We start from the raw sequence: 72,089 nt of genomic DNA, 5'->3' as shown, positions 1-72,089 counted from the left end.
GCAGTTGAAGGGCATTCTACTGCTATATATTTTAATTAAGTCTCCCTGGAATGCAGTTGTTTTTCAGTCTTCAGGTGTCAAACTGAGTTTTTTCATACCCATGAGCAAATTTATAGTTTCGGAGTGAATCAAATAAGAAATAAAAACTTATTTAATGCTCAAATACATATTTTCCAGGATAGTCTTCTAATTCCTAATGTGCTTATAATGCTGTTTCCCATCATGTTTCATTCCCCCCCCTGCTGCTGCAATTTATTTTTCAAAGCAACGGTGTAACAAAAGAACAAAGGAAAACATACACACGGAAAAGCAATCTTTTTAATAAATTTGGTACTGCACAAAAATACTCCATTAATCTGGTTCAAAAATATATTATAAATGCCTGCAGAAAACCCATGGGCTTGTTATTCAATTATTGAAAATTTAAAAGTCTTAAGACGCTACATTTTTTCCCATTTGGCAGAGAAGCAAAACTCAAGAAAAAAATCCACATATACCCTAATCTCATTTATATGGAGCACAGTGTGTAAAGTCAACTATTGCTGATCATGCCAATTGTCTCATTAAAAGGAAAAAGTAAATGTTTAAAACTTTTGGACAGCTTCATGTTAAGGTTCCCTTTTAATCTTCCTATCCGAAATCCATGGATCAATGAATGAATAACTGGTATGTGAAAGTGACTGTTTATAATTGCTGGGGTAAAAGACAGAAAATGTGGACAGACTATTCAGGGTCAGATTCTGTTATATTGACTCATGTAGATTTTACTCGCAAATTAGTCCAATATACTTCAGTTGATCTATTTGTGGAGTAATTTGCCACTAACATGTATGGGGTATTGGAATCGGTCTCTAAAGTAGATACAAACCTAATTGCTTTCCGTATTTCCAGTCTGAAAGATCATGTTAAATTAAAGTAAACAAATGGACAGCTGAACAGATGACTGGTGTAGGCTGTTGAGTTTGCATCACTTCAAATTCATTAACTGATCCATGGATTTTTTTAAATTCTTTTTTTAAGAGCAGAAGGGATGACTGTGATCAGCTAGTCTGACCTTCATAATACAGGTCATAGAATTTTACTAGGTAATTCCTACATGAAATGGTATGTAAGTAAGAACAGGTTAGGAAAATTGCTGGTGAGAAGGATACAATTAGTAGTTCTGCAAAATGCAGGGAAACAACCCACCTGTAAAAATTCTTTTCTAGCTATACAATATTATTTTTTATGATTTGGTTGCAAAGATAATTGTTGTCCCAAACAGACTCCGAGTTTTTGGAAGCTTCAACATAAACTCCCTTGTATTTCTCTCTTGGTAATGAGTTGCTTTATTGTGTACTCGCCTTGTACTGGAAAAAGCATGCCACAGGATGGAGTTTTTCCTTTTAAAAAAATCCAAACAACCCTAGGAAATTCCATTTTTTAAAAAGCTTATCAATTCATCAAGGTTGCAAAGTGAAACAGTGCTTTCCTGTGCATAGAAATTATTATTATTAGAGCTGGTCAGAAATTTTCCAAAGATATGCTTTTCCAATGAAATTATGGATATGTCAAAAATGAAATGTTTTGTGAAATTGACACAATTTCAATGAAATTTTGTTTTGAGGAGAAAAGTGAAGACAAAGTGTTTTGTTAAGGTTGAAATGTTTGATTTCAACATTTTATTAGCAGAATGTTTAGATTCCTGTAGTCATTGAGATTTTTATTTCATATTAATATTTTAATTAAAATGTTCAAATAGGAGTGAAACATTTTGAGTTATTTGAAAGAAAGCATTTTAATTGTCTGAACTCTCTCTTTTGTATATTTAGTATACTCTCTCTCTATATATATATATATATATATTCTATATTATATTTAATAGTATAGTGATAGTTTATTAATATAATAGTATATTTAGTATCATATATTCTACAAAATTATATATATATAAATTTCCCAGAAAACAAAATTAAACTTTTATTAAATTCAATTTTGGAAGAGAAAAAGATTTTGAATTGACATAATTTCCCATGAAACAGAAGATAAATTATGATCTTTTCTTTATTTGCATGAGCAAACACAACTTTAAATATATGAGCAGTCCTATTGGTGTCATTGGAGCTGCTCACATGCTTAGGTATTTTGATGGATTGAGACCCCAGTGCCCGGGCTGGATGGTAAATGTGGCAATGGTCTGTTATAATGAATACCATGTTGTCATGGAATTTGCCTGTATCTCAATGCATGTGTACAAGGGGCAGAGTTAAGGCTGCTCAAGCAATCTAATATTTGCATTTCATGACATATTAGTGCTCTACCTTGCAACTCTAACAAGCTTTTAATATTGCTTTTTAGTAAGGAATATATGTGGAAAAAGCTATACTTTCCTGTGATGTCTGTGTAAATTATTTCCTTCCTCTACAGCAACAGACTTTTAACCAGATGCATGAGTAAAGTTTTCCTCTGAGTTTTAATTTAACTGAGGATATAATATTGGATAGATTGCTGCCTTTTCTTCCATTGTTATTGAATCTCCTTTAGGATCTATGGATCAGGCCTTTAATGACGAGAACTGGATTCAGTTTTAAGTAAAAGATTGAGAGACATGATGAAAGCAAGGAATGGAGGTTGAGACCTTAATTAAAATAGCAACATTTCAGAGAGTTATCGATGAATAAGGAGATGCTAGGGGCTAGAATGTGGCCATAAAGGTTTTTCAGAGCCCATTTGTACAATGAGACAGCTAATGCTGGGTTTTATTATTTGGTTCTGCCTTGTTAATATGTGTGATAGGCAAACTTCAAAAGGTTTAAATGTATTGCTGCGTTAGTACTTACATACTACAGAGGGTGGCCACAGAGGAACCTAGATGGGTGGATAGATGCTTGAGGAACAAAAGCTGATCTGATCCCCTCTTTTTGAGGTTTTCTAACTCTCCCTGACCCTGCAAAACCACTCTGATTCCTTCAATTTCATGGTCCCCCTGATACAATCCTTCCCTGAGAATTTCTCTGATGTGATTGAAGATCTCATTGCAAGTTCTGGCAGCCTCTCTGCTCAAACACAGCCACTGCTGTGTCCAGTTTTTGCATACTCTGGGGCTATATAGCCCATAGTTCGTATTCATCAGCACCTGGGGTCCAAAAGAAGCTGCCAAGAGATCTTGAAAGGAGGGGAAAAAAGGTATAGGCACCCCCTGTTTGAGAACCTCTGAACTTAATTGGGGTGTTCCGGTTGGTAAGACTCTGAGTGCTGTGATCTTGCCTTGGAGACCACAACTCCCATGATACCTTAGGGAAGAGAGAGACTTCCACCTCCAGGCGGGAGAGGAGCCTCATTTTGGAGGCAGAGGCAGTATGTGGTGGGCTCCATTCTGTTGTGGCTTATAAAAAGAAAATAGTAGCTGCTGAGTGGCTGAAAGTCTTGTCTGAGCTCAGTCCAAGCGGGACACCACCCTGCTGGTGCCATCCCCTGTTTTGACTCAGGAGCTAAGACTGTGGTCAGGAGTGAGGGGCTGGTTTGTGGAGCTACTGCTAAAGTTGTGGGCAGAAAGTAGTTTCCTGGAGTCTGAGAAGAGAAGTGGTCTTGTCTATCCAGCAGCCAGGGTTACTGACCTCCGGCTATAACCATTTCCATCTTCACAGGGTTTGTGCAGCTTGGATTGATCCCAGGTTAGAATCGCTTTGCCCCTTGTTGACTTGGCGGGACTACTTCACCGGACCAACAGAGTCCCAGGGTTCAAGGTCTTCAAGCACACCCACAGAAGTGTCTAGGACTCTGAAATTAAGAAGAGTGCACACTCAGGGCTTGAATAGCTGGTGGTGGTGAAAATGTAAATTGGTTACGTTTCATTTACTTCTGTAAACTGCATTTGTTAATTGATTTTATTGAAGAGCCTCCTACTGACCTGAAGTGGTGGTGACATTTTAATTAACCTCAATCTGTTATATCGTGTTTTTCCGAGTTGCAAAGTGAAGGTATGTTAACTCTAATCAAGGAATGTATTTTTTGTATAGCATTTGTAATTGGCACTTCGGGGTTAAACCATTGCATAGATTAGCTCAGGTTCATTCCTGGAAATTCTCAAGGGGTGTGTGTGTACGAGGCTCAGTCAGATGGAGCACCACCGCGATTAATTTCTTTATAAGTAAAAGGACTGCGGCAGAGGGGTCGATAGAGAATTCCCACCTATCCAACATCACCACTGGGCTATTCAGGATTTCCTTTACTGTTGACAACATCAGGCACCCTGGCATGCACAGGGGTGTTGCCTGTTGCTGACTAACCTGGGAAGTAAAGAGGGGTTACAAAAGAGTAGGAGTATTTCAGAATCGGTTAAGGGGGGGGATCTGATCAAAATCAGTCAGGACTTGAGGAAAAGCTCAGGTTTGACTTGGTTTAGGGGAGGATTCACATTTGGGGACAATTCTTCTTTCTTCCCTAGGAGGACAGAGTATTTTCTGATCTTGTGCAGGAGAGCAAACCTATCCGACAGACAGTATCTACAATTCATTATAATAAAACATTGGGCCTGGTTCCTGGCTTGGGCACATAGACACACACTTTTCTCCCTACCTCCACTCATGTGCCTACTGGGGTAGCTGTGCCAAAGTCATCCTAGGAGACAGGCTAGACCAGTCCGTGATCTTAAGCATCCGGGTCCCACTTGGGCCCACGCAGCGCTACCTTATTTAATTCTGTGGTTATTTCACATCAGTCCAGGCCCCATGGTGGAATTGCAAACACGTTGTTTCATTGTGCTCCACACCAAGAAGAACTACTGCTACTGGATGACCGAACCCCATGGAACAAATCTTTCCCGTTTGTACTATGCCCCAAAATCATGGATCATCTCATGCCATGAGGTCTCATGCTTCCTCATAAGAAAGTCCACTTTGCTCAAAGGTTGAGAGGCATTCTGCTAAAATAAGTACTGTAACATGATACATAATGAGACTTTGATGTTTATTTTAGATTATTTGAAATTGACAATCTCACTTGTTGTGGGTTTTATATTTTTTTTTGTGGGGGGTTTGATTACCTACTTTGGGGACTTTTCAGCTAAATCGGTTCCAGTTTTCTCTGCAGTGTGTTCTCGGAAGTATCTGAATTAAATATGATAAGAATTGATTAACTGTATGAGAAAACCCCTCCAGGCTATCAGATGCTCCACAGCAGAGAGGAGGAATCTTAGCCCATACTCCAGCTCTGTTTTATCTCTTAAATAATACTTTATAGATGGCTTTGTGTATGTCATCTTATTTCAAATAATCTTTTTAACAGATTGCATCCTTTGCAGAAAAATATTAAGAATTTCTTTTTAACACAGTTCAGTCCTTAGATGCTTGTTTCCACCAATGTACTAATAGTCTCTGGATGGACTAAGTCTACTGACACCTTCATTGTTTTAAATATTGGATTCTCAAGGTCATTTTTCAGTGTCATTGGTGGTTTGAAATTGTACTTTCGGTAGCAAAATATCTGGGTGTCAGTCAAAAGAGATCTTTTTATGTTAGCAGCCATTTTTTGAGGATAGTAGGCCAAGGTTTAACTAATAAGAATGCATGACAGCAAAGTCTTTGACTTGCTGACAAACTCAGGTGTGCAAGCCACTTGAAGCCTGTGAACTTAGTGCTGGTTGACTACCAGGCTCCCACCTGATCGCAGATTTAAATGCCCAAGCTGTGCAGGTGGCACAGATATCCTACAAAACAGACACACACTGATGAAATGGCATTCTCAGAAGTCAAAGATCTGATTATCATTGAACTTGAGTCCCAGACTGTACTGGAACACAGCAGCAAATTCTGTGTAGCTTGGAATTTTGTAGGACAACATTGGACCGTGGAGGAAAGGCCTTTCAGAGGAAGGAGAGTAAAAGGGGCCTCCAAGGAGGTCTGGGTGGTGGTGACGTATGCTGTGTCTAGTAATCCACCTCCATGACCGTTTCTAACTCCCAAGAGGATGGGGATGGTCTCTTCTCCAGATAAGGAGTTTGGAAGCATCATTGCCATCACTTCATGATGCAGTTCCCCAGTGGGCCCGACTGTCTCAGTGCTTAGTCTGCTACCTGCTGCTTGCTGCCTCTTGTATCTCAGATTAGCATACTACTGTGCTATGCATTGTGGGATTCTCAGCTCACCCCTCATAAGGCATTGCACAGAAGTAGGTTAAGTTCATACATAGGAGGCAAGAGAGGTCATCCGGGACCTGCCTCTTTCTCTGCCTGAACTCCCATCACCTATGCCTCCTGGCCCACCCTCTACCAGCAGTGGCTCATCCTCCACCATTGGATCTAAATTCTATTGTGCTCTGGCCTCTTGCCAAACAGGAAAGATCAATGACATTTGTGTTTGACCTGATACTGATTTGGGCGGGTTCATAGTTCCTGCCCATTTTGAGCCTGGGACTATCAGGGAATATTTAGTTTTCCTTCAAGACAATAGGATCTGTGATACTGTTAAATGACTAAGATGAGGCCATGAAACTAATTTCCACCATGATCTTGAGTTGAGTGCTGCAGAAGTAAAAGCTGTAATGATTCGCTGTGTATTAATCAGCCACTAGATGTCTCTATGCACTGTATAGAACTCCAGGCAGGGCATAGTCCCTGGTAAGCTGGAACTCAAGCTGTGTGGAAGTCCTTTTGTTTGTGCCTGTAGTTGTAGTGATTGCTTTAATAAATGCCTCCTGTTTAAGATCCATGCTGATTCCTGATACCATGGTGAAAGCTATTGATAGTGCCTTCATAGTAGTGAATCACCCAGCACTCTATGAAAATCTCAGCCTTAATGCTTGTACTAGAGTTACAAAGGAGTCTCAGGAAGTCAAGTGCCCAAATTCAAGGGGAGTTGAAAATTCCAATCGAAATTACTTGAGATAATTTGATTTAAAGTAAACTCATTTCCTTCTAGACTTAGTCATGCTAATTATTGCCAACTAGATTCCCTTTTATGGCATAACATTTATAATCATTTAAGCATCATGAAGTACGAAGGAACTGAAACTTATCTTTATTTCCATTCTGGCAGTTCTGCAGTTAGGTTGGCTTTCATTACATTCACTAGTCTATTCAATCACCAGAAAGAACCTGAACTTGTTAAGAGATTTTGAATTGCTAACTCCAAAGGGGAGCTCAGGTTGTTGAGTAGCTGGTTGCTTAGCAAGATCCTGGTCTATATGCTTACATCTTCAGATAGAGCAGAGGAAATCTGAATAGTGTATCTGTTTTCCACAGAGGTACTGGGTAGTGACAGATTATAAATTATGCATGGGTATAAAGATCCTATCTCATAATCTCTCATTACTTGTTACCCTTCTCCCTCCCCTGCCCTTTAGTTATTGTCATCCTTTGCTGCTTTGCATTTGATTTGGGCTGTAATCTCCTTGGGGCAGGGATCTGTCAATTTTATTTGTCCCAAGCACATTTCTAATGCTGTGTAAACCATAATAAATAACTATTCAGACTTTGCAGCTGGATGGACTACATCTTCTATCACATCTAGAGCGCTGGATTCTGTCATCAGTCATAAACTAGTCTACAGAAATCACTGAGTGTAGATCATAGTCTGTGCTGTGGGATGGAATAATCTATTTGATAAACTGGTAAGAAATGCATTTGCTATGAGGGCAGCAGTGATGAAAAACGCCTAAGCTAAGGTGTCTATAACAGTAATGGATAGTGCTGTTTTTAATACATATATATATTCTGTTTGAAGGTATTTACAGACATATCAAAGGAGCTTTTAAATAGCACTGTGGGGAATTGTACTACAGGTTAGCAAGGCTTTGAGTTTATTTCTGACCCTCTACAAGAATAAAACTCTGGAATGTTTTAGAAGTTAAAACATCTCAAAGAGTATGTGGAATCTGGGATCCTTTTGAAGCAAAACAATATGATATTTTTTAAATCTCCGTTTGAAACAGGTGAAACGTCCCAAGATTTTATCCTCAGAGCTGTGCTGTAAAATGCTCTGAGTTAGAGAAACAACAAATATATTCCCACTAACCCTAATACCGTGGCATTTATAGTATCTAAAGTAACAGAAAATGGTTCGGTAGTCGTGGTGGGGTTGTGATTTGTTGGGTTTTTTTTTTTCAGTTTAAATTGACTAAAACTAACAATGGTGACTTTTTCCCCCAGTCAAAATATTCAGGATGGGATTTGTTATACCCTTTAGTTTTCATTAGCCAACTCTAATTGTGAAATGTGCTTGTTCAAAATCATTAGCTGATGTATTTTATGTCAAACAGTGATAATTTCAATTAATACAAAAAGAAAAAGCTTTTGGTGCCACAACTAATACTTGCTTGTTAACATGCCATTAGTGTATAGCCTTCAATTTTCTGTTCAGCAGACAATGCAGAACAAGGCAGATGCAGATATGACTTATACACATTCAAAGCAGATTATGTAAACTCCTTTTTCAAATTAAAGAGGGCTATTAGAAGTCTTCACAACCATAGTTACACCTAAGATTTCACATGCTTTGGAATAAATGCAGGGCAAGGGTAATTTGTATTTTACAGAGATGCTGTTATTTTTCACAGAGTAACTGGACACAACTGCCCAGCTGTGAAGCCTGGTAAAACACTGCCAGAACATAACTTTCTGATGTACCTCAGCCACTAGGAACTGAACTGAATCCATTAGCTCTCAAATAAAGTTGTGCAAATATCCAATTTTTCAGTCTGTTGGCTGAAAAAGTTAAAAAGATTTTATTTTAGGACAAACAAAATGTTTTATTTTGGGTCGAATGAAACATTTCCTTTTGGTTTTGAAGGTCTTTTACCTTTATAAAAATCAAATGGAAGCAAAATTTGAAGCAAAGTAGTTTCAAATTGAAAAATTGAAACATTTTGTTTTGAAAATGTCTAAAGAAAAGGTATCAGGTTTTTTTGGAATTTGTTTCAACACAAATTTGTGAAATGTTTCAGTCGATCCTTGTATCCATTTTCCAACAAAAAGAAGTGTAATAATTGTTTTTTTTGCCCAGCTCTATTCACAAGTGCAATCAACTATCTTAAGAACAACTTTCAGTTAATACTGAACTCCTGATACTTATCCAGACAAGGGGAAGGTCTCAGTGTATCCTTCCCAGATTAACTCTTTCACTAGTCTGATAAACATTAATATGCTTAAAGTCCTGATTTGTACTTATACTTATTCCTTGTAAATCCACTAAATTTGATGGAATTACCTCTGCTTTACACTGCTGTCAGAGAGTGCAGAATCAAGAATTCATGGTTTTTCAGCTGTCCTGTCAACATTTTATTGTGAAATTATTGAAAACGTTAAGTTTCTTTTTAGGGCTGTCAAATGATTAAAAAATATAATCTCAATTAAATGCAAGATTTAAAAAATAGTTGCAATTAATCACAATTTTAATTACACTGCTAAACAAGAACAGAATACCAATTTAAATTTATTATAAATATTTTTGATGTTTTTCTACATTTTCAAATATACTGATTTCAACAGTATATTCAACACAAAATACAAAGCGTATAGTGCTCACTTTATATTATTGTTTATTACAAATGTTTGCACTGTAAAAAAGATAAACAAAAGAAATAGTATCTTTCAGTTCACCTCATACAGCTACTATAGTGCAATCTCTTTATCGTGAATGTGCAGCTTACAATGTGGGATTTTTATTTTTACGTAACAGCACTCAAAAACAAAGCAATGTAAAATTTTAGAGCCTATAAGTCGAACCACGAAGGGGCATACGAATGTTTAGCATATCTGGCATATAAATACTTCGCAATGCCGGCTACAACTCTGCCATGTGAACGCGTGTTCTCCTTTTCAGATGACATTGCCAAAAAGAAGCACGTAGCTTTATCTCCCGTAAATGTAAACGCACTTGTTTGTCTTAGCGATTGGCTGAACAAAAAGTAGGACTGACTGGTCTTCTATGAGATGAATTGAAAAATAATAAATAATCAGGCCACAATCAGTTATGGATCCTGTGGAAACTGGGAAATGTTTGTATTATTTTTTATAAATATCCTTGTCACTCAGTATATTGGTGATATTACACTGTCTGGATGCATAGTTAGATTAAAAAAGGTTGTTAAAAGAAATCAGGCAGGAAAGGTGAAAAAAGAAATGGCCTGGATAAGGAACATTTCCTCATACATCATAGCCATAAGGGGCTCCTTACGTCCAGCTCTGGTGACCGGGCTGTTTGGTCAAGGCTGAGAATCTGAAGATCAAAAGCCACAGATCTGTTCGCAGATGCTCCTGGCAGACTGGGAAGGGGGAAATGGTCAGAACAGAGACTGAGCAGGAGCATCCTGCAGACTGACCAAGAGGCAGGGTCTGCAGCAAGCAGGATACAACTTGGTTCCCATGAGAAGAGGGGACCCCAAGGCTAAGTCACCTCTACCTAGGTGCATGAGGGGATACCAAGCATCAGTAAGTTCGTATGTGTAAAGATCTCTGTTTTAGATCCACATCTCTGTGCACAGCACTATGTAATTTTTGGGCAAAATAAATCATACCATGTTTTAGAGAAGCTGCTTCTGTGTCTATAAGCACTTTGAGACAGGACTGTCCTTTTGTTCTGTGTGTACAGCACCTAGCACAGTGCATTCCTGGTTCATGAATGGGACTCCAAGACACTATGATAAATAATAATAAATACTATGTCACTCATACTGTCGATGTCCACAGGATCTCAAAGGGGAGCTCTTGCAAGTATCAAGCCCCTAAGTAACTTGGCTGGCAACCAAAGGGTTTAAACCCAGAGACCCAGAGTGGTGCAAATGTGGGATCCCACCCAAAGAGAAGTGGAGTCATGGGTGGCACACTGTTAGCAGGAGAATCCTATTTGGGGATTAGGACAGAGCCATCCCATAAGCAAAATTGTAGGATACCAGGCTGCAAAAACAATCTGTCCCTGAAATTTGAAGGTATTCAGATTGTAGCCTCTGGGTTTGGCACATCTCTCCTCATAATATCAGGCATTAGCATATAACTGACTTAAGTATCGCACAGAATTCCCTCAGCGTTACTAACACGAACCATTTCACTGACAACCCATTATAATAACCTACACTTCCTTCCTGGAGAAAAGGCAGAAAGAGAAGAAAAATTCACATTCTCTTTTAAATATACAGACTTAGCTGGTATTGCAGAAACATACAACTAAAAAATGACACATTTTTCAGTCCAACTTCATAATCCAGAAAGACAATGTCTTGTGGGAATTATCTAGGAGTAATCCCCTCACTTAACTGTCCTTTCACGTGAGGAATGGGAGAAGAACAGGCTGGTTGAAGATTAGGGCCATAGAACCACCTCTGTGGTGGTAGAGAACGTAACTCCATTGACTTCAGTGGAGTTGTGCCCATTTACACCAGGAGTGAATCAGGTCTTGCTTATGCGGTCCACAGGAACCTTCATAATAACTTAATGGGTCTTCATTTTTTCACCTAAATCCATTGAGTCTGATTCTATTCTCACAGCATTATTCTTCAATGAAATTACTTCTGATTTAAACCAGTGAGAGGAGCATTAGATCCTTGAGTCCAAAATCCTAATCCTTCTCCAACACACTAGTCTTCTGCTACTAGTAGTCAAAGTGCTTAATTACTGATGATCCTTTACTCTTCCTAACTGCATTGCAGTATGTGAGTCTTTGGATTCCACTTCCAAAGTATCATTGCAAAGCAAAAAATTATTCCACATCTTCCTGTCTCCTTTAATTTTTTCCTAAGATAGCTTTGCAAAAGAAAAGGGTTTCTGCTTCAGATTGTTGAAGAGCTGCCTCTAACCTCCTTATATGGAAGGATGGACACCGGGGGGTGAAAACCTGTCTCCACCGAAGTCATCAGGAATTTGCCATTGACTTCAGTGTGGCTAGGATTTCACCCCTGATCTTCAAAAGTCCCAAGCATTCACAGATCCCATTGCCTCAAAATCTGGCTCTGAGTTGGAATGCGGGACCTCAGTCAGAGAGGGGTTAAAACCTCCGGGTTCTAGGAAAATATGTTTCTCGGAGCCAGCAGGTAATGCATTTAGCAGATTGATAGGGGAAATAAATGGCAGTAGAGACACTTTCAAACAAGCGGTTTTGAATATGTAAATAAAGTGGCTCTTGTGCCTACTGATCGGGGTGAAAGCGGAAAGGAAATGGCAGGCGAAACAATTTGTTCTCTTATTTGATGCTCTGTGAAAGCTTCTGCAGCCCATGACAGCTGAGTGCATTCCAAGGCCCCAATCCAGCAAAGCACCGAAACACATAAATAGTTCTATTGACTTGAATGCTTCGGCCCGTGTGTAACATGAACAAAGTGATTAAGTGCTTTGCCATATTGGGGGTCTAACTTCTGAGTTTTGGACACTCGCAAGGACACCCGCCTCCTCGCCCCCGATGAGACTGACATTTGATCGTTTGTTTATAACTTTTCATGCAGACAGTGGGCCAGACTCACCCCGGCTAGGGCAATCCTGCAAGGGATCCTCCCCTGGGGGGAGGGCAGGAGCTATTATCACTGCTTTGGGAGCATTGGTGATATTGTGATTTATTATCTGTACTCTGGTACCACCTAGAGGCCTCTCAGCCATGATCAGAGCCCCATTCTGCTAAGGCCCGGTGCACATGGTGAGCGGCACTAGACTGTAAGAGTTTACAGTCTAGTAGACAAGTTAGACAAAGGGTGGGAGGGGAAACAAAGGCCATGAGATATGAAGGCACAATAGGTCAGTGGCAGATCCAGGAATAGAATTCAGGTCTCCCGCTGCTCAATCTGGTGCCCTATCCAGCAGACCATGCTGTGTACAGCACCGAGGGGCGGCAGCTTTAAATTCAGCAAGCGATTCTGTAGGAACCTCACCGGCAGAAGTTGCACTGGGGATTTACCTACTGGGCCATTAGCTCTGTCCCCTCTGTAACTAACTCCACCAACTGTTCAGCTGCAGTGCAGACCCGCGAGCCAAAGTTGTTGTGGCTGCTTTCAGCCGTCCAAGATTTCCTTTGGGTTTTGCATGAAGCCAGAGTCCCTCTGTTGGGATCCTGTCCCAAAGCCTAGGGTGTAAAAATATAAGCTCGCCATGGCCTGAATGCTGATATCATGGGAAGTTAACGTCTGGCAAGACTCAGGATGCTTATTTTAAACTCTCCCTGTGTGTCTACAGTTTCCTAGCCGGCTGGATCTGGTTTCTCCCTGTTAGGTCCTGTGGTTGTAGAATTATTCACATTACTGTTTCTTGTTAAAGACAATGCCCTGAGGGTATTAAGGTCTTGTTTGATTGCAGAGCTAAAATATAAAGCTCCAACTTCCCCTCTCCATTGTGCCTAATTAAGGAATCTCATTAACCCTCTCTGTGGATGGATTGAGAGGCCTTTCTGCCGGCCTCTAATAGGCTTTTTAGTAGAACAGCACAGTCGTCTGACCCCTGGTATTAGGCGCTGTGTTAAATGTACCCTGTCAGCTCAAGGCAGTGACATTTCCATTTTTTTCCCAGCCTCTCTGAGAAACTTTTCTGAACTAAGCACAATTCTTTTAGGTTGTGGGTTTTTTTCCCTCCTACCCCTGCAGCTCGTTATTGTAGATTAACAATCTCCTCCATGTCCAGAGTGTTTCAGGGACTAAGGAAGGTGTTTGATGTATGGAGTTAGCTATTGAGGTGACCCTGAGATAACCCTTACATGGTTAACCTACCTTCTCGAAAGGTGGGGGTGGGGAATCAGATGCACAGGCCCCCATCAGCACATTGGATCCCAGGAAGGCAAGGGATCTCTGAGTGGGGAAAGACTAGGGCCAGGAGCTGTATCATCTCCCCTTGTAGAGAAATACCTGGGAAAATTAATACAACATGAGGCTATATTAACTTTTTCACTGCACATCACCACCACCTTTGCACATCTATAAGGGCATGTGCAGAAGGTGTGATCAAGACCATAGTGACCACTTTGTTGTGTTTAGAAGGTTATTTACCATTTTGATTGATAGGAAACAACAGGTGATCAGCTGTTGACTTATTGCACTATAGGCAGTTCTATTATTTGTATTCCAGTGGCCCATAGAGATGCCAACCAGGACTGGAAAAAACATAGTGAGAGATAGTCCTGGGTCCAAAGAGTTTACAGTCTAAATACACAGACACATGATGGGTGGGTGGGAAAATAGAAGTATAAAGGGGTGAAGTGATCTGTCAAAGGTTACAGTCAGGAACAGAACCCAAGAACGCTGATTCCCAGGCCAGCACCCTATCTACTAGACTATGGTACCTCTCTGATAGAGTTTAATCTTTATTTAACATTTTAACGACCCATCTGCTATCAGCCCAGTCTTTCCAGTTTGAGAGCCCTTCGATGCTGGCATGCCCATTATGTACACTCTTCTCTGTGCACCCACCCTCACCCACACCTTTCTTGATTGACGCTAATAGCTCTACTCAACTCTCTCAGGAAGATCCATGCCCACACCACCTCAAAGAGAATGTGTATGGAGATAGTGGAAGCGCTGTTCTTTTCCAGTCAAGGAAGATATATCAAGGAAAGGGGCGTATATTGAACCTGGTCCTGGCCTGCACACTATGATGTTCCATTAATTTTCATGAATTTGTTTCAAAGGACATGGGTTTGGTTAGTGTAGTTAGAGCTGGGCAAATACTGCTTATATTTCTCCACAAATATCAACACAATTTGTAAGTGTTTTCTCTGGCTGTACACATCCCTCTGTATTTTAGTTGTCCATGAGTGTTTGTGCAGTTTAGTTTACTCTCAAGTATATTTACATAATTTCAAAGCAGCTGGTACAAATAAGCCTGCAAAGCAAAATTCAAACACACCCCATTACCGCACGTGCCAGAGATGCTGGAATAGGAACAATACCATATGATTGACTTGATCAATCACAACTGACCAACACAGCCCGCTTTACAAAATATTTGCGAGAGCCTTTCACGAGAAAACCATCAAGTTGTGCTATGTCATCTTTAACTGGAAAAGAGAGAAACAGAGCTTCCCCATGACTTCTGATGTTCACTCAGGGTGAAATGCCACACTGTGCAGAAGCCCAGCTCAACGGGCATACACTGCTCAAGTCTCACACTTTATTTTGAGGGCCTAATTGGGACTGAAGTGGTGCAAAGAACTTATGCTGTTCCCTTGCAAAGGGGTAGATTTCACCCTGTGGGGCAGATCCTTGAAGCCAATGGAGCCTGAAGATCTGACCCTAAATATTTTAGTGGATGGCCTAACAAGTCGCAAGTGAGTGTTATAATAAATAACTGACTGCCTGTAATTGTTGCATGGCTGCAATGTTACAAGCTTATTGCCATTATTGTCTGTATTTTCTAGTCATCTGTTAAGTGTATAGAGGATTTATGTCTTTTCAGATCATCCTGTGATAGCTGATAAGTAGATTAACTTGTCTAAATTATGAAAGAGTGAAGATCCCTTGACCAAGATTCAGTAGAACACAGATGGACCATCTGCAGTAATAGAGGGAATCAATAGGATATTCCAGCTTGAAAAAGTCAACAAGTCAGATTTCATCTTCCTTATGTTACATCTTGCTGATCTTTATCGCTTCTGAAATAACGCTATGCTCAGTTCATATCATAAAGAAAAGAAACATATTTTCCCAGTCTATCTCCTTAGCAAAGGTCAGCTTGTTATGTTAGCTTATTGCTCACCAAGTACTAATGGATTAGAGACATTACTAAGACAACTGTCGCTTTATATGTTGGCTCCCCATCACATTATAAGCATGTCAGTACTTGAGTTTGTTTCTTCATGAAATAGCATGGTAGTACAGAATTGTCAAATCCAAACTCATCACAATTCAGATACATTTAAAAAGTCATTTTCATAAATCCAAAGAGTTAGGAGGGGTGTGAAATCTGATATACAGAGATGGTCTCAAGTGGCAAAATTTTGATCCAAATTTTGAATACTGCAAAATTTGAGGATATTTGGATCTGGGTGTTGATTTGGCGCATGATAAATAGAGCAACCTCAGAATGCTGTAATTGACACCTGCTGGTTACAGACCAAAGGGACTGTTACACAAGCTAGATTTCTCAAATCACAGCAGCACAGCCGCCACACGACTCACACACCTGCTATGCTGGGGAGACCACCGGGGAATGGTGTAGAGCCAAGGAAAAGCCAGCTGTCTGGCCCCCTTTGCAATGCAGACATGAAGCAAAGGGGCCAGGGAGATAGCTCAGGATCCGGCCCATAAATTTCAGGGTACTCCACATCATACTCTTTCTATGCATTTCACTGAGATCTTTATACTCTCTGCATTTTGTTCTATTAACAGATGGGCCTAAACCCCAGACCTCTTCAAATGAATGTGCAGCTTGGACCCAATTCTATTTTTAGTATCAGACAAATAACTGCTCAGCAAAATAAATATTTTGCATTTACCGTTTTTTTTTCTTATTGTTCAGTTTATAAAATGCATCCTATTATCTAAACTCCAGGTGGAAGCAGACAATCCTTCTAAACTTTCTAGTGTATCTTTCATCTGAGCACATCAGCCCTTCAGCCAGATTGCTACTGCCTGGACATAAAACTTTAAAGGGAACACTCAAGGGGGCACATGCTGGGCCAGATTCTCTACTCAGATCCGACCCCTTTGTGCCACTCGACAGAAATGTCCCTGTTGGAAGGAGACTCCCTGCTGGCGCACGTGGGCTGACTATAGCCATTCTCTTTCCCCACCACAAATAGGGCAGCGCGGTGGAGTGGGAGGAATATGCATGCTGGAGAGCCACTATCCTCCACTGGCGCAAGGTCCATTAAGGACCCTTCATCAATGGCATAAGTTGCTCAGAAGCAGCATTAATTCTGGTTGGGACCAATGATGGCCTGGAACTAGCTCCCCGACACCCGGCCCCATCCCCTCGTACATAGAACAAAGCTCCAAAGTAGGAGGAATTCAAGCCCTGCGTGTTTGCCTCTGGCAAAGTGACTTTTCCGGCCATCTCTCTATACCGTAATCAAAAAAGAAACACAGTACAATAATAAATATTCTGTGCTTCCGTATCATTTTTCACCTGAGGATCTGAAAGCTAGGTCCTGTTCACAACTGCTCTAAGCGCTCCTGGACCAACAACAGACGTCAAGGCTTGAACTCTGTCCAGCCCTTCACAGTCTAGAAACTGGGACTGGATGCTGGGCTTGGCCTCTGCACCACAGATATGGCATGCCAGTTAGGGTGTGTGCCAGCTGAGGATAGTATTTGTCAATAACAGCAGCATATGCTATCTAGCAACACAATGCTCCATCCTGTCAGCCTGCCCTGTGGAATTCAATGCTAGTTGAAATAATGTTTGCAGCAGAGTACGCACATCATCCCTGCTCTGCTAGGTGTTCTGCTTGGTTGATGTTTATCCCTGGCTAATTCAGTATTACAATAGCCATTTGAGGCAGGCACAAAATATATCAGGATGAATTTAGCCACCTCTGGGGTGTGATATGGCAGAGTCACACCTCTCGGGTGTGATGTGGCAGCTGTTTTAACAGGCAAAGCAGGGGGAATTCAGGTAGGCAGAAGAGATCACATGAGTTGGAATTTGACAAGAACTAAACTCCCAATACCTTTTTTATAAATTGTCCTGAGAACTTTAATAAGTGGTCAAGAGGACCTTGGTTTTGCATCCGGGCCAGATGATGGCTCTCAGCCACTATAAGAGTTGGGCTACACTGCATCAGGTTTTCCTGGAATTTCCCCCCCAGGATTTGGAGGAATGAACCCTGGGGCAGGAGATTTGGCACAGTTCTCTTGGGTGAAGCAATCCCTCTTCAGAAAGGGGAAACTGAGGATGGAGCCAATGATTTCACGCAAATTCCAGTGAGTGATTAGATCAGAGCTAGCTTGCTGACTAGTTGGGGGTTGACTCGTCTTTCAACTCATCCCTGCCCTCTGCTTTTGGGGGGACTAGCTCCACCCTGGATCTAGATACAGCAGGTCTTGTGTTCTCCAGCCCCATCTGTGGCTAGCCCCTATGACAGAGTAGCAGGGGGAAGGCTCCTTGTGACTCTTCTTTCTGCTTCTCCAATCCGGCCCAAGCTTGTTGCGTTGTTGCTTTTAACTTAATAATTGTGATATTTTCCAGTGCAGCCAAATTTCTTCAATACTGTTCACAAGTCAAGTCTCTTTCACGTCTGTCGTGTAAGGGTTTGTACTTATCACACGATTTTTCTTGGTGCGCTGTATATAAAAGGATGTTAGCAGATTGTCAATTGCTTATTCATGTCAGGTGGAGCAGACATCGAGGGGCAGCTATACCTAAACTTTATGGGAAAAATCATTTGAATTTTAATAACTTTGCCTTTTACCCGTGTGCCTTCTTCATGCCTAAATTTTTAATTTTGGGGGGTTGATTACCATACGAATTGCTGTAGGTGATTTTGTTTGAAGGTAGTTAAAAATTAGAAAAATAAGGATTAATCTTGACTGAATTTTTAATCATGTTTTCAAATGAATTACAGCAACTAAATGCCAGCTGTCATGGAAATGCATTTATTAAAAGCGTACAGAATCCAAATTGGGCCGTTGATCAGTAGCTTCGGCTATTTAGCACGATACTTGTGCCTTGGCCAAAAATATGTTATGCTGCAATTCAGTGTTACATCATCATAGGGTGACAGGGCGCAACAAGGGAAAAAGACCAGGGCAAGAGAAGAAGCGTGGTCCACTGGTTAGAATACTGACTTAGGAGACCTGGATGCAAGGCCCTGATCTGTCACAGGCTTTCTGTGTGAGCACATCATGTAGTGTCTCTGTGCCCCAGTTCCCCATCTGTAAAATGGGGATAATCACACTGCCCTACCTCACAGACGTGTTCTGAAAATAAGCACATTAAAGACTGTAAGGTGCTCAGATACCACAGTGATGGGGGGTGGACTTACTATGGTAGTACAGAAAGAGCATGTATATAAACCTGCTTTGGGACACATCTTTATGGCTACCTACCCATTTCTAAAACTGCTGTCATTTAAATTTGGCCAGGCCGGAGAATCTGGGTTGCTGTAAAACAGATATGTATGGGAAGTTCGGTGGGATCTTCCCTGAAAAAGTTGAAATTTCCATGGAAATTTCCTGCAGTTCAGAGGGTTTTAACACATTTCCAAAGAGAGGTTTTGCATTCTATCTAGTAGAGAAAACTTGTGTCTTTCCTCTCTACCCTTCAGACTGCTCCAGGCTGCCTCCTTCCACTTTTACAGTGCACTCTCCCTAAACCAGCTGTTTTCCGTGTACACAAAGCACACAGGGATATTGATTCAGCCAAGCACTTAACACTTATTTGGTATCATTTCTTCTCTTGCTTTTTTTAATTATGGACACCCAGAGGTCCTCTTGTTGAATGTTTGGCAGGAGCGAGATCTATGGTTTCAAAAGTTTTCTTTTAAGGGCATTTTAGCATATATTTAAATGATACTGCTCATAGTTTGCCTGTTTTGGCAATTCCATTTTTGAGGAGGGGCTTTCCTCAGTCTAACATTGGCCGAACTCTGCTGCCGTCGAAGTCAGTAGGAGCATTTACCCTGGACTTCAGTGGATGTTCAATTTGGCCAACGTGGGGTGTTTTTGTAAAGTCTGGCCCTGAGGGGATCAGGTACCCAAATTACCTGCGACAGGCTCTGCGAGGGAGACTGAGCCAATCTAGATCCACCTGTGGAATCCTGAGTGGCAGTTAATTAGGTAAGGCGCACCTGGGCCTAATAAAGGCTTATGAGATGTCAGTCAGGAGCCCCAGTGCAGAGGAAGCTCCTGAGGAGACAGGCTGTTGAGGGGAACTGGGTAAGAAGCTACTTCCAGTGGTATTTCCCTGGAGGGCAGGGGCTCATGGAGAATGGCACAGGCCTAGAGAGAAAGTACTCCCAGGCAAGAGACTGGAGCACTCCTGGAGAACGAGCTGGATGTGGGACCACCTGGGGAGCGACTAGGGACTGGCTCAGCAAAGAGGTATGCACTATGGGGGTTAGAGTGGCATGTGTCTGAACATCCAGCAGAGGCCCAAGCTCCAGGCAGGGAATTCAGCCCTAGAGTGTTCTGGGGCTGTCTGGGTAGGACATAAAACTGATTAACTCAGAGGTGTAGAGTTTCCAGAAGAATAGCGGGATGGAGCTTTCGTTTATTGTTTGCTTGCTGTCCTTTTCTGTTAAATAAATGAGACCCGCTGAACAGGGAGTTTTTTAATACCAGAAAGGCCATCTTGGACGTGTTTACACCCAGATGAGGGGAAACTGAAGCATGAGCTTACCTGCCGCACATACCTCATCACAGAAGACGCGTTGAGGTGTCCTCCACACGGTTACACTTCCCTTTTATTTTGATTCAACCTGTTCCAACTAGAGTACGGTGTCACACAGCAACTTTTATTTCCCTCTGAACTTTCATGGCTTGGCTAGAATGAAGGTCAGACCCTTATTTAGGTTTTCTGTAACCTAAACCTGACTGAGTTGTGCAAAACCAAACCTAAACCCCAGTCTTATTGATCCTTCTCTTGTTAAAGGGAGTGTCAACTCTCATGTTTCAAGGTATAAGATAACTTTCCCGATGGGCTAGTTTTCTCCTGGCCCTCATTAGTTGGAAGTTATCTTACAACTGCTGACTGCAGGGGACCTTCTTCTGAAGCATCTGGGATTGGCCACTGTTGGAGACAGTAACCTGGATTAGATGGACCAATGGTCTGATCCATTCTGACACCCCCTGTGCTCCTTGTTCTAATACATATAAGGTGGATACATTGGATTTGGTTATCTTTTTATTGGTTTTTCTTTCTTCTCTGTGGCTTGGGAGCACATTTGGGGATCTTTGTTTCACTTCAAATTCACTTTTCTAACCTTGCAATGTTCATCCGTTTCCATGGATTGTTGTCTTAGACGGCATTAAGATCATAGTTGATTGAATTTATTGATTTCTGACTGATCTCTCAAGTGTTATTTCAAATTCATGTTCTGCCAGTGGGAGCTTATGTTGGACAGCTCTGTATTATTTATTATACATGAAATAGCTCCTTTGCCGACTTCTAAGCACTGCAAGGATGTAGGAACAGAGGGGAGCACATGCCAGTATCTTTACAAACTGGATTTTATCGGAACAGTCAGAGGATAAATGAAAATAGACACATGGGTAAGAAAGAAAGACCATTTCCAGGGCAGATTGACTTCTGTATTCCCCATTAGTGGAGTGACGTCTATGCCTACATGCTTGCAAAGAGTCATCTACTGAAATGATGATACTTATCTACTTCTTATCAGTGCTGCTGGTGTTTAATTAAATTAGCCTTTATAAAGTGCTTTGGGATCCTTGGGTGGAAAAACTACAGAATTGGAAAATGCTTTCTTAAGAAAAATATTTTAGTGGATAGAGCATAATCCTCAGCTATCAGGGCATGACAGGTGAATGAGACGTGGGCGCACAAATTGCTTGCAATCATGGTGGAATTACGACTTGACAAGTCGGAAGCCAAGCAAAAGAACAGAGAGAGATGATGGAGAACAGCAGTGAGAAAGCAAGGCGGATGAATTCAATCAGCTGTTTGTGATAAGGCGCAAAAAGATCAGAGAACAGCAGAAAAAACAAAATTAACATGCAATGAATTCCCTGAGCATGCTGCTTGTTGCCATTACTGGCTTTGGGGGTTGCAAAATACTTTGTGTAAAGAATTTCTGTTCTCACTGCTCCTGGGCAATTTGTAGTCAGTGGTGCTGCTCTTGTTTCTGAGCTATGTACTGTTTCAAACAGCCATCCACCTAGTGTTCTTCTACAGCAGTGCATGAGGATCCGTTAAGCAATGTCCTCCTGATATTCAGGTCCAGCAGCCTTCCACATGCACTGGAGTAGCACAGTGGCTCAATGAGATTCTTTCTATTCTACTTATCTCTCTAAACTATTTTAGGCTACACTCAGCTAATCCTTTCCTCTAACAAAACCCCTCAAAGATGTTGCCCTCTTTACAATCTCTGAAATGATGCTCCTCCAGCACTAGTCCTGTTTCAGTAGTTTTCTTGGTACAGACGTCTTAGCATGGAAGAGCAGTGAATTCCAAAGTGTGTCCACCGAGGAATGCTACAACAATCCAAAAGCTTTGCTGGTGCAATACGTTTTCCAGTGATGGGCATAAACTGAATACCCAGCCAGACCACCTGGAGGACCTAACCAGAGATCAATCCTGGTGGCGCTTGATCTGTAAGGAGGCTCTGTCCCTTTGGAATCTGCTATGATGATAATGTCAGGACCACAGTTCTTTGCAGAACATTTCAAAAATACCTTGCCCATAATGCTGCCTTTGTTTTCCATAGCCTTCGATCGTTGCCTAGTTGGTGAAGACTGTGTTGCCCTGGTGTTTGACGCATGGTGGGTATTTTGTTTTCCCTGCCAGCTCACATAGGGCCAGATTGTCAGAGCTGCTGAGCAGTCACAACTCCAACTGAAATTCATGGGAGCCATAAATCTTCAGTACCTCTGAAAATCAACCCAAAATGTTAGTGTTCTGTAAGGTCTGGTCTGCTGTCCGCAGGGTGGCAGTGCAGAAGAGGTGCTCCTGGGGATGTGGGACAGGTTTACAGACCTTATGTCACTCAGCAATGAACCCTCTGGCCATTTTTGGAGACTTGTTCCATCCAATTTTCCTCAGCTTGAAGGATGGTGATGATTGTTACATGGAGCAGAGGTATAATAGGAAAGAAAATTGGGAGTATTTTTAGACAAAGATCCTCCCTAGAGAAAAAACATAGCTTACATGGAAGGAACAACCAGACACACACAGGAGAAGCACAAAAATCCAGTAAGACCAAGTTCTTAAAGATATTTAGAAATTTCTTCAAGTGCTGATTCCTGTGTGTATGCCACACATGGGTACGCAGTCTCCTACTACCACTTTGCGCTTAGTGAGCCAGATTGGTGAATTATGTTAATAATTCCTTGAAGATTGTGTCTGTCTTCCATCTATCCTCCTACCATTACAAACCTTTTCAGTGTTTTACTTCCCCCTTCCCAGAAAACCTTACCCCTCTCTGTGAGATGTGACCATCATCATCTCACGTTTAATCATGATGGGAAATAATAATAATCCAGGCTCTGAGCTATATCAGTCTCATCTGTCATTAACTTTCTACTTTTTGTTCTTAACAGCCTCATTGGAGTTCAAACTGCGCTGTGCATCTTGACAATATTAATCTAATCTGTCAGTAACTTGCCTCTGTTTTCCTTAATCACCCCCACTGGATCTTAGGCTAGTGGTTTGTTGTTCTTACACAATTATACTGTTATCATCATTATCTTTTTAGGGCTATTGTCATTTTCTTGCATTAGCAATCTTTTCATGACATGATAGCATGTTACAGTTAACGGTGAATGGATTTAAAAAATTTGGGTCAAGTTCCCAGGAATGCTGAGGCTAAACTGACCTTCATGCAAAACTTAGCTGAACCTCTTAGGCGTGCTCAATTATCTTGCAAGATTTCTGATACCTTCTCTTTACCTATTCGGCTCGAGATACTCGAGATACCAACTTGAATTTGCAGTAAATTGGGGGAAGATTTGACTCACTTCATATTAAATCTGGATTTTGCCTCTCCAAAGTAAACTAGTGTATGACTGACCAATGTGACTGTTGCGTGTTGTGATATGTGATGTTATAGACCAAGTGACCAATCCAGTACTGCTTACCCATGTGAGTAGCTCCATTGAAGCAAACAAGCCCTTACCAAAGGTTATGGGAATGGACTCCAGGTACCCTTCGCCAACAATGAAGTGAAGGTATTTCCTTATAACATCTGTAGTGGTGTTATTGAGCTTAGTTATTTCATAAAATGACTCATGCTAACAAACTCTGACCCCCTTTCCTGGATTTACAAATTTCAAAAACTTGTTGGTTAATCTAATTCCTCCTTTTATCAAACTCATTCGTAAATGCTTCTGTCTGTATAACCTGTCACCATCCCCTATATCACTATGTATTTTACACATAGTTGTCTTCTCATCTTGGTCATACCAAAATGCAGTGCTTCCAGTACTTCCTTTTTCACGCTGAGCTTCTCCAGTTTCCAGACCCCATCAACTGAGATCATATGAGTTCCCAGATCTTTTTCATCCCAATCATCTGTGGCGTTTGATCTTTTTATCTTTCAGACTACAAATAATGACCTGCCTTTCTATTGGACCCCCTTAAATATTGTACAGGCCTCCTTCTCACATGTCCAAGTATTTGTAAAATTATTTCCTTCTGGCCATATGGCCATTTAATAAGGCTACCATATCATAGCCTCAATGGAGTTAATGCCAAGTCATGAGGTTGGTTTGGATGGTGATTCTGAGGTGATTTAGCTATTCTCTGTGGATAGTGATTTTTTTTTTCTTGTTACTGAATTCTGACTGGGAGTCATCAGTCTAAAATAAGGCAGTAAAATCACATCACCTATAAAAGTACAATGGAGGGTGATTGGAATTATAAGCTGTGCAAAGGGACATGGTGCATTGCTATCACATAATGCACTACAGTAATAACATGAATGAGGTCAAAGGGAGAGAAACCATTAATTAAGATGTATCGCCAGAGGAACAGCAAATCATTGGGAAAAAATGCAAGCATGAGCTAGATGCCAATAAGTGTCACGAAAACTAGACAAGATACGTGTTAGAAGGATGAACTAAGGGGATTCTTGGACACAGCAGATACGTGAAAGGTTTTCAGTAGAAGAATGGTTAACACAACAGGCAAGACCTTTATCCAACAGTGAATTAGATAATAAGTGTTGACTGAAGTAAATCTTATAGCTAGAAAAATATTCTCCTTTCTTTTCCATCCTTTCAGAAGGGAGCAGAATATCCCTATCTTAGTTCTGTCAAAGTTCTCAGTGCAAGGGGATTTATTAATGTTTATTAATATCCACATCTATGGGCTTGTCATGAAGGATGCTTATTTATGTTGTTTCCTCTCACCTCCTTTGATCTGTTTTTCTAAGGGATAAATGGTGCCGAATGGAGTTAAAGTCCTGACAATTGCAGTGGGGGCTGAAAGACTAATGATACTGATGATTTGACTTTTGGATTGTCTTAGCATTCCTTTTTTGTAGATTTCACCATGGGTTTGCATGCAGCACCAGGCTGCTAAGTGAAGGCTGAAAATTGTGCATTTAAAACCTTAGTCAAAGAACTAATACAAAATATGACATTCACCTTTATTTTTAGTACAAAACCAACTAGAGGATATGTAAATGAGCACAGACAATGTGGGAGTGGCCTGCTGACTAGCTTGGTGGGGAGATGTGGGCGGGGAGGTGGCATCAGGATTCTGGCAGAGTGATCCTTGACTGCCTGTTTTAGGGTGCCTGGACTGCAACCCAGTATAGAGGGCAGGCCTGGGTTCCCCTTCCAACTACTGGAAAGGTGGCGTGAAGCACCTGAGTTGGGGGTAAAGACAACCGAGAGCCTCAAGAGATGGGTATGGGGACCATGGAGCCCAGAGTTGGGGCTAAAGATCTTTTGTAAGGACACTGGAATGTTATTTGTTGGATTTTCTGTCCACCCGGAAGGGGTAGGACTAAAGCATGACCAGTCCAGAAAGCTGAGTCACAAGACATGGCAGACCACGCCCTGTGGCCATTGGTAGAGGGCTATAGTGGAGGACAGCTTGCTACTCCACATCCAACTGCAAGGTGGTATGCCAGCAGCGAATCCCCCCCTCTTTCCAGGCCCCCCTTATCCTCTGTGTCAGAACGTAGAACAAGGTTCAATCTTGCCTGCCATTATTTAACTCTGTGGAGCATTTTGGGGATACTGTCTGTATAAAAGATGTTACATTGGATTCAATATCAACTTTTCCCTCTGTGTCTTTGGAAAACAAATTCTTGCATTTTTAAAAAAGTAGAATGGCTTTGCATGCTTTTATTGCTTCTTAACATGTAAGGAAAGCTTTACCTGAAATATTTTCATTTGGGGCTGTTCAGTTTTGTGAGACTGTGAATAGTCCAGACCTTGGCAATTTTTCTTTCCAGGTGGCCACATTTCACAGACCTTTGCTTTACAGGTGATACCTTTCAAACAACTCTAACACCCAGGTAGATGATTACATTCTTATCATGCTCTTACAGAAACAGTATTTGATGTTTAAAAGCCTATGCATTGAAAGCTATATTCTTCATTCCTTCCCCTCCCCTGTTTATTTCAGGCTACCACAAAGGTTGTTTTCCCCTTTACTTTTCATTCTTTTTAAAAACATTGAATTCTCAGTACTAAAAATACTCAAACTGTTTGTAAAGGCCAAGGCTGGGCACTAATTTGCCATCAGGAGTGAGGAGGGCTAAGTAAGTATTTTTATTGGTATTGCTTTTTTGACAGAAAGTCAATAACAAAGCAATATTTATAGAAACTCAGGAATGATTTTAAGAATACAGTTCTGCTTCAAAGAGATTATTCAGAGCAACACTGAAAATTTAATCACTGATCACAACAGATGAAGTTTTTTTCTATCATTACAGGCAAGAGTTGCAATATTTTATGAATGAAGAATAATCTTGTTGAAAACAATACACAAAGAACTACACAGAATATTTGGGGGCTCCGGAAAATATAGTCAACAATAATGAAGGTAGAGAATGAAAGCTCAGGGTTAGATCTGAGTCTTTGAAAGATGATTTGCAACCACAGAGCTTTGAAACAGAGTTTAGCCCCTCGGTATTTTTTTTTTCTCACAAAGAACAGGTAAAATTTTCAATGCATAGGTTTTTAAACACCAAATACTGTTTCTGTAAGAGCATGATAAGAATTTAATTGGAATTGTAATAGAGTGAATAAGAATTCAATAATCCACCTGGGTATTAGAGCTGTTTGAAACTGGTGAATAGGGAGCAGCCTGTTTTCTCTCTTTTTGGGTTCTCATTGTTACATTGCAACCTTCCAGCAAGAGGATTTATCTAATCTCTCTGTGTGTATGCCATGAACATAACATATTACAACAAAAGATGGCCTGTATAGTTCTCTTTTGGGTAGAGTCTGTCTTTTTGTTCTGTTTGTACAGTGCCTTGCACAATGGGGTCCTGGTCCCTGACTAGGGCTCCTAGATGCTACCCCAGTAGAAACAATAAATATGTAGTTCAGGTATTCCCTGTATTGTTCACCTCTAGGTTGTCACAGCAATAGGCTACTACCATCATCCATGCCTCTGTCACTCAAGACTGGAGATGTGTCACTGTGCCATTAACAGGGCATGTGGAAGTGGAAGGTGCAGCATGCGGCAGCCTACTTTCTAAGCAGCATAGCTTACCAAGAGCTCGTGATACCAGCGTTCTCACTGCTCTGTGATCTGCTCTGGTTACCTGCTGGTTTCCAGCTGGGACATAAGTCATTTATTTTAACGTATGAAGCCCTGGACTGCATGGGTCTGCCTGTCTGAAGACTGCCTTAATCCCCATGTCAAACTTATGGTCAAGAGAGATCCTTGGGTTGGATTTGCCTTGATTTAACTGAGGGGGTGGACGGTGCACAGTGTTCTGCATGAGAGGGTGACTGTTTATAGAGAATGGAGTATTGATGGGGAAGGCCCTCACTATTGAATTGTGTTGGGGGTGGAGGATTGCTGCTGCTTTTGTTTGTATTAGGTTGTTTTATACAATGTCAAAGGCTTTTGGAGTAGCAATGGATGCCTTTCTGTGTCACTGTAAATAGCAAGAAACAATACTAGTATGATTTGTTTAGATACCTGGGTGTATTTTCTAGAGCCTTGGTGCAAATCGTATCCTACAGTGGTTCTCAAGGTGCTTCTACATTGATATTAGCAAAAAGTCCTAAAATAACATGCACACGCTGTATCTTATTGGCTGCCCTGAGTAGGGGATTGTGTGGAGATTCACTGCCCCAGGGTGAGCTCCATAAGGGATTGTGCCCCTTCTGAGGCAGCATCCCTTGCAAAATCTTCCTTGGCCCTTCAGTCTTTTAGCACCAAATAGAGGCCTCCTTTCTCTGAAGCAGTTGGCTGGCTTGGAAATGAGCAAGATGCAAGCCATCCCCATTGGAGTGCTTTGCATCCTGTTATGGCTGCTAGGAGGGTGCAAACTTAAATCTTATTGTAATAATAGCTGACACTTTTGTAGAGAGCTTTTCATCTGTAGATCTCAAAGCATTTCCCAAAGGTGGTCAGTATCATTATTCCCATTTCACCGATTGGGAAACTAAGTCACAGAGAGTTACAGTGACTGGTTCAAGGTCATCCAGTAGGTCTGAGCTTGGAATTGGAACCCAAGTTTCCTGAATCCCACTTTGGGCCCCTAGCCGCTGGGCAGCACTGCCTTTTAGGTATAGTCCTTTATATTCTGGTAGTGCATTAGGTGTGTATACTTCCTGGCAGATGTAGAGCTGATATAGTCAATTGCATAAATGTTTTGTTTTCAGACCTGCGCTTATCAAATGGCCATACTATACTGGCATGCCTACATTTCTAATAAGCTCCATGCTGGGACAGCTATTCACAGTGGAAACCCTCTCATTTATCAAACCTTTTTTCTCAATACAGTTTCTTACATTAGATTATCTATCACTGTACCACACATACACTCTAATGTGGGTCAGGAAGAATAATAAATTCTCCCATGCCGTGGTTCATTTTATTCCCATTGTGTGATATAACTTATGAATTTCAGTACGTGGGCTAGATCTTCCATGGCATAATCTCAAAATGTGATTGATGAGATACTCAACACCTGCAAACTCGGCTTATCAGTTGTTGTGAGCACTGTTCTCATTTACTATTTGTCTTATGCCCTGACCTTGAAGGCTTTTCACAACTGTTGAATTTGCATATGAGCATAACCTTTTTCTCTCTTTATATCCAGTCAGGCACCGGGGGAAATGGAGGGACAAAAGAACATCAATACACCATTTTTTAACTTGGTTTCTCACAGGAGTGGCGAAAGGCACATACCTGAAACACTGCTGCCAAATTTCAGCTCCCTGTGGTGAAATATGGAGATGCTGTAGCTTCTCAGTGAAACAGCTGTATGAATTTTTTTAACATGGGTAAAATGTTTGCCTATCCTAGTTTTTAGAAACAACAAACCTTTTTGGCTAAAATACTTTCCAAATGAAATCCTCACCCTGAGAGAGACATCTGGAATGGAAAATTTCAACCCACACAGTTCAAGTTGAGGAAAGTTACAAGCAACTGAAAATGGGATTTTATATAATAAAGTATCAAGCAACCTTAAACAGTGGCACTACCACATCGGCCTAGAATAGTTGAATGAGTTCTGCTTACACAGGTCAACACAGTTGAGTGCTTAGTAACTGAGCTGGCTGAGGTAGGATGTGGTCTGGACTAGAAAAGAAGCACAAGTTTGTACGCAGGGCATTCGAGAGATTTCTCATCCTTCTGGGAAATGATTTATATTGCCACTCATCTTCCCTCTTAGAAACAGAGCTGGGAGGTAAAGGGGGACAAACTGAGCCTGTTTAATCAAAGCCCAGGAAATGAAAGCTGGGAAATGGCTAGTACGGGAGGTGCATTAGTGACAGTCTCCAGTGCCTGTATTTATTGTGTGGAGGAGCTACTCAAATGAGAAAGAGGGGAGGGAAATCAATTCTTTAAATGAAATTGTCTTTCCCATGGTGGAGGGGTTGAGTGAGTTGGCCTGTTAGAGGCCCCGTCTAACATTAATTATTCTGTGATTTGGCTGGGTTCGCTTTCCCCCTGCAGAAAGGCCTGTGGCAACCTAAAAGGTATCAGAGAATGAGAAAAATGCTAAGAATCCATCAGCAGGGTGGGCTGCTTCCCTGAAGAATGGCGGGGGGACTCCCTTGGATCCCACTGCGGTATGCTGAAAAACAGTGCTCTTCATGGAGATGTCCCCAGGTCGTCCGCCTGCTGTCCATCCTCACGATGAGCTGGATTCCTAGCTGCATGGCTCCACCAAAGGATTGAGTACCTCTTCAGTCAATTCCCAGTGGATTTGTGGGGGGAACATACTGAAGCTTCATTAAAGCCTGTTCTTGCATGATTTCCAAACCGGACGCATAGTCACTAGAGGTTCAGTTGGTTTGGGTGAATAGCCAAACTTGGAGTTGCTATTCTTTACTCTGAGGGCCAGCTCCTCAGCTTCCATAAATCCATGTTATAGCTTCACTGATGACAAAGAAGCTGTGCTGACTTACACTAGCTGAGGATCTGGACTTAAACCTTCTAGCGAGTTATCAGGCATCAATGTAAAGATTAACCAGCCTTTTCTTTTCCTTCCTATATTTATACCTTATATACCTGGACATTTATTTATCTATCAGATGTAGGGCTTGTCTACGTGGTTTGGTAATGTGCTCTATGGGGCGTGATTTCTAAAGCTCACTAACATGTTGCATATTAATTGTTCTGTTTAGATCCTGCGGTGCGCTTTAACCTAGTGCCGTTTGAAAGTGTAGTATGTTGAAGTGCATTAGAGATACTTTAGTACGCTCCACCAGGGTCTACATGGATCAATTAATGTACAACACATCAATCCACTTTGGAAACCAGACCAGTGCATTACCCCGCCTGCATAGTCAAGCCCTATGTTTAACTTTTCCTTCTAGGATAAAAAAAATCTCATTTCACTGCATGTGCAGTCTGGCAACAAAGAAAGCTATTTCAGCATATAGTTTGCCTTATGTCCACAGATATGGATTATGCCTGTTCCTATGGCCACAATTACTAACATTCCAGGAAATTGACCATTGCACTAATATTATGTAAATGCAGGCTTGCATTCAATAGATAGACTGTAACCAAAGACAGACAAACTACTAACATCTTTTCCATCTCTAATTTTTGAGTCAGTAATTTTGTAATAATTAGCCATCCCTCCTTCTGTTCTCTGTAAATATGCTTCGGGATGTTTGATAGAAAATTGTATACATTTGGAATTAAAACCTCATCCAGAAGGCAGCGTAACTGTACACTATAAACTATGTTAAATAAAGGCAGGAAAAAATGTTGCCACTCCAGTAGGTTTATGTGTTACTATGAACCTCTAACCCCCTGAGTACACTGTATCTGAGCATACTTGAAATGTAGCGAGTGGAAACCATTCTTTCCAGACTGGCAATGATTCAAGAGAGGACAAGCCACTGACATAAACTTGTGAAGGTTTTTTTCCTCTTTTGTATCTCCCAACAGACAGGCTACAGACTCCCAACAATGTCTTGTGTTCTGTAAGAGGGTGCCAGTGTGTCTGTGTCTCTCTGTCTACAAAGAATTGTGTACATAACATTGCCAAAATAAATGCTGAGAATTTTAGCAGAAGATGTCTTGTATTGTGCTGGGGTTTCCGTGCCCATTTGTTTCTGCTTTCCTCTGATATTTTAAAACATTGCCATGACAAGGGTGGTGTGTTTAAAAAAAAGTAGATGTGCAATAATATTTCAGAATTTTGGAAAGGATAAGGGTGTTCAGGATGCTCAGCACCTTGAAGAATCAGGCCATGAATTTGGGCCAGATACCTAAGTCTGTATCAATGGCCTGATTCCGTGTCCTCTCCCCCTCCCCCCCCCCCGGCCCGTTACACACGTATAGATTGACTTCACTGATATAATGGCAATGCAGTGACACTGGACTAAAACAAGTGCAAGGCTTTGATCCTGCACCCACAAAAGTCCGTGCCAATGCTCTTACTGACTTGAATGGTGCAGGATCAGACACAGAGTGAAAGAAGAATCAGGCCCTCAGTTTTTATGCTATTATTACACAGCTAAACTGCCATTAATTTCAATGAGCTCTTTCTTCAGCAAGAATTTAGGAACTAGGTAAAGGCTTCAGGATTGGGGACCCTTTGGAATTGCATAGAAGAATCAGAAATGTGGGGGGAAGGGTACTCAAGAAGTCATTTAGTCCAGCCCCTTGCTCGAGGGCAGGACCAAGTAAACCAAGAGCATGCCAGACAGGTGTTTGTCTAATCTGTTCTTAAAATCTTTCAGTGATGGGGATTCCCTTGGTAATTTATTTCAGTACTTAAGTATCCTTATAGTGAGAATGTTTTCCCTAATATCTAACCTAAGTCTCCCTTGCGGCAGATTAAACTGATTACTTCTTGTCCTATCTTCAGTGGACATGAAGAACAATTGATCACTGTCATTTTTATAACAGCCTTCCATGTATTTGAAGACTGTTATCAGGTCTCCACCCAGTCTTCTTTTCTCAAGACTAAACATACCAGTTTTTTTAACTTTTCCGCACAGGTCAGATTTTCTAAACCTTTGATCATTTTTGTTGCTTTTCTTTGGATTCCATCCAATTCGTCCACATCTTTCTTAAACTGTGATGCTCAGAACTGAACTCCAGCTGAGGCCTCACCAGTGCCAAGTAGATCTGATCAATTATCTCCCATGTCTTACATATGAAACTCCTGTTAATACATAAGAACATATAAAAACGGCCATGCTGGGTCAGACCAATAATCCATCTCCCCTGTATCCTGTCCTCCGACAGTGGCCAATGCCAGGTATTCAGAGGGAGTGACTAGAACAGGTAAACATCAAGTGATCCATCCCGTCAGCTATTCCCAGCCTCTGGCAAACAGCAATCCCTGCCTATCCTGGCTAATAGCCATAGATGGATCTATCATCCATTAACTTATCTAGTTCTTTTTTGAACCCCGTTTTAATCTTGGCCTTCACAATATCCTCTGGCAAGGAGTTCCAAAGGTTGACTGTGTGTTGTGTGAAGAAATACTTCCTTTTGTTCATTTTAAAGCTGCTGCCTGTTAATTTAATTTAGTGGCCCCTAGTTCTTGTGTTGTAAGAAGGAGTAAATAACACTTCCTTATTTACTTTCTTTACACCTGTCATGACTTTATAGACCTCTACCATATCCCCCCTTAGTCATCCCTTTTCCAAGCTGAAAAGTCCAGTCTTCTTAATCTCTCTTCATATGGAAGCTTTTCCATACTCCTAATCATTTTAGTTGCCATTTTCTGTACCTTTTCACTTCCAATATATCTTTTTTGAGATGGGGCCACCAGATCTGCATGCACTGCATGTGATCCACTGTAACCCTCAGATCCTTTTTTGCAATACTTTCACCTATCCCATTATTCCCCATTTTGTATTTACACCCATTTGATTCCCTCACCCCCAAATGTAGTGTTTTGCTCTTGTCTTTACTGAAATTCATCTTGTTGATTTCAGGACAATTGTCCAATTTATCAAGGTCATTTTGAATTTGATTCTGGTCCTCCGAAGTGCTTGCAACCCCTCCCAGCTTGGTGTCATCTGCAAATTTTATAAGCACACTCCCCATTCTATGAATGTACATTAAGACTAATCTACAAACCCTCTCACAGCTTTGTTTAGCCATTACCAAGGCAAAGCGCTCATTCGCTCTAGTACGAATTGACCCTCAGTAAAGACTGAGGACTGAATTTACAGAATTGTCCCAAAATAACAGTTTCAAGCTTTGTGCCCTGATTTAGCAAAGCACCAGCATGTGCTTAAACCCCACTGGCTTTAATGGGATTTAAGCCTGTGCTTTGAATTGTGGTCCTTAATGTCTGAGACACAGCCCTTCGAAATCAATGGAAAGACCCCTGTTGACTTCAATATGCTTTGGATCAGGCCCTTGTTTTGTGTCATTGTTAGTTTGGAGGGAACTTTGTGCTCCAAAGACACTTGTAATCTTCAGAAAGAAACAGGATGGATGTGAGAGGAAAGCCAAATAAGTTAAAACTTCTATATAGGTGTAGATTGTATGTCCTTGAAATTAGATGTAGATTGTACTTGAGCACAAAATGTTGCTACAAATGTCAAAGTTAGAAACTTTAAATTCTCTGTTTTCATTATGCCTCCCATTTTTTATCTTAACACATCTGGTGTATCATAAGGTTGATTAATTTATCTCCTCAACAATCAACTTTCTGTGCTTTTATGTAATTTTTTTTCAAACACTGCACTGAGAAATTACAATTTAATTAGCTGAATTAACAGGTTTTTTAGGTTTGTGTTGCTTTCTCCGTCTTTCGGACTTGACTATTAAGTATGCAACATAACATGCGCCAATGCACTGATACAATACAAATCAACATATTTATGTTACAAATGTGTTTCCCTTTTCAATTTATTTGCTGATGCTAGTCAGGTGTCTGTAATACAAACTTTTTGTTGTTGAGTTCAGAATCAAATTCACAACCATATTGAGTTCTCAGGCTGACGAGTACAAGAATGTTGCACTGATACGCTGACATTTGGTATAGCTCAGAAAGAAGGAGTTTTTATAAAGCATTTACTTTGACCTTGCTAACAGATGTTTCCCCTATAATAGATTAAATACAAAATGGGCCAAATCCTGGTGTAATCTTAGAAACTTCTTGGGGACCACCCTTCAGATACTAAGCAGCATGAATTGTTTCATTATATTCAATTATGCAAATAGGTTTGTGAGGACTACTCGCATGAGTAAAGTTACTCGTGCACAGGATGTGGCCCCATGAAGTTGCTCCAATTTTAGCCTGGTATACCAAAACAAAATTTTTTACTTACTAGATTCACTCGCATGATCACATATTTGCAGGATCAAATATCTTTGGAAATTAGTCAACTTACTCTCGATTTGCACTGGTGTGAGATCAGATTCTGACCCCACCTATCTCAAAATCCCACAAAATACATGAAAGCAAACAAATATTGATTTACTTTTTCCTTTGGTGTAGACTGAACCAACCTCTAATACTGGTCCAGTTATCTTCATGGAGGGGAGAAAAAGCCCTCATTAAATGACCCGGGGAATTATAGGCCTGTCAGTCTGACATTCAATCCCAGGCAAGATAATGGAGCAGCTGATATGGGACTCGATTAATAATGAATTAAAGGAAGGTAATATAATTAATGTCAGTCAACAAAGGTTTATGGAAAACAGATCCTGTCAAACTAACTTGATATATTAGTTTTAGGAGATTATAAGTTCGGTTATAGTGGTAATAGTGTTGATGTAATATACTTAGACTTTTGTAAGCCATTTGACTTGGCACATAACATTTTGATTAAAAAACTACAAAAATATAAAGTTAATATGGCACACATTACATGCATTAAAAGCTGGCTAACTGGTAGGTCTCAAAATGTAATTTTAAATGGGGGAATTATAATGAAAATGAATGTGTTTCTAGTGCAGGGGTTGGTTCTTGGCCCTCTCCTATTTAACATTTTTATTAATTATTTGGTAGAAAACATAAAATTATGACTGATAAAGTTTGCAGATGACACAAGAATTGAAGGAGTGGCAAATAATTAAGAGGATTCAGAGTGATCTGAGACACTTACTAAGCTGGGTGCAAGCAAACACTCTGTGTTATAATGGCTAAATGTAAACATATACATCTAGAAACAAAGAACGTAGGCCATGCTTACGATGGAGAACTATATCTTGGGAGGCAGTGACTCTGAAAAAGATTTTGTGGATAATCTGCTGAACATGAGTTCCCAGTGTGACACTGTGGCCAAAAGAGCTAATGTCATCCTTGGATGCATAAATAGATGAATCTTGAGTTGCAGTAGAGAGGTTATTTTGCCTCTGTATTTGGCACTGGTGCATCCACTGCTGGAATCCTATATTTCGTTCTGTTGCCCACAATTCAAGAAGGATGTTGCCCACAATTCAAGAAGGATGTTGATTAATTAGAGAGGCTTCAGAAGAGAGCCATGAGAATGACTAAAAGATTAGTAAATACGCCTTCTCGTGATAGACTCCAGGAGCTCAATCTGGTTAGTTTAACAAAGAGAAATTAAGGGGTGACTTGATAACAGTCTACAAGTACCTACATAGAAAACAAATATTTAATAAAGGGCTCTTCAGTCTAGCAGAAAAAGTTATAACATGATCCAATGACTGGAAGTGAAAGTCAGAAAAGACTAGAAATAAGGTGTAATTTTTTAAACAGTGAGAGTAATTAACCATTGGAACAACTTACCAACGGTTGTGGTGGATTCTCCATCCCTGACTATTTTACAATCAAAACTGGATATTTTTCTAAAATCTAGGCTCTAGGAATTATTTTGGAGGAAGTTCTACGGGCTGCATTATACAGGAGGTCAGACTAGATAATCACAGTTGAATCACTTGGAATCTGTCAATCTATGAATAGCACTCATTGTAATCACATATAGCTCTGTGAGCATCAGAATACTGTGCCTCTCACTGGGTGTGAGCCTGGGACAGTTAGTGAGCAAAAGCCATCACTGAATGGCAAAGAGAAAAGGAATTAAAAAGAATTAAATGAGGCAAAAGAAATTCAATAATTTCCATTTGTATGGAAAGGGTATAATGAGGTAGGGATGCATTTCAGATTTATCTCTGGAGTCAAATCAGTCTTTAGAAATGTACAATACTTCCCTTTACCATCCTACAATATATTTCACTCCAGGGTCTCAAATGCACAGTTAGGGGGAATAGTTATGACATTAGGCGGCAAAAAGAGAGGCCTTTGTGTTGTTACCAAGCAAAGGTAATTTATCTTCATGCTACTAGTTAGAGACCCGTAAGAGTTTTCTGTCAGTGGCATATCCTATGTATCAAAAGAGGAAATTGGGCATAGAGTAACGACTGACCAGTTACCCATTCCAAAGAGCGGCAGCTTCAATAACGTCATGGAATGAATTGATGCTTCCTATGGGGAGCTGCCAAAAAAGGAAAAAAATATATTAAAAAAAAAACCCAAATCCCCAAAATGTAGATGAATAAAATAGGTATTAATACGATTCAACAACTGTTCCCTTTTCCTTTATCAGGCAAGAAAAAGAGCCTTCTGCCCTGGAGATTTAAATATACCTTTGGGTATTTGAGTATTCCACTCTCATGCTGCAATCTCAAGCAGCAAAGCCAACGGAAAGGAACATTCTGTTGGAGTCTAATATGATATAATTCCCTATCTCTCAGCTGCGCTGCTTGAGATCCCAGCATGAAGAAATGTGGACCACTGGATATTGAAACAATCCATTATAATACCAGGGCTGTCTTAATCTGAACGCTGCCTTTAGATCTTTTAGCAACGTGTAGTAGAGTTCTACAGCTTGTGAAAGTGGCTGACGTGTATGTAACATGAACCTGCAGAAGAAAGGGGGCTGGATGAACATTATCAATGGGCTGCATTCTGCTCTCAGGCAGGCCAATTGTTGCTGTACTGCCACTTTTTTTATCCAAGCGCTCTCGCAATACAGTTGTCCAAAGCTAAGTGCCTGGAATTCGTACTGAAGTTTGTAAGCCACGTTCATTTTTTTTTCTTGTGGGAAGGGGTAAATTAGTGCAAATGGCTGACAGTCCGGTGCACAGAGCAGCACTGGCGTTTGATGCAATACATTGAGGAGACTAGTTGTTGGGTTTTGGGCTTTTTTTAGTATTTCCACAGAACGTGCTGCTAAGTATCTGGGCATGAGAACAAAGCAGCTGCAAAATAAATGAGGCAGAGATAAAAGGAAAACCTGGCCTTGCTGGAAAAGAGGCACAGAGAGAACTTGCCAAGACCAGAGACAAAGAAGAAAGGCAGGCTGGCAACTTGGAAAAGAGAGTTGAAAGAATAACTTGCGGGGACACAATAAAGAGGCAAGGGCCGTAGCAGAGAGTCGTGTAAACCTAGATTAGGAGAGAGGAAAACAAATGTAATAGAAGCTAAATCAACATGTAAATCAAGTGTAGAAAGATGTTGTTGAATGGGAAAGAGATTGGAGAGTTTTTAAATCCTACATTCTTTTAACCCCTGCAAGCCTATAGCTGGAATTTATCACTAGCCTCCCATACATGTTTTCCTTGAATCATCTGGAAAATACACAGTATTAGCAATTAGATGAGCTTTATCAGAGATATGGTTATTGTAGGGTGCTTTAGTCAAATACCAAGTGATTGTTATGGGTGGTTGTCATTGCACCCCAGTTGACTAGTTTGTAAAATGAGGTTAATGATACGTATCTACTGACTAGGCTGTTCTGAGACATGTAGAAGGTTTGTACTGGCACAACGGGCACACTGGAAGAAAACTACAGTTGGGGACTTTGGCTTTGCTAAGAAATTATGGAGAGAAAACCAGCCCAAAATCATGCTGTGATTACATAGGTGTTAATCTGGAGTGACACCACTAAATTCAGCGCCTGCAATGGGTAGAGGCATATAGGAGCTCTATCCGAGTTTCAAGAAGATAGTGTGAATGTGAAAATAGTGAGAGTCAATCTTCTCATTAACACCAACTTTTACTTAAGCTAATTCATAACTTACATTAAACATATACCAGTCTGGGATTCCACAGCATATTCCCTGTGTCCAGATTCTGTTCTCTATGAATTTCCCTATTGACAAGATAGTGCTGTAAGTGTGATTCATTTTAACAGCAACCACCCTCCAGTAAGTACCATCAGAAAAGCCTCCACTAATATAAATGTCGTTACTTTCCCCTGTAAATTCCAATTCTCCTACATTAGTTTTGGAGGCTAATCAGTCATCAGCACTGAAATTAAAAAAGGGGCATCTAAAATGTATTTTTAAGGTTATTAAGCTAAAAAAGAAAGCTTCCAGATGGAAGTGATTTTAATAGTAAAGAATAATTATGCCATCTATAAGCGTATCAGGCAGCAGACTGTGGATGGCGTGAAAACAAATTCAGACCCTGTACACAGAAAATCATCAGGGCATATACAAATGCCCTAGTAACCAGGAGCCAGGAAACCACAGAAATCTGAAACTATGGCAACTCAGTATAGGAAGAAGCATTCATTGTGGGGAGAGGAGGGAAAGAGATTAAAAACAATAGCCCCTAAATCTCTATATCAGCTTGGTTCCTCATTTTCTCAGCAGCTCAAGACCTTGCTTAACTCTTTCACCCTGCCAAGTAGAATTCCTTTCCTGAAACTTCCCAGAAGCAGCTGTCCATGAATTTATTGTGGGAGGAAAGTTTGTGGTTTCACACAAGTGTAGTTAGCTGGGAGGGCAGGTTCATTAATGTCCTACCATATGTGCTAGTTTGTGAATGAAGGGAAAAAAAAACAGAATGAGAATTTTTAGTGACAGCACAAAAGGTGCAAAGAAAAATACGGAAACAGAACAGCTTCTTCCTGTAAGGAAATTTACAGTTTTCAGAGGGTTGTGCTTTGAAGAGGGTGGAGCCAATATGTACACCAGCTGAAGCTTGTACCCAGTGTGTTTTGGAGATAGCACATGCAACATAGTGCAGTGACAAGGGATCAGCAAAGAAGCAGAATTTCATTTGGGAGAAAAAATGCACAAAAAAAGTTGAATTTTGCCTGTTTTTCTCTTTTATGAATTTGCTTCAGCTGCCTTTGTTTTGGTTTTATATAAACCTTGGGTCTAATTTTGAGCAGGGGGATTTAGGCCAGAGTAAATGAAAGCAGACTTTGGTGTTTTCTTTAGTTGATCCAGTAATATATGTTAAATTGCTAGATGAGCGGTTTGTTTTGTTTGTTTGTTTGAATTTGAGAGTGCTTATCTGAATGCAAACCAACACATTTAATCTACATTTGTTATCTGAGAAGGTGGGTGAGTTGTAGAGGCAACATCCATTTCTTAGTGAATAAAAAAAAAAAAGATAGGTTTTTATCTCTCATATTTTACAATGATGCCTCTCATTTTTCATAGACATTCTCTTAAAACTCTTTAAACAGTTTTCTGTTAGTCTTTCTGGGGCTAAAGATGTCATTGGGGGAGGGAACTAATGGATTTCCAAAGCACTACCTGTAGTCTTGGTCTGTGCATTTACGACTTTAGACACGGTAAGATACGTCAGAGTCATGCAGGAATGGTGCAAAGAGATTTAATAATATATACTAAATGGATACCACTTGCTGCATATTTAAAAGGAGAGATTTTTTTTCATGCACCTTGTAGAATTGAGGAGAACGATTGGTCCAAGATCCATGTGGATTTGTGTGTGTGTATGTACTAATGTACTGTTGTATACACACTGCCTGCATATGTACATGCAAATTAGCATTTAGGTAGCTAAAGCATTTTACATATGTACTGAAATTAACTCTTGCAACAAGAAGGTCTGGGAACAAATGTGTGCAGAGGTAATTGGTCTCACTTCATGAAAATGTGGTCCTAGCTAATCATGCTTATTGTGCAGCATTATGGCTCTCATCCTGGAGGGGGCTACCCGTTAGCTGCAAAGGACTTGATTATATATAATCCTGTTTTCATTGAAGTCAACAGGGAGTTATACTATTAACTTTACAGGGACCAGGATTTCACCCAGGTTGCATTTATGTCTTGTAGTGCCACTGCAGCATTGTATTTGAACGAAAAAGGAAGCCAATAGAAGCTTTTTGCAAAGAACATTTGCTGGACTGGGCCCATTGTTTAAAACAAGCATAGGGAATTCTTGGATTGAAAAATCCTCTATAAATTTTCTTATGGAAGGATGATACAAACAAAATCTGATACTATCACATGTTAACTTTCTATTTGAAGCACCACAGTAACTTACTTTTGGTTTACGGGCCATTAATGAAATCTAGCACATTAGCTATTGAATTTTCAGAGGCACTTAAATATTCAGTCTGTTTTTCTGGATAAGGTACTGAAAGAGCAATGGAGTTTTACTCATTTTTAAGTATGGAAGTTACGTGATCTGTCTCTTCTGCATTTTTAAATGTGTGGACCTGGAGTAAATTTTGTTCTTCCCATCTAAACAACTACATCTGGCAGTTTCACCGTATTTGTCTGATAGTATAAGTCACTGTATCCTGGGTAGTTTTTTGGCATGTACTAATGACACTCTTGATCAAAGTACTCCCAGCCACAGTCATATATGTGTTGCTTTCCAGTGTGAAATTGACAAGGACGGCATGAATCTGACAGCTCGAGTCACAGAGGTCAGGATCAAAAGCAGAACCCCGCAGGTAAAGAAGACACTGAGTTAATGTAGCTGGCTGTTGTGTTGTATTGCAGGGGGTGCACTGGAAACCTGTTGCAATTACTGGGGTGTCTGGAAGTGTGTAACAAAAAGTATATTCCCATGGTGCTCTCTATAGGCAGGTAATCAAGTGTCAGACTGTAACACCTAGGAGAAAATTGAACCATGAAGGAGTGAATGCCACTGAACTCAAGAGACAAACTTACTGTGAGAGGCAGGCAAACAGCTGAAGGGGCACAACTCCAACTGATGAATGGGGGGGAAAGAAAGTGGGAAACTACTAGAAAAAGAGTCCATATTATACCGGATCAGAGTGGAAGGTGTGAGTACATGCACTATATGTAGGGGAACCAGAAAAATCGGGACAGGGAGTGGGGAGGTAGCAGGCACCTATATAAAACAAAGCCCTGAGTATCGGGACTGTCTCTGTAATGTTGAGACATCTGGTCACCTAACTACATGATCTAAATCCATAGATAGTCTGCAGACAGCGGTAGCATGGTGCATTGAGTGACAGTGTTCTGAACAGGGCAGAGCTCTGTCAGGTGTATGATAAGCAAGAGCCCGCCTACATTTTCTTCTATTATTGATCTGCTGTCATTGTAGTATCAGAAGACAATGTATGGATTGGGAGTGCTGTGTGTAACTGTTAACTGTCCTTCCATATATGGGCCTGTGAAATGGCCAGGCTCATTCAACCCTAAAAATTAGAGCTTGTTGGAAAACAGGAACAAATTTTCATTGTTGGTTTCAGTTGTAATTTTTGAACTAGCTCTTCTAACGTATAAGGGCATTCCACCTTTACTTTAGTGGGCTGGTTTGTGAATAGACTTACAGGACTTGAACCTAAAGGTTTTTGGCTAACCTGAGGGTCAGTCGTGCATTGCCAAACCACGTCTAGGTGGTTTTAGTGACATGAACATTTATCCACCAGCTGATGTACTGAGACCATCCTGTTACTTCACAGAGGCCACCCAGCAACCTTCTGATATTAACAACTTTCAATCAGTCTCCACCTGGACTGAACTCCTACCATTGTCCTAGAACTCTAAAGCTCTGTAGTCCATTAATCAGCCTTCATCACCATGCAGAGCAACTCTCTTTTATATGGTAGCATAAAACCTACTGAAGGTTGACAAAAACGGGTTTCTTAGTGGAGGCTGTCTAAAGGTGGGGCACAACTGTACTCCATTGGGCAGATCCTTTGCTGGGGTGCACTGTTTGAAATGGGACTGCATTAATGCTCACTAGGGAACTTTTAATGCGTGCCAGCAAGGTCAGTGCGAATGGGTATTAGATTTTACACCCTCTTAGAATGGGCTAACGTACCCTGTAGACAAACCCTCACTAAATTGAATACAGCAACCAAATCATTTTTTGTACAAAAATATTTTATAGCAGTAAAAATCAAGTAAAAAAACAAAAGCTTTATGACAAACCTTAAGCTATGAAAATCCTTCTTTAAGCCTTTTTAAAACCTGTGGCATATCTTTGATTTTCATTGATTTTCCCACAGATATTCATATTCAGTTTTCATTCCATTTTCCTTCCACCAGTCAGCAAATCCTTTAATTACATTGCTTCTTCCCACTGTCCACAGCTGCTTTGTTTGTTTTCATGGAGCCAGGTTTACTAAAGGAAAAAACCCAAATAATGCAACTGTCCAGAGACGGACAAACTTGACTGGATTTCAGACAGTGCTGGTGTCGCTTTCATAGCAGAACGTTGCAGAGTTTGGTTGCATGTGCTGGAATAAGGAATCTCTGAAAATATAGCAATGGTTGTAAATTGCAGCTAACAGTGAACAATAAATGCAGTGATTTTATTTTCTTTTACACTGAAGTGTTTTGTAGAAGTTGTTCGGGTTGGTTCTCTGGATTTGCTGAGGAACGTGTCACTCTGGGGGAAGTCTGGGAGGCTAATGCTCCCTGCATATTTGAAATGATGGCGATCATCTGATCAATCAACCTACTGCAAAAATGCTGATGAGCTATGTGTTACAGCCTGACTGGAGTTTAAAGGCCAAATTCACTGTGAGTGCAACTCCGAGGACTTCAGCTTCAAACACTTTATTCTAATCTGGCCTTACATTTGTTTCATAGAAAGTGATAAGCTGTGGGCAAGCCATTTTGTGGCTAAAGCATATAAAATATACAGCTGTATGGTGTAGGGATTTCAGAGCACTATAGAATATCCATAAATATAGTTGGAAGTCAGCTAGTCAGCTAGTCAGCTAGGAGCTAGTCCCACCGCTACAAGTTCCTGGGCCTGGCAACTAAGAAAAGGGCAGGGGACATCTATAATACTACTGCTCACTCCTTTAGAGCTAATGAGCCTTTGCAGATGGGCACAGCTTTCCTCTTCCTCCATGAAGGGTGGGGCTTGGAGAGCTCTCAGCACCTCTGCCCCAAACACAGACAGGAGAAACCTCTGCAAGATATAGGTGGGGTTGCTTATAAACCCTGCTCCCTTTTCTGTATATATTGCAGAGGAGTTGGCAGTTCAGCCCTCTTTTCTGAACACATCTCTTGAGTCATTCAAGTACAGGTTGGAGGAAAAGACACCCTTTGAGAGAGGAGAGTGTTAGTCTTGGGAACCTTATTGTGGATAGAAGTAACTCCCACTGAATGCTGGCTGCAGGGACTCTCAAATCCCATCACTGATGTTGAGCCCTCATGTCACATGGCTTTTTAACAAGTAATAGAATCCCACACAATGGCAGGATACTCGATTGCTCAAACCATTGTAGTTGCTTTTTTTCTCCCCCCTCTCTCTGTCTGTCGATCTGTCTGCATGCCTATCAACAACACTTCTGTTCAATTTTTAATCCAAAACATCCACTCTGACAAAGTGAATCTGAAAATCTATTAATTCTTCCTTTAGGAATAAAATACATCTTTATTTTTAAAAGCATTAGCTGTAATGTTTCTTTTTCAGCGAAGGACATATTGCAACCAGGAGAAGTGTTTGGATCATTCACTTAGTTACAAAGACAGTAATTCTAAATGACATTGGGCCAATCCTCCATTCCAGCCAGAGTCTGAAGGGTTGGGTTGGTGCACTGGGTTGTAGAGGAGAAGGGATTTGACCTATTTCCCCTCCCTGTGCGACATAAGAGCAGCACAATTACTCTGTGGCTGTCACTGTAGTTTCAGCTCGTTCTGCCATCCCTGCTCTGGAAGGGCCAGCATAACCGCTGTTAACCTCCCTAGATCAACCCCATCCGTCCCTCAAACAAAGCTCAACAGCACACACCCCCGCCCCCAAATCCTACCTTCCTCCATCTGGTGCCATGCAGACACAGCATTTCCGAGATGTGACAGCTCAATGATTTCCACTGAAAGAAGAGCCATTAGATGGTCATGACTTTAGTTTATTGTCCATTTGGTCCAGATTTGAACCAGTTATTTGCATGGCTTTTGTTTGTCTGCAGAATTGGCACGGGTCTCCAAGTGAGGTGTCTTCCAACCCTGCTCTTATCTATGTAAATAACGTACATGAACATGTAGGGAGAGATTCACAAATCTCATTCATTTGAATGGGAATTGGGTATGCAGATCCCCATGCAGCTCTGAAAATCTCAACCTTAGTGCACTGGATGAAGCATGTCTCTTTCTAGCAGATAGCAGCAGTAATTATAACAGCCTGCCACTTACCCTTGCGCTTTTGTGCTAAGAGTCCTGAGTCCAGTCCCCTCTAATGACTGTGGTGTTTACATGAATACACCCAGCCACTCTGGGCCACATTTTCAAAGGTGTTTAGGCACCTAAAGATGCCGACAGATGCTTTGTGGGACCTTCAAAATGCCTAGGTGCCTAACCCCCATTGAGCTCAGGTGCTTAAGTGTTTTAAAAGATTTCAAAATCCCCACAAGACGCCTGTCTGCATCTTTAGACACTTAAATAGCATTGAAAATCTGCCCTATGTGTTATGTACGCAATGGAAGAGGATGTAAGCCTCTTGCATCTGAGCATAGTTGAAATTAAAGACTGATCAGCAGGTTGCCACATCAGTGACATGCCTGATGGTTCCATGGGTGCTTGAGGAAACGGACGCTGTTTTAGTCTTGCTGTTCTTGCTGCAGTGCTATTGATTTGACCGGATCTGGCATGCCTGTTTATTTCTCTCTCTTCTCTCTCCAGACTAACTCAAGAGGAAGTCTGATTGACCAGTGGGTGTGATAGCAGCTTTCACTTTTCTCTCTCGTCTGGCTATCTACCAGTATGAATGGGGAACTTTGGCTAGCTGATGGTATAGAAAGAATGTGTCCCTCTCTCTCTCTCTGGCACTTTCTCTCCACATACACAATACAGCTTCACACATGATAGGAGTTTTGTTACAAAGTTAACATGTAAATAGTGTCACATGTCCCTGAAGAGCAGTTGGGTCATTATGAAATAGCTTTTGAATTGGAAAAGGTCAGAGAGAAAGCCAGCTGCTTCCTCTTCCTGCCTGTGCTTTCATTCTGGGCTGAATTATTATTATTTCACTAATTAATAATCTGCATGCATATTAAAATGATTACTCTACAATATACACTGCTTGACAATAAAACAGCAATGGCAAATTGTTTCACTGCGCAGAAGAGCTTAACTCTCTATACCAAAAATGTTTTCTCATACTCGATTTGTTGCCTTCTGCTGATGATTAAAACCTCACTGATTTTGTTTTTATTAATCCTTAGTGTTTGTTACTTTTATCACTGTGAGGTCTTTAGAATTACCCACAAGGGCTCGGCAGTTTTGCTGCAGCCATGTTTCCTTATTAAATCCAGTTACCTCTCGAGGTGCCATGGAAATGAAACCCCTTTGTAATAACGTTGATAATTTTGACTATTTAGAGCTGCTGACAATTATTTTTATCAGTAGGGAAATGAAGCAGGCCGAGGCAAGTCACTTAATCTCTCTGCATGTCAATTTCAGCCTCTGTAAAATGAGGTTTTAGGAACGATTTAGGGCCGGCACGTAGGAGGAGAGTTTTAAATTTACCTGCCTCCCAATGACTTTAGATTATGAGGGTTTAGGTTATGAATGTATGCAAAGCACTTTGAGATCGTCTGATAAAAGGTGCTAGGGAAGTGCAAAGTATGTTTATTAACACCTGCCTCATGCCTTTTCGACTGGTGAAGCAAGATGGTTGTTGCAATCTGACTGGATTCTGCCCCTGCATTCTGCACTCCATATCGTTCCAACCCAAGGGTTCCTGTGGGAGATTAAAATAAAAGCCAATGACTGTGAAATCCTTTAAAAATAAGGTGTCGGGGCCAAAAGAGAAACGAGTACGGGGGTTGGTGACTTTTGTACCTGTGTGTTCCATCCCAGGATTGCTCTTCTGTTCCAGAAGCTGCTGTATATACAATTAAAAATCTCTGAGCAACCAGCTCAGCCATGAACACAGGAACATATTTTCCTTTCAAAATTCCCTTTCTGCTTCAACAACACTTATAATCCAATTTTCACCAGCAGAGATGAATCATGTCCTTCACCAACACTTTCACAGTGGATGGAGAAGAGTAATCACGCATATTGATTTCCCTTCCTATTTCTCTGGTCATGTCTTTTTCTGAGACAGCTCTGAGTAACTCTGCTCCCGTTTTTCTTTCATGCTGCTAGTTTTGGTATCAGGTAAATAATGAATATATTGATGGGAGATGGGCGTGTGTGTGCGTGTCTGAATGAAGTAGCTGTTAAGGGCTAGTGTAACAGCTCTTTCTTGACCGTGGAGGGGAGTACGGGGCACCCTTCTTTGACTCTGCAAAGAGCAAGGCTGGTCACCTGCTACTCCCCATTGCAAGCGAGTAGATGATGTATATTTAGCAAGTGACAGGAGCCTCTTGCTTTGCTCCTCCTCCCCGCAGATGCAAACAGGGGAATAAGATGATCCACATAAAGGGTGAAGCAACATACTCCCACCAGAGCAAGGGGGTCAGGGAGGAGCTATAGTTCTTTGAATCATAATTTGTTCTCATGTCTCTCCCAGGAGATTATGGTAATGTATTTTCCCTCACACAGGGCAGATTGCAAAATTATAATCCAGCTCTGAGTTGTGGTGGTGGTGGGTTTTGTTTTTTTTTATATAAACAATACAAATAAATGGAAAAGGTTTACTTGGAAGGACAGGTTGCTGTAATGCAGACTTGAGAGACAGTGGGTCAAAGACATAACTCCAGTGATTTCAACTAGTTTACACCAGAGGAGGAATTTGGCCCATTGACTGTTATACTTGTGATCTTTCTTCAAAACAAAGCAAACAAACCATATTCGCAGGAAGCTGCCGTAGAAGCTGGGATGAGAAGGGTTTATTAGTGTAACAGCTCGAAAACGTTCTCTCTCTCAAAGAGATGTAGAGTTCTTGTGTAACTGCTTTGGTTTTATTGGCTATGTATTTATTCTGTTTTGTGCATCAATAATAAAAAGAAGTTTATTCAAATTTGTCAACTAATCTTTTATTTAAAAGTAAAAATGAATAAGTATCATTGCAGGAAAATAACCTCTTAATTAATGCACACCTGAGATGTCCTACATTCACTCTTTGTTTATCTGTTCAAAAATCAGCTTTGTTCCAGGCAGGCAACTGATGATCCCCCAACCTTTTTATCCCCTTTGAGCTCCCATTCTATTTCCATCTGAGCCGAAGGTACAGCCTGCTGTCCCACAAGGAGGGAGATGGATCTCCTCTATCAAGCAGGGCAATGTCACTACGGAGTCAGCCAGCAAGAGACAGTCAGTTTGCAAGCACAAGAGGTCTTTTGCAGGACCCAAAGAATCACCTCTATTCCAGTCTATCCAGATTCTTAGACCTCTGTTGTGGCACCTGGTGATGTGCAGGAATTTGGTATTTTGGGACTTCTCCAGTGTTCATCAGATAAAGATCTCAAAGCTCTTTACAGAGATTAGTGACTTGATTCGCTCAGTGCCCACATGATGAACGCAAGTATTATTAAACGTCTATTAGAGCAAAGCAGAACTCAGTTTGTGACCAGCTTTAGTACATGCAGTGAGGCAGGGGCAGAGCTGGGGATTCAACCCTGGAAACAGAACGTTCCTCAGCTAAAAGGAATTAACAATAAGGGAAGTAGCCTTGCAGAATGCCCTGTCGCCAATGTTTTGTTCAGTCAAGAAAAGGGCATTTTTGTACTTTATCCTGATAATCCCTATCTTCCACCTCCTGACCCCACACCCCTCCACCACCTTTCCATCTTTCTCTGGTGAATCGTTTAGTACAGCCCACACCGTCTTGCATTTTTTTAATGACTATAGGCAAAAACTTAGCACCGCTTAGCCAAGTCTCTCAAACTTTGATGCTTAAAACAAACAAAACCAAACAACTCATGGAACCCAACTGTTTGGTTGTATTGCCAGAGCTGTGTGTAGAAGTAATTATTTGTTTTGCATTGGTGACTAGCAGCCTCAGCAAGGGCTCAAGATCCAATTGTGCCAGGCTCTGTACAAAAAGATCGTTCCAGCCCCAAAGCACTTAGTCTGTGTCCATCTCTAGTTGGAAGTGCGGTGACGCATGAGGGTCTCATCCAGGTGAACTGCAGCGTGTAGCCCCTGGAAGCTATGGGAGAGGAGATGCATCCTCCCCCAAAAGGAAGTCTAGTTCATGTGCCCATTCAGGTATAAGAGATGTCAAGCTGCCAACCAGCTAAAATGAAAAGTGGCTTTTATGGAAAGTATTTTGAAATTCAAAAATTAATGTTGGAAAAAACATTCTGCTACAGGGGTTCTCAATCTTTTTTTGCATGGACCCTCTTTGAAAACATTTCAAGCTGTGACGGCCCCTGCAAAAAAAAAGTGACGACTCCCCATGCCATGCCACCCTTATTTCTGCACTGCTGCTGCGGGCGGCGCTGCCTTCAGAGCACCCAGCCAGCAGCGGCTGCTCTCCGTCCACACAGCTCTGAAGGGCTGTGGCTGTGAGGCTGTGTGACAGCCACGGCATGTGCGGGGGCTGACAGCTCGCGAGCCCCTTCCCCATAATAACCTCACGACCCCCTGAGGGGTCCCGACCCCCCAGTTTGAGAACCGCTGCTAGCAGGTGTTTGATTTTTTTTAAAATACATCAGTCATCTGACACTGGGGTGGTGCTGCCTGGGGCCAGGGGTTTCTTTTATACACGGGGCGATGGAGCACTATGGGGAGGAAACTGGCAGAGGTGGGACAGTTTGACACGGTCGTTCTGAATTGATCTGGTACAGCACTAAAGCCAGTTGTGAGAAAGGAGAACATGACTTCCAGCCAGAAGAAAGTGATCTGTGACTGGTAGATTTGTACATTAAGAACCAAAAGCAGAAGAAATTAGCTATTGGCTGTAAGAACAAACAGGGATAACATTTATTTTCCCCCAGTGTTTCCTGATTACCACTCAGACTCGCTCTTCTCCCCTGCCCCTCCTTAAAAAACCCCATAAGGGCTTTGATTTACTTTACATTGTATTCTCTTTGCCACACTACAATAGGCCCAGAGTTATGAAGGCTGTTTCCACAAGCACTCTGTGACTGATAAATTCCGTCAAAGAAAACATATTCTGCTACGCAAACACCCTGCTAGCGAAGTGTAACTGCTATGAACCTTTGTTGATGAGCATTTTCTGGCAGCCATGTTGGTGGCTGGCTCTCCTGAGGGTAGACATTGAAGAGACTCACCCGTTGTAACCTAAAGAAAGGAGAAGAATTTTCTTTCCATGGCCAACATCAATGTGCAGACCAGTCTATAATAGGGTAGCTGGCCCCTTAAATGAAATTGGGCCAGCTCTCCTCTTCCAGTCCAGGGGCATCCGAGTTTGATGTAACGAGGAGGGCGGGACTATCCCCGGAGTTATAAATGAGAGAGAGAGAGAGCCCAGAGGCAAAAGAGAGTCCAGGATTGAGAGTGAGCTCAGAGCTGGATTGAAAGTTACAAGGGGAGGCCCCTCAAGGAGGGAGCAGTTAGCGTTTCCCTGGTTGGGTAGTGGAGCCAGATCAGGCTGGCGAAAGCAGGAAGGCAGTTATGGTGTCCCCTACAAACGTCCCCCCCGCTGGAGAGCCACTGAGGGCTAAAGGCTGATAGCAACAAAGGGAGATGTCTGCCAGCTCTCTGAGCTGGAGGGCTGGAGCTGGAGGGGCAGAGTGGGCTGGAGACTGGAGAATGATGAAGGGATGAGCCTTCTGACTTCTGCAGGTGAAAACTAAAACCATACCTGAACAGGAAAGAGGACACAGAAGCACACTAGCAAGAATGGGTTGGGGTGAAGGCAGAGATGCCAGAGCTATACCAGGTGTGTTGATTGGCTGTTGATTAAATGAAAGATTAAATGTACTGTTTGGGACAGTCCCAAATGTGCTGGGGATTTCTGGATTATGGGTGTGGGACTTCTGTAATAAATGAACCCTGCAAAGGGCTATTTATATGCAGAAAGCTTGTGTGGAGTTACTGGGGGCTCCAGGGAAACTGAGGCAGGAAGTTCCTGGCAGGGCACCCAATTTCTGTACAAAAGTTACTTAAAGTAGCATAAAAATCTGCTTTGCTTCATGTCTGCTGTTTTAATTAAGAAACATTCAGATAACATTTAACATTGTCACTTTCATGTCTGTAAACAAAAGCTGGTGGAAAAATTTTCATCAGTGTTTTTTTTTTTTTTTTTGTCTGCTTTCCTGGAAAACTTTTGAGTTTTAATTGGAAAACTGAATCTGAAAATTTTAATCTGAAAACCAAAAACGGGTTTTGGCAATTTCTGACCATTTCCTCTCCCTGGTTTTTGATAATTTTTGGTTTAACTGCAATTTTTCAACAGACAACTCTCCTTCGCCCCTACAAAATAATTTTTCAGCAGAATATCAGAATGGAAAAATCACCACTGTCTACTCAGCTCTACTATAAACATGATTGGCCAAGACCACTGATGGGTAAACACAAGATACAAAGAACAGGTCTTCATTTCATTGGAAAAAGGCTCTTTAAAAGGCAGGTAATAGAATTTAATGGTCTATGATCCTTTTATGGGCTATTTAATCATTGTGGCTTGATCTGGGTCCAAAGACATGCTTGATACCTTAAACAAAGATCCAGATCAGTGAAATTGCTAATATTGCAATTTGCCTTGGTCTGCGTCTGTGTTTTGGTTTTATTAGCTTTACACATAGAGTATTAGTGTCTGAAGAATTATAGTCATGTCACAAGGAAAGACAGGTTCATTCAAATAACAGTTAATGAGAATTGTAGGGCAAACTATAATTTTAGCTAAGTAATTCATGGAAGTATTTTTGATCATGGATTTTTTTTAGTTACTTAAAACAGATCATTGATACAACTTTTATTATAACTATATCTACTCTTTCTCATAATTCGTTGTGCTTCAGCTCCAGCCTGTTCCTTTCTCTTTGTCTGATGCCCTCTCTATATTTCTGTTAGTGTAACAAATGTCCAGTCAACCATTCTGCCTAACCTTTATTAAAGAAAATTAGGAACTAAATTCATGAATGTTATGGGACTGATTCAGCTCCTGTTGAAATCAATGTGATTCTTTTCTTTGATTTCAGAGGGAATTGGATCAAGTACTATTTATTTCTTTTTATTTTCCTGAACACAGTAAAGAAAACAGCTCTTAACATATGTCTCCTTCTTGTCTAAACTACCATCCAGCCTTAACTCTACATACATACAGGAAGGAGACATATGGTAAAAATTGTTCTTTTTCTCTAACACACGCATAAAAAAGTGAGAAAACCACATCTTTTAAGAAGGAGTTATTCTTTCAACATATGTCTCTTGGATGTGTGTTGGAATTAAGGCTCTAAGGTAGTTTATCCAAGTAGATGAGATGTGGTACAAGTAGTATTCTTTGAGGAAAGGCAAACCAAAAGCGTATCTTAAAAGAGGACATATACTATTAAAATGTGTCCTTCATTTATGCGTATCAGCGTTATGATTTATGGTAGTTTTATGAAGCCTGGAATGTTTACAATGTGTTGTGGAAGAAAGATAGTAATCGTTTGGAGTTGATACGTTTTGTATTTGTGTAGTTCAAAAAAAAGGAGTGTGGTGGCTGACCTTAGCTATTTATTTCCTAGCTTTTCAACATTTGAAGAAAACACTCAAGTAGAACAATGCAGCCTTAATGACCATTAAACCAAGTAAAAAAAGCCTTAGTGCAAATCAAAATCAAGTTTCTTGTGAGTGTTACTTAGTGCCACATCTTACAAGTCTTGTTAGAGGAGCAGGCACACAACTGCTATGGCTGGAACCTGCAATTTTACATAATGACAGCTGGGAACTGCTGTTCTATTCATTGTAAATGTAACATAATCTGGGGGGAAATGCTACCACCAACCCAGCAATGGCTTATTGTTCCAGGATTGTTAGGAACACATCAGGGGTATTAATAATTATTTTTATTTCTCAATTAGAAAACTAGAAATAGTGATGTCTGTTTTAGACCATCCCAGTCCAGCTAATTGCTTTCAGGAAAATGTAATCGAGAACCATTATCAGCAAGATGATCCATTCCTAAATCAACTCTCAGGTTTATATCATATTGTATTTCTGATGAGAGCAAACTCACATTTTGCCAGTTTCGCAGCTGCCTACACAGTCTAGTCTTATCATAGAATGTCCTGTTTTGTTTCTGGAATGGAGAAAGCCCTGGGCAATATTTCAAGACTTTGATCCCATTATATATTGAGAATCAAGAGACAGCAAACCAAATCCATCTCCGGTATAACTTCACTGGTCTCTCAGAATATACCAGGGTTGAATCTGATGCACAATTCTCAAAATGTCTTTGGACTATCTGTATGTTTTGCAAGGCTGACATACAGCAATCTATAGGTAAATCACAGGCATTAAGATGAGACCTTTGACAATTGCTACAAAATAGCAGATATGTGCTTGTAAACTGTGCTGAGAAATATGCAGCAGTGCGCAAAGGCTTTCTAAAACCAATCAAAGTTGTTGCTGGGCTCTGCAAATCGTTTCCTTTGTGAAGCTTTTTACAGTAGCTCTTGACTTCACAGATTCCTTGTGTGAGCTTGAAAGGAAGATGGTCCCATAGTTAGAGCACTAACTTAGGTCTTAGGAGACCTGGGTGAAGTTCCTGTGGCCCCACAGACTTCCTGTGTGACTTTAGGTAGTCACTCAGCTTCTGTGTGCCTCCAATTCCTCATCTGTAAAATGGGCATAAATAGCACTTCCTTACCTCACCGGGGTGTTGTGAGGATAAACATATGAAAAACTGTGAGGCCCTCAGTGCCACACTTCAGGTTAACTGCACCTGTGTTCCCCCCAGTATGGTCCAGCTAGGACACTTTATCTAAGACTTCCGGCTCCCAAGCCATGGCTTTTCTTGGCCAGAGACCCACATCTCTCTCCCTCCTGAGTGGGATATTTCCAGCTTCTTGGCTACACTGTGAATTTCACAGTGAAGTCAGACTAAGCAGGCCTGCTTGACTTTTCTCCTCAGACGATAAACCGTGTAATTGCTGTGGTCAATGGAGCTATGTTGATTTGCACCAACTGTAAATCTGTCCCACTGTTCTTTATCTGGTCTTTCTCATGTTTTGCCATATCAGTCAAGCAGAGAAACCATTACTGTAATGACTGCTGTCAGACCCCCTCACACTAGATCTTGACTAATTCAAGCCACTGACATAAAGGCCTTCAATCAATATGAGGTTGCAATGCGATGTGAAGTGTTTACATGGTCAGCCAGAAGCAAGAGGCTGAGTGCTAATGAGCCCTGGAGCGGCATTTGTAGGAAACACAGACACTTTAATGAGCTGCCCCTGTTATGGGGTTTGTTTGTTTTTTTGGTCATTCCAAGAGGTGAGATTTCACATTATAGCCTATTAGAATGTCTCTCTTTGAGAATATTTTGCAGATTGAGTTAGTTGTTCCTCAGCCCATAGGACAGCAGTTGTTTGATTAAAAATAATATTTCAACCACTGACTGATGAATATTTCCAGGAAACAGAATTCCTCCTATTTTTTAATAAGTTGAAGATAGAGGTGTTAAAGAGAACTTCACACTAAAACTATGCAAAAAAAAACTATAAATAGAATAATAAGTTTAATGTATACTGTAACATAACTTAAAGTTTAAAATCTAATCTGTCATCATAACATTACTGCAATGCCACTAATGTATAATTGCAAAACATGCTGAAAATATATGAAAATTGAATATTTTCTGTTATATTCAGTGTCCCATCTAGACTCCTAGAAACTTTCAGCTATAACTTGCAATGAACACCAATCAGTGTAGCTGTAATGTGGATATTTGTTTAGATTAAACACATTCCTTAAACTAGATATGTGTTTTTAGAAGCTTGCTGTGATTGGACAACTCAAAGCTAGAGGATCAAATCAAGAGCAAAAGTATGCTGGAGAAATTTAAGTAGATGGCATTTAACAATAATATCTGTCAGTTCAGAAACGTGGCTCAAACTTTAAAGAAGGGAGTTTAATTGTTAATCAGAAGTTTAAATCCGTTAACCTTCCTTTCCCTCCAATTACATACTTGTAGCTTTCCTGCCTGCAGGAGGCTATCATCACTTCTTGCCTCTGAGTCTTTCAGAAGCTGGCATTGGTCTCGCTCCAAGTATTGAGCTGCATTCTGAGTCACAATTAATATCCTCTCTGTGGCTGCTACATCTTTTTTGATTGGAATCTTGACCTGAATCCTGAATTTTGAGGGTCTCCAAGTTCTTGTGCAGAGAAAGGAAGGGACAGTAGACTCTAATGGATTTTGCCTTCAATAATAAAGTTGTGCAAAACTCTATGGTTTTGGTCCCTGTAGATTCTCACCCCGGGAGTTCTGACTTAAAGTGAACTCAAAGCAGGCATCTGCCGAATCTGCCAACTTTCACAACATTTCCTGTATAAACTAGGTAAAACTACTACAGTTCATACAAAGCCACAAATGACTCAAGGTTCTCCTGAAAGTTCTATGAACTTTGATGATCTTAGCCCAGTAAACTACAGAAGTTTTGCTCAGCTCTTTAATGACTGTTGCTCCGTTACTCCACTAATGTCCCCATTAAGGGAGTAAAATGGTACTGTGAATTTTGATTTGGATTTGAGTTTGTGGAGGTAAAAATGATCCCAAATGGCTAGTGATATTAATAAAAATTCTATATTTATAAAAGATACTGAGATTCCCCACCACTGTTAATACATTGGACTTTCCTAGCTCCAGCTAAATTCAATGAGAGTTTACCTAGCAATTGTCCTAGATTGTTCAGGAATACATCCTTGTCTGTGGTTTGAACAGAACTTGCATTTTTAGATCCCTGTCCTTCTAGTGACCAAAAGCAGCTCCTTGAATTGGAAATGCACTGGGCTGCAGGGAGAGTTCACTCTATAGTTAATTACATATAATGACAGGTTTGGGGTCATTCATACAATTATTATTATTGTAATGCCTAAGTTCCCATCATGGATCAGGACTCCATTGTGCTAGGTGCTGTACAAAACATAAATTGTAAGCTTTGTTCTATGTATAAGACAAGAGACAACAGATGGATATAGACAGAGCAGGGAGTACATTGAAACAATTTTGGTCATCATGATAGACTGTGGTCGCAGTGCACCTGCAGACTAACTGTTGTCAAGTTTTTTGTAGGCTTCATAGCAGAGGAGAATTTTAAGGAGAGATTTAAGGGTGGGTAATGAGTTATCATTTAGTCTAGACTCTAGAGAGTGGCTTTGCATTAACCACATCCACAGAGACCACAAAAGCAATTGAAGCTATCTTTTTGCAATTCAGCTGCTCCACTTATATCAGGTCAAGAAGTGCCTAACAACTCCAATCTGCTGCTTTTGTGCCAGAGATCTTTCTTTTTAGTACAAATTCAAAGAAAACACTCAACATGTGTTCCTCACAAACATTATATTTAGTGACGGGTGAACTAAAAATCCAGCAAAAGAATCTGAATTAGGGTTTGGTTTCAATAAGGCAACCAAAGATGCTATTCCAAAGACTGTCTGAGATATATGAAACTTTGGAGTCTACATAATTGAGCTGGAAATTTCACATAAACACATAAACCTCTTCTTTGTGAGAGTTTTGGCACTTCCTGTGTCTGGTTGGGCCGGAAATGGCATTACAATGGTATTTGTTGAGGGTATTTAAGACCTTATACTTCTTATTGGAACCTGTAAATGCTGTGAGATAAAAATCCAACTTTTTGAGCTGCCAAAACAAAATTTGATTCTAGTTTTGAGCATAGATTTTGTCCAAACCAACTTACTCTTTAATTATGTCCATTAAGGACCTCATTCAGTTCCCATAAAATTAAATAGGGCTTGATCCAAATCCTATGACAGTCATGGAAAATTCACATTGATTTTAATTGCAACTGGATAAGACCCTAAAAAAGGAATATGTGTCAGAGACATGCAATGTGTAGTTCTATAGCTTTCATGTTGCCTACATTTCTCAAATTTCTTCTTCTTTAGAGTGGATTGCAAAACTTTGAAGGTCAGTCTAATTGCACTCTTATTTATAAATTGCTTTCTTGGCCAGACAATGCCACTCACAGATTAAACCTGAGACTCTCTATCTCTGCCTTTGTTCTATAGAAAAGATTGATAAGTGATTTACTCTGTAGAATGCCTTAAAAATGTGCTATTAGATAAGTGATATATAGCTAGTTAGATAGATTTTCACGTGGAAGCCTTTTCCATAGCAAATAAATGGATCTATTCCCACTCCCCAACACAAATACATATGGGCCAGATTCTTGGGTGGAGTAAATGGATATAGTACCAATGAAGTCAATTACACCAGTTAGAGATCTGGCCCCTAATAACTTTTATGTTGTTGTAATTTTCTCTAACGCAAGTCTTCATCTCTTCTCACTGAACTTAGATTCCTTACCTCATGTAATTCTTGCATCTAGTTATTTACTTTCTGGTTTGTATTCTTTTGGTAGAGTTTATTAACATGCTTCATTTTTCTCTCCTGTTCAACAATATGTGTGCTGAATCCTTAATGTCTAATTTATAGTCCATGTTTGTTTTCTGTGATACTCTTTTGTTGAAAATCAATAAAAAGACAATTTAGGGGAAAAAAGTGGTTTTCTTTAAAGTCTAGTTAAAGACACTGCCAATAATTAACAACAGAGTGTGATCCTGCATTGCATATGCACTCAAAACTCCCATTGACTTCAGCTGGAATTTGAGGTTTGCAAGGACTCCAGAAACTTGGCTCAGACTTCATAAGAATACCTGGTCATGGGGACTGGGTAGTGAAGTTACATCTAGTGTTGTACAGATCTATTCAGCTAAAATTAAAAACCCAATGCAAATCTCCCCAAATTAGAAGCCAGCTGTTTTTGAGGTTCCAAAAAGGATGTGTCACCCCACTCTAGCTAGAGGTCTGAAAAATCTGTATAAAAGGCCTCAGTTTTTGGATGCTCATCTTAAGGTCTCTGTTTGAGCCACCTTAAGTTCCAGTAAGTGCTGAGCACCACCCCTGAAAATCAAAACCACTTTAAGGTGGACCTCCAACTTCACAAGTCTCTTTAGAAAAACCTTGGCTCATTAGAGGCTTTGCCCAGCTGGCAGATGGGCAAAAGGTGAATGGTCAGCACTTGTAAAAGGTGCCATTAAGGTGGCTCAAATTAGGTACCAAGGACCAGGTTTTGGAAGATATTTAGGCACCTAACTCCCATTTACTTAAATGGCATTTAGGAGCCTAAACACATCTGTGGATCTGGGCCCAAAGAACTAAGGCACTGAAAATCACTACATTTGAAAATTTAGGTCCCAATGTTTGTGGACCTGAGAAACTTTGTGGTTTAGGGGAAACTTACTCAAAACTAACATGCCATCACTGGCTCACTGACTTGAAATGCGCATAACTCCAGGTAGTTCCATTTTCTTTTGGGTTACATTACTTATAGCTGGCAGAGCTGGAAGTAATTTATTAGAAAATTATATATACAAAAGCTTGCAACAAACGCCTTGTCTTTGTCAATATGTAAATGGTATTGCCTGATGAACAAAACCTTACCTACCATTCCATCTATTCCACATCTAATCAGTGCGGGTATAAATGCATTTTAATAATTTATTACCTTTTAACTTTTGGTGAGCTTTATTATGTTTTTCATCTTTGCTGTAAATATGTAAAATGCTGTTAATCAACCTTTGTTGGTGAATATTTGATTAATAGCTAGCAGATGTAACTTGCCTCTGTGTATACGTTGTTAAATGTAATATACCAACACATAATTCATTATTTTAATAACATGTTGGGATAATAAATCAAAGGAATGCTTAAGAATGCAACAGCCAGAAATACCCAGGGAAAAAACGAGCATTGCTTTAAAAAAATGTGTACTTTTTTTTTTTTTTTTTTTTAAATGTAGAGTATGGATCTGATTTTCAGAAATGCTGAGTACCCACAGTTCCTCTTCTTATTAATCATGTTTATTAGAGGAGTTCCTAAGGGTCAGTTAGAATGGGCTCTACTGTGGCGTATGCTGTAGAAACACAGAATAAAACAATTCCTGCTTTGAAAAGCTTATAGTGTAATTAGACAAGACTCTCAAAGGGTGGGAGAAAAATATAGAACACACAAGTAGAGTGAAAAATGCAGTGGCTGCAAACATCATGTTAATTCCATGATTTGTTCTGTTTTTTTTGTTTTTAATTATTTCAGTGGGGTCATGTTAGGAGATCAATAACTACATGGAGAAGGGAAGGGATGGGAGGGGTGCAGCAAACAGCCAATCAGCATAGGGGAAAGAATATTCAGAGGTAAAACTGCAGGAAGCAGCCTGGTAACAGTCTCTATGTGAACAGCTTTCAGTCTCTGGCTGACACATTCCTGCAGTCTCTTTCCTAATACCCATATGGCTGAGAGAGGGGGGGGACACTGTATGGGTACTAGTGACATCAGTTGGAATTGTAAGGATTCCACACTTCCGAAAATCAGGTCTACATCTTAGGACCACATCAATTCAATTCAAGGTTGATGCTCTGTTTGGAGAGCCATAATAGTGTGTGTGTGTGTCTGTGTCCGTGTCCGTGTCCGTGTCCAAGTAATCACCTGTCAGCCAAAGTTTTTGTTTAAAAATCACCACATAACATTCAGTAGCCACGGTCTATTACAGTTGCATTACTACATGAGACATTTTTGGTGGCACAAGTCATTCTGTGGGTGAACTTCAGTGGCAGTAGCTCCTTGAATGGAATAACTCCATGTCTGACATAAAGTTCCCATCCAAATGGAATAGTTCACAGGCAACCTTCAGTTGATCTAATGGTTAACTTAAAACTAATATTTGGCAACTCTCCATGGTGTGACAAGTCATTTGAAAAGGCACCAATCGTGACACTGAAATTAGCGAGGTTAGGATTTATAATGATGAGAAATGAGTGCATTTCCCATCATGCATCATAAAATGTGGATTTTGACAGACCTGGTTGTAGTACTCCACCGATAAATGCTAGACTCTTGTTCCCACTGCAACAATTATGGTTTATTATTGATATATTTTTCTGGGATGGTGATGAGCCAAATCTAAAGGCAATTACATTTTCATGGATTATGGTAGTGTAAAAGAATGAAACAGAGTCAAAGGCAGTTGAAATGCAGCTTTCTAAAATAAAAAGAACGAGGCTGATTGTAATTTATCCTGATAATTGCATCCTTTCCAAAATATTTGATGTTTCTCGACCTTTTCTGAAAAACAAAAGAATGTACATTATACGCTGAAAAATGTGGCAGCAGAGCTTTGAATATGATTTAACAAAATACTTGAAAGCATGAATGTGTATTATAAAGGATGAGCCGGGTGTATCAAATTAAAAAGCTGGGTTTTTTTTAAAAAAGTGAGAAAAATAAGCTGCTTAGGGGACAATCTACAGAAGAATGGTCCTATTTCCTGTATTACATCAGCAGCTTTGCTAAACAGTGAACACCATTAAGTTTTTTTATATTGATTCTTATGCATCCCCTATCACCATAGTATCTGAAAGCCTCTCAAATGTAAGTTTATTTATCCTCAGAAATGTTTCATGTGGTAGGGGAGTATTATTATCTACATTTCTTACAGATGGAGAACCACGGCACAGAAAAATTAAATGACTTGCTCAAAATCATACAGTCTGAGGAACTGAACCTAGATCTCTATGGAGTCCCAGTTCAGTGCCTGGACCATAAAAAAAAAAAAAAAAGTCTTCCCTCTGCACTAGTGGTTTTTTTAGAATAGAAAATAACTCTGTTATCTTATATAGCCCAGTGCAGTAGCTGCTGGTAATTTCTGATGTTTTTAATGGCAACCTCTACACAATATATACAACATAATGCACCAACACAGCCAAGTATGTGATTTACTATTGACTGATACATTTCACAAGCTGCATATTTGTGGTGACCTTGACAATGTGTATGATTCAATGAGAGATTATCAGATTTGATAGGCCTTGTATTTAATTCGGTGTCTTGTTTGAAAGCTACAATGCTCTGCATTGATTTCCATGTGCAATTAATACATTTTGTCAGTAACAAATGCTTCCAGAGATAATACACTCTATCCATTTCAATTTCTCGTGTATGCATTTCAAATCAAATAGCAGCTGGTAGACAGAATCTCCTCAGAAGTGACAGATTTAAGGTGGGAAGGTAATATTAAGAAGTGCTTGTATAATATCATATTAACTTTTAGTAAAGAGACACCAAATAGGTTCAAATGGTTCACTATGGATTCTCAGAAGCCCTCATATCATTATAATCCAGTGCCTTTCTACGTGCGATTCGTTGCTCGCGCTCACAATTGCAGTTCATGGTTCAGGACTAATCCTGGGTGAATGGGAAGTTAACTTCTAAGGTGCACAGTGGGTTTTATTCCTTGATTGGAACCTCCAGGCACTATCACAATACAAATAATGAATAATATTAACAATGTGCATGATTTGCTTCACATATCTGTAGTAGAGCTAGCTGAAAAACAGATTTTCATCCTGTAGGAAATTCTGGGATTTCAAAATTTGATTGTATCCCAAATCAGGATGAAAATTAAAAATCTTGGAATTTTTGCAAAATGAAACATTCCAAAATCTTTTCTTTTGGCTTTATAGAAAGATTTCATTTTGGTGTTATCCTTTTGTTGTATATTGTAGTATGTTTAAATGTTACATATAATATAAAACTTGAAATGTTTAAGCTTTAGATACAACATAAAAGTTGAAATGATAAAGTCAAAATGAAACATTTTGATGTTATCAAAACAACATTCTCCCATAGAAAGTTTTCAAGACATAGATACATTCCTGTGAAACATTTGGGTTTTGTCAAATCAGCATTTTCTGACACAAAACTCTCCCACTGGAAAATTTTCCAAGTCACTCTAATCTGTGATATCAGATTTTTGTTAATAGGCCATTTTAGATATGGGCCCTAACTGACTTCACTTTTCCAACTTCCACCCTATCAAATTCTTCAGGGTTCAGATTGAACAGAACCTAGGTACAAACAACTATTGGCTTTGGTTTTTTGAAACCCCCCTAATGTTCGTGTCCAAATAATATGCTGGTTTGTAGAGTTGTCTTTGATATTGTACATCGCTGTTTTTTGGAGCTTTGGTTTATTTTGTCTCTTTAATGCATGCTTGAAATAAAAAATAAAGAGAGCAGTGGCGTTTAGACTGAGAGTCCTACCTCATAAAATATCTGTAAGAGCTAGGCTTTTATCCTGCTAGATACTGAAGGGCCCTCGTCACTGTAGTATCTAACTACCTCACCAATGTTAATGGATTTTATTCACACACTGCCTCAGTGTGATTGGGCGATATTATCCTCATTTTATAGGTGGGCTATTTAGGCACAGTCTAGATTAAATGACTGGCGCAAGCTCGTGGGAATAGAATACAGGTCTCCTAAATCTCAGTCAAGAGACCAGCCCATTCTGCCACCCTTTCATTCCAGTCTTCCTCCTTACCTGGTACAGAGTGTGTGGGAAGGTAACACTGATCACTGTTGCTGGGAGAGTTTTGTATTCCATAGCTCTGGGGTGTTCTTGATGAAGAAACTAGATTGTTATGGACATGTACCACGCTGGGGATAGTGTATTCTATCCGCTCTTGCAGACCTTCAGGTTCCACAATAAAACAAGAACTGCGCAAGACTCTGCCAAACATCCTCATCCATTTTGCATTTAGTGTGCAGGCGCTGGGGTGTTTTATAGGCTGCATTTTCCTATGCTTTTGGAATCTTTCTTCATTAAGAGCCTCTGGCATCTGACAGGTAATTTGCCTGCCTACAGCTTCTTCCATTAACACCACCGTTCGATTGAGTGTGTATGAGGAAACAGATAATGGATGTTGTGCCATTTAATGGAATACCTGTCCTTCATCTACTCTAAGCCCATCCTGTGTCTCTTCTCACCTCCCACCTCTCAGCTACTGCATTATAGGTGGGATGTCTGTGTGTGTTGCATATTCCACGGATGTTTATCCAAGCCACTTCATGCTGTTTATTATTCAAAGGAGTTACTTGTGCAGATGTTCTCATCCTTGTACCCTCTTGCCTCCCCTTTTTCCTTTTTAATACACAAACAGAATCATTGTTGTTGTCTTATTTTGCCTCAAGAGAAATAAATCCCAAATCAGTCCTGTTTTCTTTCCTTATTCCTGGGCAATAGTTCATTCAGACATGTAGGCTTCTCTACCTCCTCCCCACCTTGTGCGGATGTTTTTCCTGACTTAGGTGCAGTCCAAATCCATGGAAGAAATAGGAAAATCTACATAGATGTCATCCTGGTTTTTAAAAAAACCACAAATGCAACCATGTCAATATGATGCAGTCTGGTTAAATTGCACACTACTTTAATCAATACACCCTTGACACACATTGGAACTGTTATTTAATATTTTATCTGTATTACATCTGAGTCACATTGCACTAGGTGCTGTACAATCATAATAAGTACTGGTCATAGCACACCAGCTGTATTGCCTAATTATAATGGTAGATATACAGAGAGAGAGAGGGACTCATAGAGATGTATAATTGATGGTATGTAAAATGCTGAAAATATATCACAGCACATCACATTAAAATGTTCACAATTTCTTTCTGGGCCACATCAGCGTCCATAAATTTGCTTTTTTTTTTTTTTTTTTTGGCCAGAGTTGTAGTGAGTAGAATCACAGTATATGATTTTGCCCTCCAGAAGTGGTGAATACCAGGGGATGACAACATAGTGTGTGATGGATTATTCCTTTTATTTTTAATTTGCTTGGCCTTAATTGTTCTCTAATGACCACTTTTCTCAGACTGAAAAATATCATGAAAAGGACACACAAGCAAACACCTAAACACAGAATCTCCAACAGGAAAATAAAGCCCTAACTCAGAAAGTGCTCCCACTTACATGAGCTGGTAGCACGTACTGATAACTGAATGCCCATTAGTCCCACCGTGTTCAGAAGTGATTCAGTTTTGCCTGTCCCTGTTGCAGACTTAAAATTGAATGAAACAATCTGGCTCCAAACTCTCTTCCTCACCACTTGCTGTAGCTCTTTCCAGATTAATGATTGCAACTAAGATCTTAATAAAATAGCTTTATCTTTTTTCATCTTACGCAGCCCACGCACACTCACGCCTCCCCTTGTGACAGACACAGAAGCAAGAATGAGCATAGCCTCCAGTATAACCAATCTTCAAGGGCTGTACAATTTTTGACCTAAGAAACACTTATTTTGGCAATGAGGTGTTGGCTAACATTTCAAGTGATCTTCCCTGATTAGGCTGTCTTCTGTAACCCAGTTTGAAATGGGAAACCACTGGGTCCATAGCCACATGGAAAAAAGGAAGGCTCCAAGATACGTCTCTGTTTATAAGTCTTTTATGGCTTTCCAAGTGTCTTGTCTGATCATCAGAATCACTGAATACAGGGTCATAGGTGCTGGTTTGAAGTGGTTTCCATCATATACAGGGTTTACAGTTTAGTTCAGTGGCTCTCAGCACCCCCCCCTTATACAATTTGTTCCAGTGCCCTTGTACAGGGTGAAGGATAGAGCTGTCTGGTTTGGTTTTGACTTTTTTGGACAGAAAATGACTCTGTCAGAACTGAAACTTTTTGTGTGTAATGGTCAGTGCTGACAGAACTTTTCTTAGGATGGAATTTCTGGTCAAAACCTGAGACAGGCCCGTATTTCCCTCCTCCCTGGCACTCCAGAATAGCCAGTTAGGTTAGCGTTAGGGCCTGAGATGTGGAAGACTGACATTCAAGCCCTGCTTCAAATCAGGGTCTCACATTTTCTAGGTGAGTACCTTAGTCACCAGGCTAGTAACTAGGATGAGGTGGGCTCTCCTTATCTTTTTTTTTTTTTTGGGGGGGGGGGGGGGAGAGGGGAGGGTTGGGGGGAAAAGCTGTTTCATCCCCATGTAGAACAGGAAAAATGTTTGAAATCTCAAACGTCAGAAAACTGTGTCTCAGCCAGCACTAGTGAAGCACAGCCTCCAGTGAAGTGTATCCAAGAGCTACAAAACTTGGTGGACTAGCACCTCAAATGTTGTCAGCCCTAATACACTGATAGGCTTGTATTACAGCACAACCTTGAATGGGCCCACAAAGCTATTGATGAAGAGTGGCTCACACCTCCTTTTACCGCCCCCACTCCCTGTGGAAGTTCATTGCGATGTATTTAAAACTGCCTAAGATTGTACGCTGTCACTTTACATTTCAGAACTTTTCCTGGTCTTGCTTGCAGGCAAGGAGCGTCTGTAGGGGAGGTGCAATCTGGGCTGGCAGCAGTCAGTTTGTAGACATTCTGGGAGACCCAAACTGCTTTGGGGACGTGAGGTCTTTTTCTGACAGTCCCAATATCGTTTGTCCCTGTAGAGTAGCCATCCATCTCCCCACCACCATTTCAGAGCCCCCAGTCGAGGTATTTGGTACTTCCTCTGGTTCAGGAGTGCTAGAATCAGTTGCTTCTGGAGTCAGCTGGCACAGCTCTGACTATTAGCTGGAGGAAGCTGTGGCCTCAGAACGCGTGGTGTTTCCTCTCCCACGGGCCAAGGTCATCTGTCCTGCATCATTCACAGACCCTGTTGGCCCTGATGTTCAGGATGGAGCCTGAGAGCTGAAGCTCCTGCTATTGATACAAGATAAGGCTGAAATCACTTTTTTATAGCTGCTCCACTTTTCCCTCCGCTCACTGCCTTTCGTTAGGTTTGTGACCCTGGCAGACTTGGAACGCATGTTAACATCCCTGAAGGCCTTGTGTGGGCTTTCCCAGGCTTGTCCAGAGGTGCACTACTAAGGGAGACAAAATCCCCCAGGCTGCAGTTCACTTCTTGCCCTATAACTTTCATTTCACTCAGCGATCACTTTGCATACCTCTGCTTTTCAACAAGGCTCTTTTTTATCCCAACTGCATTCATGAAATGACAGTTCTGGAATGCTCATGCATGAGTTCCACCGGGCGCAGATGCTCTTCATGAAATCAGAACGCTTACTCAGCTATGTTTTTATTCAGGCTTCTGGCCTGCAGCCTGTATTGAAGTGAAAATGCGGCAGGCCTCTGATCAGCCTTCATTTTGGATGGCATAACACTAGTTTCTTTTAAAACCTGTTTGTCCTGTGCTGTGTCTATGTGCCTGAGATCGCCATAGCTCACATCCATTTTCACTGCACTTGGAATGTACAGAAATTGGCAAGAAGTATAAATATTAATAAAACAGACTCCTGACCAGTTCCCCATCTGGTGCAAATTGCTGCAGCTCCATTTAAGTCAATAGAGCTATGCTGATTTGCACCAGTTGATTCCTAGATCTCCAACCGGTGTAAACTGGTATTGCTTACTGATTTGATCCTCAGGTGAGGATCTGTCCAAGATTGTCTTGGAGCTAATCCACAGCCTGTCAATTACCACCTGATTTTAGAAAATAAAATTCTGTCTTCCGCAGTTAATTTCATTCATGAGGAACTGGATGACTCGGGGAAAGTAGCAACTGGATACAGAGCCTTTCAACTCTAGGTCACCAGTTCCTAACCATCCCAGGACACTAGTGATCATACGGCGGGCACATGTTAAATGACAAGTGTCTATGCTACAGGGCCACGTCACTTTTGACATTAATTTGCACCCATGCTGATAGTCAAAGCAGCAAATGCCAAAGTCTGAATGGATTTGGAGCCAAAACTCCTCTTTCACTGTTAGATGTGGTTCCCTCAGAATAGCATTGCAATACATTGGCAAGACAGCAACGGTCTAGAGAACCTGAATGACTGAAACTCAACAAGTAAATAAAGTCCTATCCATTATATACCCCAACAGCAGGCCTAGGGATTGAAGGATGGGGAGCAATGTTTAAATCATCAAGTGCTAAATGGTGCTGTGTGGAATGAGTGAGTGAAATGACATTCTAATCAAATCTGACAGCACTATTGCAATGTAATTATGAACTGCCAGAGGAGCTTTTTAGACTATCTGTACTTTTGGGGTAGTTTGCATCTAAATTAAAATGGAACTTCAAAGCAGCTAACTGGGGATGCATTTCCAAGGAGTTTCAAAAAAAAAAAACAAAAAAAAAACGTGAAAGACACTAACTGATTAGCGTTATGTTCTGTACCAGCTGCTTGCTACTGTACAAAAAAAAAAAGGGCAGCCATGTTGATAATCAGAAATGAGTATCTTCAATGCATTAATTTTCTTTTGAATTATTTATGGGATTTTTTGTTCCAATTGTGCTCTTCATTTTAAACGTTTATTTAGCTTCCTCAAAAACACAAAAAAAGAGATCTGGAAAAGTTCCAAAGAGCTAGCTAGGCAGCAATGTGAATTTGTTTAGCTGTCCTCTTCTCAACAGAACCCTCATCTACTTAATATTTATGGCAATGATAAATAAATAAATCTTTCCTCCCCATTTATGGTGAAACAATAGAGTAAACTACTTTAAAAGAGAATCATCTGGGTTTGGTAGGAAATGCCACGCAAATATGTGGATTTTTGAAAAAGGTAAAGCGCACAATTGCATACTGCAAACATTTGTCTGTCTGCTTTACAGATGTTCTTCCTGTAGCTCCTTTTCTGATTATGTTTCTAGACAACAATAACAACAAAAAGGAGTTCATGTCTCCGAGGTGTTTTCTCTTTGTTGTTATACTGTGGACCCACTAATTGGAAGCAACAGCCCAGTACTTGAGACTCAATCCTTCTATCAGATACATGGAATGCATCACTTGGCGTATTGTAAGATCAGGTAGTGTTCTTGGACAGGCATGAGCTGTATCAAGATACATTGCAAGCAGCTTGTGTGTTTGGATGGAAAGGCTAGGTCATTAATCAACACCAGTGTACAAACATGGGACAGTCTAGTACCAAGGTAATATCTTTTGGATTCATTATTTCTTCTCCTTTTATGATCTCTCTCTCTCTCTCTTTTTTTTTTTTTTTTTTTTTTTTTTTTAAACTCCTCTCCCTGCATCTGTAGATAATCTTTCTTTTGGTTTACAAGACTTTAGAAATTGCCATACAACAGAGCAATACCAAGTGTAACCCAGTGTCGTACTTTTAATAGTGGCTAAGGCTGGATGCTTCAGAAGAATGGAGTAAACCCCTATTATGTATTTAACTTGGCTACACTATACCATAGGGGGACATTTCTTCCTGACCATTAGTGGTGATTAGCTTCTGCCTTGAAGCATGAGTACTGATAATTCCTTGAATATCATAATAGTGAGTATACAGTAATTGTACGTGATGAAAGACAACACTCATATAATCCAGGAATTTATAGTCTCTAACTTCTACATTTCCAAAACTCTTAGTATACCCTAATATACTTGAACTCTTCCAAAATTTAATCTCAGAAGACTTTATCTAATTGGATAGATGCACAATTATCCTATACAATGTGTGCCTGTGCATGCAGACTGGTGTTCCTGCAAAATTTGCACAAGCAAGTTCAGGAGTTGGGCTTGAAAATTTAGGGTTTAGTTATTTTTTGACTATTTGCTACTTAATTCCTAACCTGAACCTCTGACTTTTTCTGTGCTGATACATTGTTTTCCACCCTACCAAGTGTTGTATTTACAATCTCATAGCAAAATGCACAGACTGTTTGTGCAGCTAATAGCAGTTGGGAAGTTTTTACATAGATACAAACCGGCTAAATTAAACTCACGCTCAATCCGTAGCTTTCAATTTTTTTGACAGGACATTTGTGAGACACAGAATTAATGTGTGAAGAATAAAAATGAGAGTCCTGTAGCACTTTAAAGACTAACAATTTTCTGCAGGCATAAGCTTTCGTGGGCTGCAACCCACTTCATCAGATGCATGAAATAGAAATCAGATAGGGAGTGTATATATATAAATCCAAGGGTAAGGAACAACAATGGGGAGGGTAGGTGTTAGCAAAGTCCATTCAGTTAGAGTAGATGAGGCCTGTTCACAACCATTGATTAGAAGGTGAGAATGTGTGAACAGTGACAATTACTTCTTGTAATGAGAGAACCATTCCAAGTCCCTGTTCAGATCCAGTCTGATTGTGTCAAATTTGCAGATGAGTTCCAGCTCTGCAGTTTCTCGCTGAAGTCTGTTTCTGAAGTTTTTTTGTAGAAGTATGGCGACTTTCAAGTCAGCTACAGAGTGTCCTGGGAGATTGAAGTGCTCTCCGACTGGTTTATGGATGTTACCATTTTGTGTGTCTGATTTGTGTCCATTTATTCTTTTGCGTAGTGACAGTCCGGTTTGGCCAATGTACATGGCAGAGGGGCATTGCCGGCACATGATGGCATATATTACATTAGTAGATGTGCTGGTGAATGAGCTCCTTATGGTGTGGCTGATGTGGTTAGGACCTGTGATGGTGTCACTAGAGTCAGTGTGTGGGCTTAGTTGGCAACGGGTTTGTTGTGAAGAATGGCGCTGGTGAGTAAATGAAAAGCATTTTTCATGAAACATTTTGTGAAAAATAATCCAGGTTTCTCATCAAAATTTGGACATGTTCAAAACCTTTCAGCCAGCGTTAAGCACACTCAGCGTCGTTTTCAACCAGACATGCAAAAGGGCATATAAACCTTTGCATGCAACTTTTACCTAACTTACATGTGCAGCTCAAGCATTTGCATTTGCACATTGCCTAGTTTCTGCACTTGAGCTCAGGTGGGAGCGGAATTTGGCTCATGATTTCTAATTGGGTCTGAGAAACTAGTGTCCTTAAAAGAGCTGTGTGCTACAATCCTGACAGAAACAAAACTCATACTCTTCAATGGCAGCTTTGCCTGCATCAGGACTGCAGGTTTGAGTGCTAACATCCTGATGCTGAAAAGACTTCCATGGCACTAGTCACAGTGTGTAAAGTCTTTGCTAGAACCCAAAAGTGCATCTGGAGGGAAATGAATAAAGCCGACCTCTCTGTGTGTTTAGTGCAGCCATTGGTGATCGGAGCTAGGGTCAGAGTCCAGTTGTTAATTAATGAGCACACCTTCAATAAAGATATATATAAAATAAATATAAAATAAACTGCATTCTCATGTGGTTCCTTTTGCTTTTACAGGGAACTGCTGTGTTTATACTGGACTAGTAGCAAGGCCAGGTCTTATTTTTCATAACTCTAAGTGTTTTTCACAGTCTTACTACAAATTGTTGCTGCGGGAGTTCTTCTCACCCAGCGATGACAAGTTATTAAAGAAAAAGGCTTGAAGACATTTTGACTGAAAGCCGTTTTTCCCGTTTACCTCTTGACAACATATCAGCCGCTCTCAGAAACAGGGTGAGGCAATGTTACAAAATCACGCTGCTCTCTTCCTCCCTCCTCTTCTCCCATGTCTCACTGCGCGTGCAAATTCTGAGAAATCTAGCTCAGGGCTGAAGCCGAGCAGCTTGTAAATCTTCACTGACCCTGGGTGGTTTAGAAGGCTTGCCAGCTGTAGGCCTGGAAACTGATAGGATGGCGGCCTAATTGCAGGAACCGAACAGCCACAATCCAAAGAGTCTCTTGCATAGTCTAAGGGACTATATTAAAGATATGCTGGGAGCACTGGGCTGAGAAGCGAAGCTCTGTCTATCTATCTATCTACGACCTGACCCATTTACCTTGGCTTTGTACCAACCCCTCCCTTGTAAGCACAGCTTATTTTTGAGGTAGTGCTAACTATCCGAAGGCCAAAAGAGAGGTTGCATATGAACTTTTAGCTACTGGGGGTTCCCCCTGGGTTATAGTGTCAGAAGGCGTTTAGCCTATCTGGGCAGGCTTCCCCTTTTCTCACAACTCCTTCCTTCCTGTTTAAACCTTTCAAGCACTTGAGCTTCCAGCAGCTTGGGTCCCGGGGTGGTTAGCAGGACATTCTCTGTAACACATTCACTTATGTTTTTTTCTGATATCATCACTGGATGGATAATGGGTGGATCCTTTCTAGATTACCATGGTCTATTTAACTGGGTAAAGGTTTTACGTAGTGACAGCTTTTAGGAGAAGGTGCAGTCGAATGCATTCTGCAGTTTCACGGAGTTCACTCTGCGACACTTTTATTCAAGCTGCATTTTGTGAGGATGAACTGGTGCGCTCCTGAAAAACACTGTTGATGGGGCAGTCTAGCCAAAGTGCATCAGAGAAGCTGGGATCCTTAAAGCCTAGTTGAATAGTACCACTGACTAGGCAGTGGCTTCTGAACTCTGGCTCAGTCCTGGCTTCTGAGCTCTGCAAAGGGCCCATGTGCAGAACGGATGGAAGCGTTTCGTTTCTTGCAGAAGGGTTGTGTGCAGCAAGGCATCATGCTCGCCACTTGTTGCTTTCCCATGTTTCCACCGGGCTCCCTACAGCATCAGAAAGTCTACCTGGAGGCAAGAGCGCCTGCTCCAGCTACCCTAACTCCAGAGTCCAAAAGGAGACTAAGAATGATCTGCATGGCCCTGTCCAGTAGGCAGGTGCAGCGAAGGGCCCCGTAGTCCGTGAATGTCTCTGGGATCTACTTCCAGAACTGGTTTGATCGATATTGAGCATGCTTTAATGATGCCAGCTAGAGAAGGTGGTGGTACAAAACACCTATGCCTACTTCTAGTGGGAAATTCTACCTAGGGCACAGCTGCCTCTGCTTTCACATGGGGCTACATGAACTGTGGTGAATCAAACCCTAGTTTTTGAGAGAAGGTATGCTGCACAGATCCATGATGTCTCCCATGTATAATGCTCATTGCAACAGCCTATTAAAGCCTGGAGGTTTGAGAAAAGGTACTATGATCTGGTGGACTCAGATCAAAGGTGTGAGCCAAGAAGTTCTGAGATCTAATCCAGCCTTTGCCGCTGACTGACAGTATAAATCACTTAATCGCTTTGCCTCTGTTTCCTCACAGGGAGGTTGTGACGATTAATGAACAGTTTTACAGCACTTTCAAATAGCAAAGGGCTCTATACTGCACAGGATGTGTAAAGCGTTATGAGAAACACGTCCCAGTCTTAAAGGGAAACTTGGTGATATCGTTACTACTTATGTGCCAGTAAATCTCAGGGGCAACTCAGAAAGAACACTTCTGGACTACATCTCTCACCTCTGAAGTGGGTCTTTGGTGCAGATTATTGTTTCTAACAGAATTCATTTCTTGCCGTTCGTGATGGTTGGTTGTGACTGGTGGACTGGGTGGACCAGGACAAAGGGGTAGCCATTATACATTCCAAAATGGAACATTTTTTTCTGGTTGAGAATTCGTCTCTCTGCATTGATCAATGAAAGACTTCTGCCCGAGTTTCAGTTGTGCCAAGGCTCCTTTACACAGCTCAGGGTGTGATTTACACTCAGAGGCAACTTTACATATCCAGAATCATATAAAGAAGCCCTAATGTCACTGAGAAACGGGTCCTGTATATTTTAAGTCACCGAGGGTGTAATTCTCTATGCATCTGTGTAAACACACCAGCCCAGATTGAAACCCTTGCAATATGTGGAGTGGATTCAGCGATGCTTATTCATGTCTGCTGGCTAGGAAGTGACTATAACTGAAAGGCTTCACCAGCTGTCTCAGTACGCAGAAAGTGCCAACACCTCTGATTACACACTTGTAGCTGTGGCCAGCAAGGACTTGGCAGTGACTGCACGCAGATTTCACACATCCATTCATTAGTGAGATGTCCTGGTGGCAACAGACACTGACTTAATTTGGACAGAAATGGTCATTGTGAAACCTTTCCAAAACAATGAAAGGGCTGTGTCCTGAGAAGTTCCTTGGTCTGCTATGGTACTTTTTAAAGGCAATTAAAGAGGGGCTTGAGGTTAAGGCACCTGGGCCAGGACTCAAAATATCTTGATTCAATGCCTGGCTCTTTC

The 72,089-nt window shown here is 40.8% G+C and overlaps 1 long non-coding RNA gene across 1 annotated transcript; it reads left to right on the top strand.

Moving 5' to 3' along the window:
- The first annotated feature begins 19,726 nt into the window (after positions 1–19,726).
- LOC137147364 (uncharacterized) lies at positions 19,727–42,640 on the top strand. The gene is made up of 3 exons (XR_010918191.1): positions 19,727–19,923; positions 40,741–40,815; positions 42,430–42,640. It is a non-coding gene; the product is annotated as an uncharacterized lncRNA (long non-coding RNA).
- The last annotated feature ends 29,449 nt before the right edge of the window (positions 42,641–72,089 follow it).

Source organism: Emydura macquarii, unplaced genomic scaffold (assembly GCF_026122565.2).
Source record: "Emydura macquarii macquarii isolate MOO-44397 ecotype Brisbane River unplaced genomic scaffold, CSIRO-AGI_Emac_v2 contig_554, whole genome shotgun sequence".
Taxonomy (NCBI): Eukaryota; Metazoa; Chordata; order Testudines; family Chelidae; genus Emydura; species Emydura macquarii.
The sequence above is the reverse complement of the archived record's forward strand: the minus strand, read 5'-3'. Positions and strand labels throughout refer to the sequence as shown.